At 36.1% G+C, this 72,089-nt stretch overlaps 1 protein-coding gene and 1 pseudogene across 1 annotated transcript; both read left to right on the forward strand.

Annotated features, from left to right (window-relative positions):
* The first annotated feature begins 27,197 nt into the window (after nt 1-27,197).
* On the forward strand, nt 27,198-30,124 carry LOC131618911 (protein NRT1/ PTR FAMILY 2.13-like; annotated as a pseudogene).
* Nucleotides 30,125-31,474: 1,350 nt separating this feature from the next.
* On the forward strand, nt 31,475-40,999 carry LOC131618913 (uncharacterized). Its single transcript, XM_058890065.1, has 5 exons — nt 31,475-31,937; nt 31,995-32,204; nt 39,607-39,966; nt 40,116-40,187; nt 40,407-40,999. The coding sequence occupies exons 1-5, from the start codon at nt 31,475-31,477 to the stop codon at nt 40,997-40,999; spliced, it is 1,698 nt and encodes a 565-aa protein (XP_058746048.1).
* Nucleotides 41,000-72,089: the final 31,090 nt, after the last annotated feature.

Consider the following 72,089-nt stretch of genomic DNA (forward strand, 5'->3'; position numbering starts at 1 on the left):
TTTCTCAAGCAGATTTTTTCTCTCCAACAAAGTGATTCGAGAAACCTTATTCCCCAGCAGGGCTTTTCAAGATCACTATCCCCAGAAGGTGTGATCCTCCACACCAAGGTTTGATCAAATAGTGCATAAGAGGATTACACACCTTTCTCATTCCCATTCAAGGTGCATCAAAATCAGAACTTTCAAATTACCTTTCATCCTCAAGCGGTAGTCAAAGATCCCTCAACAGAGCACCCTGGTCCGTAAGGAAGTTCTCCAACTGAGTATACTCGAACAAGATAGCAAAGATCATCAACGGTCATAATGCCTTCATTTCCAAAATAACAAGCAGGGATTTATTTTCCCAACCAGAAGTTTGATACGCTCTAAACTGCACAAGTCATGTCCATACATCATACATCATATGCATATTCATACATAGCATATAATGTTTCATGACAAACACATACATAACATGCACGGTTCTCATTTAGTTTGAGAATCTCTACATATACATTACATGCATCATGACATTGCATGTCACTAACTTGATTTTTTCAAGTGGACGAATATCCTCAGCAAAGTTATTCTCAATCACATGCAGTGTTCCCCTGGATTCTATTCAGACGAACATTCCTCTCAGATATAATCAAATCAAAGATTCAAACTGAAGGGATCTCTCTTTCCAAATCACCTATCAACTCAAAACAAGCAAAGCAGATACGATCTAATGGTGACTCATTCTGACGCTTCCAGACTATACCACAGTCGAATAAACAATTTCAAATCCTTCAGATCTAAGTCGATACCTTGGACAGTTCCTTAAATGATCTACCTTCAGATCTAAGTCGATACCTTGGACGGTTCCTTAAATGATCTACCTTCAAATATAAGTCGATACCTCAGACGGTTCTTTAAGACGATCAACCTTCAAAGATCTAAGTCGATACCTCAGACGGTTCCTTAAGACGGTCAACCTTCAAAGATCTAAAGCGGATACCTCAGACGGTTCCACAATGATCAACATTCAAAATCTAAAGCGGAAAAACATTGGACAGTTTCGTAACGATCAACCTCCAAGATGTAAAGCGGTAACCTCGGACGGTTCCGTAACGGTCAACGCAGAGGTTTTCAAATCCTTCATCAAGATATAAGTGCAAATTTCAAGTTATGGATGCAAATCCTTCACAAGTCATGTTTCAAATTCCAGCGTCACTTCTTGCGGAGGTAAGTGCAAATTTCAAGGTATCTAAATATTCAATCATCTTCTACCCTCAAATTCCAATCGGTCTCTTCAGGTTAAAGAAGATTGAATAGGGGCAACTGTTATACCCCAAAATTTGCCCGCATCTTTTTCAAGAAGAAGGCAACAGACTTCTGTCTAAAAATTGGGAGTTTCATATAATCTTGGATTTTATTTCATAAATATCCTGATTTTATGAATACTCGGTTTTTAGAATATTTCTTATACGGTATTTTGGTTTGCTGTTGAATTTATTCTTACTCAAACGCCAAGTACTGTTTATCACTTCACACACGCTGTTTATTTGAGATTTATTTGCAGATAAATAGTACTGACGCAATTGGTACCAAAGTAAATTTTTGCAGGCGCAGAGTTCGGGGATTCAGACTGTACTGGTAATAATTAAATTATTATTGGTTTTGTTTCCCACTAATTTTTGTACTATATTATTATTTTCAAAATCTCTTCCTTTATTTTCAAATCTTTTCCTTTCTTTTCAAATCTCTTTCTTTCAAATCAAATCCTAACTTTATTCCATACATCTCTCTTTTCAAACCCTACCATACACTTTCTTTCAAATCCTACTACCACTCAAATTTTCCTTTTTTGTACAGTATCACTTCATTCCCCAACGTCTCTATCCTTCTTTTCACTCTATAAATACCTCTCATTTTTTCCATAAATTCTCACATCAAATTTCAACTCATTTCTCAAACTTCTACCTCATAATTATTTTCTCTTCTTCCCCGGCAAAAATGGCAAAGTGGATGGATACGTTTTTTCTTATGGTCATCACTGTTTTAGTGGTGATCATGTCCTTTTTCTGTCTGCATAGTCCTGAAAAATGCGGACCTGGGTTGCTTACACTCCCGTGCATCTATATGTTGCTATTTATAGCATGGCTTTTTAATCGTCATTTTTAAAGTTTGTCGTATCTTTCGCTTTCAAATAATGTACCGTTCATTATATTTGTCGTACTGTTCATTATATTATGTAATATTTGTACTGTCAGTATTAAATGTCGTACTATCTGTCGTACTGTCGTTTAATTATCAAGATAATATTATGTGTGTTTTCTGCTAGTTAAATATTTATTTTTCTGTGCATTAAATATTTTTCAAGATTATTATCGGTAATTTCGTTCGTGTATGGTATATTTTATTTATTTATTATGTTTTGTGTTTTTCTAACAACTCAGGTAAATAAATTTTTCCCTATTAACACAACAAAAACAAAAAGAAAAAAATTAACTTTAACTATTGAATTTTCACTTTAATTGTTACGTTAATGCCCAGACAGCCAGTTAACAGTCAAACCCGCTGACAGCACGATTCCCCGTGTTTTGTATCACCATCCAAATCAATCTTTTGCATTTAAAAATTCCAAGATTTTTGTTCTAGAAGTCTTCTGAATATCATATGATCAGCAGAGACTCAACACTGCACAAAAATCAGGTACGCTTAACTGTCTCTTACACAAACAGTCCCTAACTAGGGTTTTTGTTTTTTTCTGGAAAACAAGTTTTTTGAGACCTCAAATGGATTTCATGGATCTCCATATGTCTCAAAGTACCCCCAGACAAATTTTCAAACTTCAATTCGCTCAGACGCACAGTCACCAGCTCAAACAGTCAACAGACGACCAGTTTGACCGAAAAATCAACAGACAGTCAAAAATGAAATTTTCTGTCAACATCCATATTTTGTCAAAAGATTCATCATTTAATCAATGGTTTATCATAATTCATCAAGAAAAGATCAGAAACTAACAAAACCCTAAGTTTCAAAATTAGGGTTTTCTCCTAAAAAGTCAACTGAGCTTTGACCGGCCATAACTCTCTCCTCAGTCATTCAAAAAATTCCAACCAAAGCTTGTTTTTAAGGAAATTCAATTATCTTTCAAATGAAATTGATCCCATCTCATTGGATTCACCATTTGAAAAATATGAGTTCAGACATTACAGGTCATTTTCAAAGTCAACAAAAAGTGGTTTTTTGTCAAAGGCCATAACATCAATATAACTTCTTGAAATGCAAAAACGTTTCCAAAGTAGATTGTAGAGGACATCTTGAGGTTTCTAAAAAGTACAAGAACTCCTTCATATGATCAAAATTGAGGGAGATATGCCTTGTTGAAGTTGGCTATTTTTTGGGAAAATGCATGAAACCAACATTGATCAAAAATGTTTTTTTTTCAAAAGAGGCCAAGCATTCATGATCCAAACATGTTTCTAATGATACTAAAGGGCTCCCACGGCCAACTTGAGGCCCATGGCATTTTTATTTCTTTTTTAATTTAATTTTATTCCATTTAAAGTTAAATTAAAAGAGAAATGGTGCAAGATAATGATTCAAGGCTTTTGTCCTTAGCATGAGCCATCAAAATTGATCCAAACTCTGCAGCATAGAAGTACATGGCAGGCCTAGAGCAAGAGGGATGAAGAAAATCAAGCCATGGCCAAGAAATTCAAACTTTTTAATATTAAAAAAACCAAAAGTTCAAAAGCATTCAAAGCTTCTTAGCTTAAGTTTGCAGCACTCTATTGCTTATATATTACTTAGTACACTTCAGTAGGAACACACATACAAAGATCCATCAAGAGAATAACACAAACTCTCTCCCAAATACCAAAATATTCAAAAACAAGTGAATTTTCATTTTCACTCTTGCAGCTATTTACAATCAATTTCAAACATCCCATCATGCTCCTGGGTGATTATTGAGTAAGTAGGTGTCTATATCCATGGACAAAAGACCTTGAATCACTGGCATCATGAACTCCGATCACCTTACATTCTTGAATTTCATATTTTTATTTTCATCATGTTTTAACTTGAACTAACCCCATCATTGTGTTCCTGAGACCTCATAGGACAGGTTTTAACGATCGCATGAAGCTCATAATGACCAAAACGTGATTTGCCATAGTTAAGGCTTTGGATCGGAGAAGCTTCGTTCTCCTATCTACAGGCCATTTCAAGCAAAACCGATACCACCAATGAACTCGCAGCCCCCATTTTAGGTAGTCTGGGTGGTTCTATCTTCTGTTGCTTTCGTTTTGCAGGTTTTTAAAAAACCCTCTCGCCGGAGAAGATGAAGAAACCGCCGCAGGCGGTGGTTTGAAAGTCCCAGGGGAGAGTCAATGCACGCGTGGCGTTCTCCATCTCTCTCATTGGCCATTCAAAGCGTTGGAAGCATGCGTGGCAAAACGACATAACGTGATTGGCTCTGGTTTAAGTTATGGGACCCACATGACTTAAATAAAACAAAAAACAAAAGAAACATGGACTGGAGCTGTACGTGCTTGTTATCCACACCCCCTGGTTTTAGGCCCAAACGCAGAAAACAACTGATTTCAGTTCATTTCTCTGTTTCAATTTAAACCCCCCCTGCATATTTAATTAATAATTTCTATATTTTGCATTTAAATTAAAATCAACCAATCACGAAACACCAAAAATATTTCATTTTTAGTTTTAATATGATAAAATAGTTATTTATTTTTAGACATAAAAATATTAATATTTTATTTTATTTAAGGCTATTTTGCATAATTAATTAATATAGGCTTCTTAATTAATTTTTATTTACTTGTTAGAACACTAATTAATTAGGCTTTAGGTTAAAATCGATTAATTAATTTCTAGACATAATTTTTTGACTTAATTTAATTAGGTTAAATTTTATTTTTTCACCTTATAATTAAGTTTAATTAGGCTTTAACTAGTTTAATCATCAAAAATACAAAAAAAGTTAATTAGGTTAAAATTAATTTAGACTTAGGATCTTTTTATCTTATTTCTCTAAATTTATTTTTCCTTTATCATCCATCTTTCGAACTTCCAATTTCAATTTCAATTTCAATTTACTTGCTTTATTCTCATATCCATAAACAATTGTAATAGTTTAGATTTATTTCTCGCAAAAGGTGATGTAATAATCTTAGCTTAGGATTTTTAAATTTTCGTGCTCCCGAATATTATTGAAATCCCCCCTCCCCGAAGCCATGTAATAGCGTAGATTTACTTTCCGCATTTTACATTCCCGCACTTCAATGTCTGTACATATAAAACTGCGTGTATGTCAAAGATAATAACTGAAGCGTTAGATCACTAATTTCAAAAGACAAAAATATCTGAAAATAAAACACAATCACATTTGCACCTCTTAGGGTAATCCCTCTGTTACTCTTTTCAAAAACAATTCTACTGTTTCAAATACAATTCAAATAATTTCTTTCTGTATCCAGTCAAAGAAAATTTTCTAAAAGAAAATAGGAAAGAACCTTATGAACTTAGGGTAGATCTCCTAATTGCTTGCTCAAAACAAACAAAACAACAAATATTTCACATATCACTGTTTTTCCAAAACAAAACTTTCAAAAAGACAACACTTTGTATATATCCATACAAGGATCATTACGAAGTTAAAAATCTTTTTTTTCAAAACATCTTTCGAAAGATAGAACAATTTGTATACATCCGCACAAGGATCATTACAAAGTTTATTTACAAAGGTATTTAAAACCACATACAAGCATTTCAAAGCAAGACAAATGATTCAAACAAGTGAGCTAAGCAATTAAGAGCCCATGGAAAACCATGGATACAAAGGGGTGCTAATACCTTCCCTTTGTATAACCTACCCCTGAACCCAAAATCTCTTAAAGGTCTTTTCTGTTTCTTTTATAAACCTTTCCTTAATTGGATAAAATAAAAGTCGGTGGCGACTCTCTGATTTTCAAAACTCAAAATAAAAGAAGAGTCAGTTCGTATCCCACGAGAAAAACCGAGGACGACAGAACTGGCGACTCTGCTGGGGATTTCAAAAAAACAAAATGTTTTCAAAAGGGGTAACCTTAGAGTTTAGATCACTTCGTTGTTTTCAATTGCTTCTCTTGTCTGCTTTATTTTTCAAAGGTTTGTTTGGTTATTTACTTGTGTGAAAGATTCTAACCCGAATCTCGAGATACCTTAAATATGTGACAATAGACCAAGTAAACTGTACGGCATGTACCGATACGGTTGATCTGGTAGTCACCGTTAGTGCGACACTTTGGTCTGTACTGATATCCCTTGAAAACGATCAAGGAGTATGTTAGGATTCCAAAATGTTATCAAGCACTAATTTGTGTTAGAACCTTTAGTTGAACTTGACTTGTGGCCTAATAAGTGACTGGCTTTGAAATTGATCGAAGTTAGTTATCCTCGAGGAATATTTTGATCGGTCGTCCGAGTGCCGCATTGAGATGTTGTCTCTAAGGATCATAGAACCCAAATACTATTTTAAGACAGGTTTAAACCAACTCAACTTCAGTGGGGAGGGTATCACCTATGAACCTCATGCAAGCCTTTAAACCTAAGGCTATTGTTTGATTTGTTTGTGTTTTCCACATGTTTGACATCATGACATCATAAGTATCATAAACATATCATTTTCTCACTAATCATTTCAAGGATCGAAGAGTTTACCTTTGTTCTGTTGTTACAGGTAATGGCTACCAGAGATTATATCTGGATCAACATCTCAACAGTACCATCTGAACTTAAGGACTTAATATCAGAATTTCCTAGAAATGCTCAATTCACCGAAAAGCACGGTCACCTACTCCATTTGGTTACCTCAAAATTTGAAGAAGACATGATACGAGTCCTGTTCCAATTCTTTGATCCCGAACATCATTATTTTACATTTCCTGATTACCAGCTAGTACCCACCTTGGAGGAGTTCTCTAAACTAATTGGGTTACCTGTTCGAGATCAATTACCTTTCACTGGTTTAGAAAAGATTCCAAAACCTGAAATCATTGTTGCTGCCTTACATTTACGAAAGTCAGAAATCGAGTCCAATTGGGAAACAAAGAGTGGAGTCAAGGGTTTGCTTTCTAAGTTCTTAATGGGAAAGGCTCGATCACTATTAAAAAATAGAAGTTACCTAGCTTTTGAGGAAGTTGTGGCTCTTTTGATTTATGGGTTGGTTTTATTCCCTAAATCAAAATTAATTTAGACTTAGGATCTTTTTATCTTATTTCTCTAAATTTATTTTTCCTTTATCATCCATCTTTCGAACTTCCAATTTCAATTTCAATTTCAATTGACTTGCTTTATTCTAATATCCATAAACAATTGATATAGTTTAGATTTATTTCTCGCAAAAGGTGATGTAATAATCTTAGCTTAGGATTTTTAAATTTTCGTGCTCCCGAATATTATTGTAATCCCCCTCCCCGAAGCCATGTAATAGCGTAGATTTACTTTCCGCATTTTACATTCCCGCACTTTAATTTCTGTACATATAAAACTGCATGTATGTCAAAGATAATAACTGAAGCGTTAGATCACTAATTTCAAAAGACAAAAATATCTGAAAATAAAACACAATCACACTTGCACCTCTTAGGGTAATCCCTCTGTTACTCTTTTCAAAAACAATTCTACTGTTTCAAATACAATTCAAATAATTTCTTTCTGTATCCAGTCAAATAAAATTTTCTAAAAGAAAATAGGAAAGAACCTTATGAACTTAGGGTAGATCTCCTAATTGCTTGCTCAAATCAAACAAAACAACAAATATTTCACATATCACTGTTTTTCCAAAACAAAACTTTCAAAAAGACAACACTTTGTATATATCCAAACAAGGATCATTACGAAGTTAAAAATCTTTTTTTCAAAACATCTTTCGAAAGATAGAACACTTTGTATACATCCGCACAAGGATCATTACAAAGTTTATTTACAAAGGTATTTAAAACCACATACAAGCATTTCAAAGCAAGACAAATGATTCAAACAAGTGAGCTAAGCAATTAAGAGCCCATGGATAACCATGGATACAAAGGGGTGCTAATACCTTCCCTTTGTATAACCTACCCCCGAACCCAAAATCTCTTAAAGGTCTTTTTCTGTTTCTTTTATAAACCTTTCCTTAATTAGATAAAATAAAAGTCGGTGGCGACTCTCTAATTTTCAAAACTCAAAATAAAAGAAGAGTCAGTTCGTATCCCACGAGAAAAACCGAGGACGACATCGGGAATCTAGATTTTTGCTACGATAACGTCGTAACTATTCCTGCAAATTCCAAATTCATCAAAACAGAATTTATCAAATAATCAAAGCATCCAAATTACTTAATTAAGGTGCTACGAACACGATGGTGGTGTCTATTTGGATCGACATGTCCTGTAGAAGCAAAAACGAAAAGAAACATAATTCATGCCCTAGCAATGGTGTTTATGAAATGATGCGTCCAAAAACATCAACCAACGTGCAAACCTATTCTAAATGATCTCATAAACACATTAGTAACATCATATCATATTGAAATTTGTTCGTATGGGAAATACGAAAATTTGTAATATGAATGAACATGATGATTGTGGTATGCGAAATTTAGGAGTGCTCACGCATGGTAGATAATCACTACTTACTCTTTGATGTCTTAGGAAGGGAATGGAATAACTTATTTGCTTTGAATGAGACTCGGAATTTTGTTTGCTCATGCCCCACTTTATGGAATTTTTTGAGTGAATGGTTAGATTTTTTTAGGCACGGATTTTGCGGTCTCCATGGGGCTGAGTTTGTTGTATTTATATAGAGCATAGAATTAGGGTAAATAACTTAGGAATGAATCAAATATTTGATTAAAAAACATTTGATTTATCCCTTGTACCAAATCTTTCTATTCTTGGATCCATCTCTATTTCATGCATATTTTTCATGTGTTATTGGCCATTGGATTGATTTTGGGCCTCTCATGAGCTTGTAATCACGTGGGAAATCCAAAACCATGGGCCTAATACTCAAAAAATCCAAATCCATCAATTAGGGTTTTATGCTTTTCTTGAATTTTAGTCAACTTCTACCAATCATAACTCTCTCAATTTCTATCATATGGAGATGATCTTGTACTTTTTGGAAATTTCAAGATGCCCTCTACAATCCACTTTGGAACCTTGTTTGCATTTTAAGATTTTATCTTGATGATATTGCTCTTGACAAAAAATGGCTTTTTGTTGACATATTAAAGGACCTGTAATGTTTTAGCCCATATCTTTCAAATGGAGCATTTCTTGAGCTTAGGCCTAACATCAAAGTTGTAGCATTTCTTGAATTTCCTTGAGAATGAGCTTTGATTGGGAAATTTATGATAAAGTATGTGAAAGTTATGCCTGGTCAAAGTTAGGTTGACTTTTCATTCAAAACCCTAATTTAGCAACTATGAGTTTTGTTAATTTATGAGCTTTTATCGATGAATCATGAACAACCCTTGATCAAATGAGGAATACAACCTCAAAATGTTGATGTTGACTAAAAATCAGGAGTTTTGACTGTAAGTTGCCAATAGTTGACTTTTAGGTCAACCTAGTCGACTGTTGATCAAATGAGCAGTTGTCTGGGCAATCCTATGAGTCAAAGCTTGAATCTTGGTATGAGGATACTTTGAATTATAAGAGATACCATGAAGTCCACTTGAGGCCTTAGACGTCCAATTTCTTTTGAGAAACCCAAAACCCTAAGTGGAGTCTTGTTATTTAGGAGAGAGAGTAGACATTCTTGCTTCTTGCACAACTTTGAACAGTCGGAGATCTCAGTGCCTAAGACAATTTGTCTTGAAATATGGAGGGAAAATTTTGGGGTACCACAGCTGCCCCTGTTCAATATTCTTAAACCTGAGGATGCAGATTGGCTTGTTTTCCTATCATAATCTGAAGGTGGAGGAGGATTGAACACTAAAGTACCCAAAAATTTGCCCTTGCTGATGCAAGAACTTATGCCGGAGATGGGCTTAAAGATGCCATCTGAGTGATGATAGAATGTTATCGGTAAGGGCTTAAAGATGCAATCTGGTTTTTGATAATGTGAAAATCAGAATAAGTCGCACGTTAGACTGTATCTGAGGTTGTATCCGAAGAAATGTCATATGGTTTCCAGAAAGAGTCGTACGTAGGCTGTGTCTGAAGAGGTATACTTAGGATGAGTCGTACATTAGACCGGATCCAGTGTATTGATGAGTGTCAGAATACATCTTTGTGTAGATTGTATCGACCTCGTTCTTTGACCTGTGTCCGTACAGTCCGAGGTGGCAAGATTAGATCTGAACATTGACTGCGTCCGCACAGTCCGAGGTGGCAGGATTAGATCTGAAGATTGACCACGTCTGCACCGTCCGAGGTGGCAGGAATAGATATATTGATTAACCGCGTCCGCACTTTCCGAGGAGGCAGGATTAGATCTGAAAGTTGACTGTGTCTGCACCATCCGAGGTGGCAGGATTAGATCTGAAGATTGACCGCGTCCGCACCGTTCGAGGTGGCAGGATTAGATCTGAATATTGACTGCGTCCGCATCGTCCAAGGTGGCAGGATTAGATCTGAAGATTGGCCGCATCCGCACCGTTTGAGGTTGTAGGATTAGATCTGAAAGTTGACCGTGTCCGCACCATCCGAGGTGGCATAATTAGATCTGAATGTTGGAGAATTTATTTAACTACAACTATAACCTGAAAGGGAAAAGTTAGTCTTTATGCGATGTCATGATGTATTATTGTGTAGTGAAGTTCTCAAAATAAATGAGAAACTTGCATGTTATGTATAAGTATGCGATGTATGGGCATATGTATGATATATGATGGATGAACACGACTTATGCAATTAGAGCGCATTAATGACTTTCTTCTTGATCGAGAAAATAAATCTCTATCTACGGCTCGAAGACATTTTGACCATTCTGCCTGATCTTGCTATCTTGTTCGAAGATACACAGCTGAGGATTTCTGATCTTTGCTTGGGGATGAAATGTAACTTGCAAGAGAGTCGATTGCTAGTTGAAGAATATGATCCTTATGTACCCTGATTGGAAATAAAGAGATAGAGAATGCTCGGATGCGCCATCTGACCAAATTTTAGAAAAGTTGGATAATCCTCCGATGCACTATCTGACCAAGTCCAAGAAAAGTCGTGTAATCCTCCGATGCACCATCTGACCGAGTGTAGAGATGGACACCTACTCTTTTGAGGAAGTGTAATTGAATCAATTCTGCTGGAGGACGGGAATCTCGTCGAGAATTTTGCAGAGGAGTGTATCTCCGTTGGGGAAGAATTCACTTAAGATGATTTTCTAATGATCATTCTGTGGGGATATTTTTATGATATTTATTTGGCGAGGACGCCTGGATGACTTGAACATCATCCCGATTGCCTTTCTTGTTTTATACATTTTACAAGAGAAGTTTCTGGTAAACATCAATCATATTTAAAAACATATGTTGCTCGCGATGATCACCTGATGTTTATGCATAAGAACACATGAGAAGTAACACATAGACTTGTATGGATCGGAACACCAAACAGGCATTGGTTTTCCAAGAGAACGTCATTGCATAGATTTGCCCCATCTTATAGGGACTTTGAAGAGATTCGCCTTGCGAGGACCTTCTGGGAGATATGCTATCGTGTGTAACTTGCCCCTAGTATCGTGAACTTAGGAACAATGCCCCCGACTGATCGGGAAGTAGCTTTAATCATGCTTGGGTGAATGCCCTTGATTGCTCGACGGTCCTGAGAGATTCTTCGAATCTCGACTTGATTGCCCCAGATGGGTTGGGCAATAGCATCATGACCCTTGTATACATTGGCTTTTAACCAATTGAGTCAGGTGTAAGGAATATTGCTTCTGAAGTGATCTTGTCCGTCGGGAGGACTCTTAGTCATTAGTCATACCCTTTGCAAATTATTTTTGATGTTAATCATTTGAATGTATGTAGATAAATATGTTTAATAATGAAACTCATACAATGCAATGTGTATGTCTGTCTTGAAGCTTAAAAAAACATTTAAGTAAAACAAGATTTGTAAAAGCGTGATATTAGCTCAGGATTTATGGTAAACCTTAAGGAGTCAGGATACCCTTTGTGCAATAGTATGGTTTCGAACTAAACATGCTTCAATTAGTACTTTTAAGGGTTGTAACGTGGCCTGGTTCACAGTTTAAGAAACAAAGGATAAAGGCTCAAAGTATATTTGTACCCAACCTGATCTCCGTGATGTTCTTCAGTCTTATGCTCAGTTAACTACGCGTTTAAGATCCCAAAATAATTTGGAATTGGAAAAGTGACATTGGTGATGGTTCAAATATTGAAGTTTGTTTGAAAAGGCAGCCATCATTTTTGTTTTTTTTGTAATATTTTTTGTTGAGTATTTGTAGCAACCTCTTTCTTGACTTTGTTATCCCTAACTTTTTCCTGAACTGTTTATTTTGAGATGACCGTCAGCGGGATGTCTCAATTTTTCCTAAGTCTCCTTCATAGGTTTTAACTTAGCGGGCTTTGCTTTTGATAGATATCGACTGCCTGATTTAATGATTACAGGAACTCATCACTAATTTTGTAAAAGGAACACTGGTATAACTGAGTCAACTGAGTAACTACCCTGCCCCAGGTTATGATTAAAGGTTTAATTTTGTACGTGAAGGAAAACTCTTACTTCTCAGGCTTAAAAGGGTTGACCGGGGATTAAAATCCTTATATCTCCACTGTTTAGGAATTGAAACAATGCTTGTACATCGTCAGCATGGTCTGTTCAAAAGCATATTGTATGTGATTGTGATATCATTCTCGTTATCCTCCCTCAAAAGGCATACAACTTAGCAAGAGTTGAATATCACAAAAAGTAAAGACGCAGTTTAAATGAGTGTTAGCGAAAGAATTGATTCAAGACAAACATATGCAATGCATTAATGATTATTATTGAAACAAATATAGTCTGTCATAAGTCAACTGTTTTAACAAACAATATAGAAAATTCAAATGAAGGTAAAACTAATGATCCAAAAGTCATCCTTCTAGATATTAATAAGTCTTGTCATGATTAGGCATGGGAGCGGTGATCACAATAGGAATCTCAGGAGGGCCAAACTCAATTTCCCCAACATCGATCATGTCTTGGATCTTGTTCTTCAGGGTCCAACAATTCATGTCCTGGACAGTTGGAGTGGTATGCACACCTCGCGTTAGGATTATAGAGAGAAGAGGAAGTACTAGGATTCCTAGGAGGGTCTTTCAAAGTAATCAACTCTGCCTTCAACAACCGTTATAGCGCTTGAGCCAGCGACATATTAATCTTTATAAACTGTCTTCGGGGTGCACCCTCCTTAGACTGATTATTTTGTTGTTGTTATTGTTGTGGCGTCGGTGTGGAGATCAGAACTGCCCTAACAGTTTGGTTATGACTATTCCTCTTTTGACCATATACGTCATTGGATTTTGACTTCCCATTGAATGGCTTCTTTGTAGCATCTGAGGATGTAGCCCCTTGAATCTTACCACTTTGAATACCACTTTCAACAAGTTCTCCAGTTAGTATCAAGTCAATGAATCCAGATGAAGAATTTCCAACTAGAAGATTTTTTTTTAGAAGCGCCTTCAGCTCTTCTTGCCCCTTGGACAAGTTCAGTATCATCTCTTGGAGCTGGATGTTCTGAGTCTGAAGATTTTTGACGGCTTGTTCGAGAGTCATTTCTTTCACCTTAATAAACAACGAGAGAGGATGAGAAACCTGTTGTGGAACCCGGTTATGCAATGTTATGATATGATATGCAATGTAATGTTTTCAAGGATCTTTATGAAATTTAGTTTGCGACATTTAGAAAATAAATCGGTCGCAGATTTGTCTGAAGAAATTTCATTTTGGATGTCCTTCTATGAGAATCAGGCTCACCATATCCAGTGTGTCATAGCCTCTAATTAAGGGTACTGTACTTTTGAAATTGGAAGCATTTGGCTAGAGGAAAATAAATCCTCGTTCCCCTTGATAGGTACTGTACTTTTGAACTTGAAGACATATGGCTAGAGGAAAATAAATCCCCTTGCCCCTTGATAGGAATTCTATTCTTGATAGTCCTCCTATAATTGCACCTGAAATTGAGCGCCCTGAATTCCTAAGATCCTTGAAAGGGTTAGTTAATATGCCATGTTATGATGTCATGATGTTATGCAGATGTTATGTATCAAACAAAGCATAAGGTAGTACGGATAAGTAAGTCCTACAAGCGAGACCTACAAGGAAATCAAGCGGTTAAATAACAATCAAGTCACACAAGTGTCCTTAGTTTTAAAGGCTTGCATGAAGTCTGACCAGGTGATTACCCTTCCTCAATAGGTACTTCTAAAGATAAGGATGAAATTAGTAACCAGGTTCTAAAAGATACTCAGAATGGTTAGACCCTCTAAAGGTACCCTCGAACATGATACATTCATACCATGCAATGATAATTTAAGAAAGAACCTATCTGAGTTATAGTATCGGGTCGCGACTATAATTCAACATGCATCAAGAATAGTCCTCACACTACGTTCCTAAAAGCCGAGATGGGTTAAAGGGTAACTAAAGGTCCTTAAGCTCCGACGCACCCAAGGTATATACATAAACCTCTCTCATGCAAGAGAAGTATGCACATAACCTTGGAGGCCTAACTTAAGCGCGAACTCTCATATTGACCAATCCCAAGCATGCACAAAGGAGGTTGCCATGACTATGCCACTTCCTATCTTAAGGTGCACTCAAATCCGGGTATAGGGTTCATCTTCCATTCAATGCCTAAAACAACCCAGAAAAGTAAAGCAATTAAAACAAACAAGCAAATATTAAAGTGATTTAAGATCTAAGGTAACCCCTCTTTTAAAACTCCCCAGCAGAGTCGCCAGTTCTATAATACGGTGGGAGAACTGACTTTTAAAATATGCGGATAGCAAGAGTCGCCATCGACTTTTATTTTATCCAATTAGGAAAGGCTGAAAGGACAGGAAAGACCTTTTTGAAAGAGATTGAGTTCGGGGGGTAGGTTATACAAAGGGAAGGTGTAAGCACCCTTTGTATCCATGGTTATCCATGGGCTCTTAATTTCTTAGCTCATATGTTTGTTTGAAATGTTTGAGAAGTGTCGTGTGTGTTTAGAAAAACAGTTTGTAAAGAGTTTTAACTTTGTAATGATCTTTGTACGAATGTATACAAAGTGAAGTCTTGGATAATTTTTTTTAAAAAGGAGGTGTGAAAAGCATTTTGAATGTTTTGAGTTGAGCAAGCAATCAGGAGTTACATACCCTAAGTTCGTAAGGTCTTTCTTGCTCTTAAATTCTTTCGTTTAAGGGAAAGTGACTATCCACACCATTAGTTAATGGGAATTCCTCTCATTGGATGTATGGGACATTAAAGGGTCGTCGTATGGTCATCGAAGGCAACATGTAAGGAAACCTTAGCATTTGAAGGGACTATCATCATTTTTGTAGGCAACTCGAGGGACAAGATCATTTATTCATAGGCAACTCAAAGGGACTATGATCTTTATATCAGAGGGACTATGATGATTTGAATCGTAGACAACCTTTGCTAAGATATCCTCACGTTCGAGGGACTTGACCATATAATCGAAAGGCAACAAGAGAAGGTTACCCTAAAGGTGAGTGTGTGAACATTATAAAAAGTGTGTTAGATTGAGTTATTTAATCTTGGAGTTAGTGATTTAACGATTGCTTTTATCTCTCCATACAATCCTAAGGCATATATTTAAACAATATATAGCAGTTTATAGGTGCGGAAAAGAAAACCCTACGCTATTACATGGCTTCGGGACGGGGGGTACATAACCAATAATGGGGAATGCGGAAAGTAAAAAGTGTGGAAAGTAAAAACTACACTATTACAAAAAAACTTGCAACCTATACAACGATTTCTAGAATTTTAAAGGTAAAGCATTAAGTAAGCATACATGCGACAATCATAGAGAATTTAGAGAGGGGGAAGAAGTTAGGGTTAAGAATCGAGGAATTGAGCGTTAAAGAAATTGGGGTTAAAGGGTAGAAACCTAACTAATTATTAATTAATCTAAACTTAAAAGTCTAAATTAAATTTAATTAATTAAACCCTAATTCTAAACTAATTAATTAAATATTGGTTAAACTTAATGAAGAGAATTAAAATTGGCTAAAAACCTAATTAATCGAATTAATTATAATTGGTTAAAAAACCTAATTAATTATTTTGAATTAACCTAATTAACCACAATCCTAAATTTGTTTTAGTTTAATTGGTTAGTTTAAAAAACAATGATTAATTTAAAGGAAGTAAAAAAAACAAAGAAAAAGGGAAAATTGAAAACCAAATAAGAAAAAAGAGAAAAAAGGGCGCTAGGATCCTGTGTGGAGGATCTATGATGGAACATGGTGGGCATGCATCCTGATCTCTCTAATTTGTCTTTAGTGGAGATCAAAGCGCTCACAACTGAAAGCGCACCGTGATCATGCGTGGGAGTGCAGCATTGAATCTGTAGTTAAATAAACATGTTAAAAAAGAGGAGAAATTTGGGCCGATAAAAAAGGTTAAATGCAAGATGAAATCAAAAAGTCAGAACGTGGGCCCTTGGTGGTTGACATGCCAATCGCGCGCGGAGAGAGAGAGAAGGGGGACTTTGACCTGCCAATCAAACACACACACGTGCACCAGCCACTGTTCATCTTCTTCATTAACCTGCGTAAAAACGGCTACAAAATAGCTACGCTATTTTCGTAGCTAAAAAACCTGCAAATGTTAAATTCAAGTTATGGCTACGGATTAGCTGCGGGAATCTGGATTTTTGCTACGAACACGGCGGTGGTGACTATTTGGATTGACACGTCATGTAGAAGCAATAATGAAAAGAAACAAAATTCATTCCCTAGCCATGGTGTTTATGAAATGATGCGTCCAAACACATAAACCAACGTCCAAACATGTTCTAAATGATCTCATAAACACATTAGTAACATCATATCATATTGAAATATGTTAGTATGTGAAATATGAAAATTTGTAATATGAATGAACGTGATGATTGTGGTATGCGAAATTTAGGAGTGCTCATGCAATGTAGATAATCACTACTTACTCTTTGATGTCTTAGGAAGCGAATGGAATGGCTTATTTTCTTTGAATGAGGCTCGAAATTTAGTTTGCTCGTGCCCCACTTTATGGAATTTTTTGAGTGAATGTAAGGTTTTTTGAGGCAAGGATTTCGTGGTCTCCATGGGGATGAGTTTGTTGTATTTATATAGTGCATAGAATTAGGGTTAATAACTTATGAAAGAATCTAATATTTGATTAAAAAACATTTGATTTATCCCTTGTACCAAATCTTTCTATTCTTGGATCCAACTATATTTCATGCTTATTTTTCAAGTGTTATTGGCCATTGGATTGACTTTGAGTTGATTGAATAATTGGAGAATTAATAAAATAATGTTTTCCCATTTAATTATAATGTTCTTTGATTTAAGTTGAATATAAATGGATAAATTCATAATTAAAAGAATAAAAATCATAAAATAAAAGGGGATTGACTTATGGGCCTCTCATGAGCTTGTAATGACGTGGGAAATCTAGAACCATGGGCCCAATACTCAACAAATCCAAATCCATCAATTAGGGTTTTATGCTTTTCTTGAATTTTAGCCAACTTCTACCAATCCTAACTCTGTAAATTTTTATCATATGGGGATGATCTTGTATTTTTTGGAAATCCCAAGATGTCCTCTACAACCCACTTTGGAACCTTTTTTGCATTTGAAGATTTTATCTCGATGATATAGCTCTTGACAAAAATTGACTTTTTGTTGACATATAAAAGGACATGTAATGTTTTAGCCCATATATTTCAAATAAAGCATTTCTTGAGCTTGGACCAAACATCAAAGTTGTAGAGAATTTAATTTTCTTGAAAATGAGCTTTGATTGGGAAATTTCTGATAAAGTATGTGAAAGTTATGCCTGGTCAAAGTTGGGTTGACTTTTCATTAAAAACCCTAATTTAGCAACTCTGAGTTTTGTTGATTCGGAGCATTTCTCGATGAATCATGATCAATACTTGATCAAATGAGGAATACAACCTCAAAATGTTGATGTTGACCAAAAATCAGGAGTTTTGACTGTAAGTTGACTTTTAGGTCAACCTAGTCGACTTTTGATCAAATGAGCAGTTGTCTGGGCAATCCTGTGAGTCAAAGCTTGAAACTTGGTATGAGGATACTTTGATTAAAAAGAGATACCATGAAGTCCACTTGAGGCCTTAGATGTCCAATTTCTTTTGAGAAAGCCAAAACCCTATGTGGGGTCTTGTTATTTAGGAGAGAGAGTAGACATGCTTGCTTCTTGCACCACCTTGAACAGTTGGAGATCTCAGTGCCTGAGCCAATTTGTCTTAAAATATGGAGGGAAAAATTTGGAGAATGATAATAATCTGGATTATAAGGGAGAAAATGGTATTCATTTCACGAGCAAGAACTCCGACCATGTCATGGTTACTAGCATCCATTTGTTGTCTAAATGCTGCCTGATTATTAGTTGTTAATGTAGACAACATTTTGTATCGACAAAAAGGTTGTCACGGTCGGTTGTGTGTATGTCGATGTATTATTATGTAATCCTGCCATGAAAGATGTTGGTATCCTGAATTGGGGTTGTTCCCTCCAAGGCCTAAATGTTTTGAATCCTGGTAGCCTAGGGGTTGTGGGTTGTGTTTGGTTCCCTACATATGTTAATACATGCCCAGTCTGTGTATTCATAGGCATTTCTGGTATACTTACGGGGATGGGCATGGTCGTCGAATTACTTATGGGTATGGACCTGGTGGATACAGGTATAGAACTGTTTGTGGCTATAGATCCCGTGGACATTTCCTGTGAACCAGGGATTGTAGTCGATGCATTTGTCAAACTTGTAACCAATGTGTCTGATCCTTGTGGAGCATTTTGTCCTCCTCCATCATTGGTAGTGTCGGGTGTATTAACCATCTTTTTGGTATATTTTCTTTTGGTTGTTATCTTACCACTTTTAAGGTTCATACGATAATGGAGAAGATAAATTCACAACAATAACAACCAATGATCCTAAATTAAAAACAATATACTGAAAAGAAATTGTGTTATGGACACACTTCCACACCGTCCCACCGGGTGTGCCAATTTGTTTACAATGATTTCTGGTAAACAACTGCTAGTCTTCCAAATTCTTAAATGTATTTTTCTAATTTTCAAGACCGACTAGATTGATCCTAGGACATGTGTCTAAGTGTTTCCATTTTAATGACTAAATTCATCTTCTTGATTCTACTCCAAAAGGATACTCGAACTTATGGCTAATGTAAAACAATATAAAATGTAACAACGAAATTTAAAGAAAAACTTAAAAGATTTTGATTGTAAATGTAAAAGACATGACTTGAAAGAAGAGTATTTAAATGACTTGTGTTAAAAAAATGAAGAGCAATATTGAAATAACAATGATGTTACATGTACATTCTAAGCAAAAACTATTTCTCTCACACTTGATAATGAGCAATTTTGAGTGATTTTGTACAAAATGAACACCCCTAATCCTAACACTAAGATCCCTATTTATACTAATTTGACCCTAACGGTCTCCTTCTAACGAAATGCCACGTAGCTTCCACGCGTCCTTTCGACAAAGAGAATTACTTTGAAATTCAAATCTTCCCGCCCAATGCCTTCGAAAACATGATCCACGTGACTTAATTAAAAACATATATATTCTTCGAAATATCCTACGAATACCTTTGATCTCTACTAAAACATTTCGAAGACTCTTTAACAAAAGCTCCAACTCACTATGAAGGAAAAGCCTTTTTATTTGAAGGGACTTGAAGAAACCTCTTTGCCTGATCTTTTTCTTATTTTCTCTTCGAAGCATATAACCTAACAACTTTACTTCTGGTTGTCGAAATCTCCAGCTAACAAAAGGCGAGATTATCTTTTTGACGAAGGAGTCCCAATCTAGTTTCTTTAGACTTGAGACAAAGAAGAGCATTCTCTAGTGTAGGCAAGGATTCTGGTGCAACAGAGATGCTCTGAACGGTTCATAATCATCGGTGAAAGTCATCAAAAATTGAATAAGCCCAATACGAATGTGATGAGTCTCATATGTTTTTAGGTCGGTTGCATCTTTCAGAGAAGGCTCATAAGACGCCAACTGATTCCAAATTAATTCCATTTGTGCTAAAAACTCATAAACAGATTGGCCAGATTGTTGTTTTAAATTACTAAGATCTTTCAACAATTGATATTGATGAGATAAATCATAGATAGTATAACATTGTTTTAAATGATCCCATACCTCTTTGGCATTCTCAAATCTCCTGAAGTATAGATGGATGCTAGGAGTTGAGGTATTGCGAAAACAAATGTGACGATCTGATGGTTCTTGCTATCCCATTCCTCTAATTTATCAGCATAGGCTTCTGCTTCTTCATTAGCACCTATTGTGGAACACTTTTTATCACCCGTCACATATCGCCAGAGTCGCCGACCTTTCAAGAATCCACACACTGCTTCAGCCCATTGATTATAATTAGAACCATTGAGAATAGCGAAGATAGGAACACTAACTTCGGACTTCTCCATTAGATGATAAAATTTCCAACAAAAACAACGCTTAAAGCAGTATCAATAAAAACTGTATATAATTAAAGGAATATCACCTAAATAATATAAGATGCCACCTTAATACTATTTGAGGGAGAGTATTTAATTGATGAACTCAGATGTGGTGAATGGATTTTGGGGGGGAAAGGTGGATCAAGATATGGCTAAAGGATTGATACGGAGGAAAAATACAATCACTGAAAATAAAATATAAGGTGGATGTTGGTGCCTTAAACAAATCAGTGAAACGCCGATGGGTGATTTGAAAGGAAAAAAACAAAAGGGAATAGCTAAAAGAAACCTAAGCTCTAGATACCATGTAGAAAATCACAAAGATATAGAGAACTTTTGTATATTTTATGTGTGTTTATAGTACAAGCAAGGGTGCTCCTATTTATATTATAGGATTGGAGACAAATAAATAAATACATATAAAGGCTAATTAGTCCTAATATAATTACAATATATATTACAATAATGAGAGAATCACAATATATCGTAACAAAGGTGATCCTAATCTTGTGGATATGTTATGCAGATTCTTCCAAACCATGTTTACCATGCTAGTCAAATGACTTTAGTCGATGTGGTTAATACGTATAAGCTTTCAGTTGATACCTTTTGACACTTAAAATCTTTTCAATGTAGGCATTTGACATTCTTTGTTGATTTTTCTCCAGCTAAAATTTCCATGCTAAAACTATATAATGTTATATTTTTATTGTATGTCATAACAATGATTGATGTTAATTTATGTTAGTTTTATGCATATGCGTTATGCTTCTGTTTTTAATTTTTTTTAGCATATATGTAGTGTTTTAGAAATACAATTTTAGTTTTTTTAAGTTTTAGGTGCATCTGAAAATGTATTTCCGTATTTGAGGAGCGTTTTGGGATTTTCACAAACGGTGTTGTGCGGATCACCCATCAAGGTAGGAAAGGTAATCTCCTAACTATTCAAAGTCAATTTTATCAATGCATATCAACTGTATCTATCTTCCTCCTTCAATAAGTTGCATTTTCTTTTGTTCAAATCAATTTTTGCATGGAAAGGGAAAGTCACAAAATTTTAAAGCCTTATAAGTTCTAATATGGTAAAACAAAAACAAAAAAAAAAGTGTTTTACAAAATTTGAAAAGTTGGACCTACCACATTTTATTACAATATGATTTATTAAAATATTAAAATGGACAGGAAACTTTATATGTCATATGGATCAAAATGACTGGTTTTACCTTATTTATTCTCAATTAGTCCCTTGTTTCTAATGATTTTTCCATAAATTGAATTAGGGAGCCATTGACTCTCCCATAACGTGCCCCTCCCAATTTTTGAGTTAATTCATTTATGTCATGGTGCTCCGTATCATCATCACCAAGTCACCATAAACATTTAATGTTAAGAGCATGCAAAACATGGGTTATGAATATGTACATAATGGAAATAATGGATTGCATTAACCTATTGTGAGAAGCCAATATTTACGAGACATAAGTTCTAATGAACTAATGTACTTCATAAGGATTTATGACCACGACATCCAACGACTTACAGTCTATCACAAGCTCTTTCGAAATTGATAGTGACCTCCTATAGTAAAAACCCTAACATTACATAAAAATATTTAAAACCAGACATAACCTCTAACAACGTAAATTCGACTGTGAATTCCAATGGCGCAAAGCCTCACACGGCCTTTAAAGGCGTAAACCTACTGCGGCTACATATGAAGATGATATCGGCCTTCCAACAAGGCTAAAACCAGTGCCTAACGATTAAGATAAGTGGCAAGCATGGTTGTCAAACTCGTGGGTAGACTCGTAAACTCGTACGAGTTTACGAGTCTAGGAAGCGTAAGCGAGTAGACTCGCAAATAGAATCATTTTTTGATAGACTCAAATAGACTCGGGTAGACTCGCATAAACTCGTATAGACTCGCGAGTCTATCACAAGTTTACGAGTCTATAAGTTTTTTTAATTTTGTTTTATTAAACCAATAAAGGTCCAAACTCCCCAAGAGATTTTATTTTTATTTTTAAAAAACCTTTTTTTACAAGAATTAGAATCTCTCTCTCTCTCTCTCTCTCTCTCTCTCCTAATATGAAAAAAATCAATAATTTGGTTTATGCAATATGCAATTTGAAGTAGAAAATAAAAAAGGAAAAGTAAAGAGTGTTGTTCTTTCGTTTTAAGATATTCATTGAGATGATGAATGAATTATTGAAGATCCTGATGAAGATAATGTGCAAACTACAGTTATTGTTGAGCAAAATGATGTTACTCTTAACAATATTGTCTAAGATGATGTTTTTGTTATTAAAGTTATGATGTGGTGGGATGACAATGTTGAGTTAGGTGGAAGTAGAACTTGAAGTAATTCAACAATGATTAATGATGAAGAAGTTGATTCATCTGGGGTAGAGTTTGATGGTGATGATAATTGTGGTGATAATTTCACTGGAATTTTTTATGATTGAAGCCATTAGCATATATGTTTTATGTTTTTTTTGCTTTATGTAGTAGCCAATTAAGAATATATTAGTACTTTAAGTCTTTAACTACATGCTATGCTATTTTATTTGTTTTATTTTCAAGTTTTTTTGATAAGAAGTTTTTAATAGAGTATGAAATTTAAATTTTAATGTTAATTTATGTACTATTATTTATATTTGTGTCATATATGAGGTATTTACAAGTGTAAAAATTTGGGAGTGTGTCATATATGTGTCACTTATAGGTTTTTGAAAGTCATTTTTTATTTTCCATAGACTCGTACGAGTTTGCGAGTCGATTCTGCGAGTCGAGTCTATGGACCCTTTACGAGTCTGAGTAGACTCGCGAGTTTGACAACCTTGGTGGCAAGTACTTTATATTTAAATTTTAGTATATTAATAAACACCATTAATTTTCAATTCTTGCACGACATACGCACATGACTTTTGTTAAATAATACTACCTCCGTTCTTTTATATAAGAGACAATTCACTTTTCTAGATTCATTGAATAATTAATGTATCTAGTCAATATACATACTAGATACATTGATTATTCAATAAACTTTGAAAAGTGAATTCTCTCTTATATAAAGGAACAGAGGTAGTATGTGATAATACAGACGTTTGTATGTTGCATCGTACTAGGATATACGATTTTTTTTAAATATCCACATGCTAATATTGTGTTTGTTGAAAGATCTGCAGGAGCTAAAATGTGAAGAATTTGATGCTACAAAGAACAATATCTACCCGAAAAAAGAATTCAAAAGAAATCAAAGACAACAATTGCAAGAGCATGGACATTCTAAAGAGATAATTGTATCATCATCTCCATAAATAACTTTTCCTATAGGGGAAATGCATTTAATTTATTAGATTTATATTGCTAATTAGTTTATGGTTTATGATTTTTTATGCAAAAAATTCTATGAAATGGTACTTTGAAATATTTCGCAAGAAGATTGAGGACTACAAAATCCCCTCTACCATAAAATCAGTTTTCTCGTTTAGCTCTTATGTTAGTATGATTGAGGAGAAGATAACCTAGAAAACCAATCTCATAATATTTCGATTATTTGGTAACCTTTAATAGAAATATAAATTTTTTACTTTAAAATAAACTTTAAAAAGAAAATATCTATGAATACTTTTTTTCAAATAAAAATCAAATAATAAGATATGTTAAATATACTTTAAAAATCAAATCAATTCAAAAGAGTTGATTTAATTTGATTTTTTCAATATTCTTTACGTATTTTGTTGATTGATTTCTATTTAAATAAATAATCAAGATAGTTAATCTTTTTAATTAAAAATAAATCATAAATCTTTAAACCAAGGTTAAATTTGTTGTATAAACTAGTAGGACACTGGTTTGTTTAGGCATGACCACTTTTAACATATAGAATTGATATTAAATTTTAAATCGAGAAATATTAAATATAATAATATTATTATTTTTAGGGTTGATAGAGTTGTAATAATTAAAGGGTTTATAAAATTTAATAAATTAGACAAATAAATATCCAACATCAGAATTAGTTGAAAATCAATAGAAAAATAATTTTACATTAAAGTCCAAAAAGAAAATCATTTAAAAGAATTTCAAAAAAGTAATGCATTATCCATGCGTTTACACGTTACTGGTATGTTACCCATGTTTTCGTATGAATTTTGGTATGATTTCTCGCTCGTTCACACATTACGGGTGTGTTACCTGTGCGTTCACACGTTATTGGTATGTTACCAGTGCGTTCGCACGGGTACTGGTGAGGACCGTGGAATTGTCACCCGTTTGTTATGAAAATTCAATTAAATTACTGCAAGATAATTGTATAAGTTTTTAAGAATTGTTAAGAAAAACTATTAAACACATATTTTGCAAAAAAAAAAACAATTGTGAAAAAAAAATAGAATTGATAGAGTTGAAATAATAAAAAGATTTATAAAAAAATTAATCAATGACACAAATAAATATTCAAAATTAAAATTAGTTGAAAATTAATAAAAACATAATTTTACATTAAAGTTCGAAAAGAGAGTGATCTAAAAGAATTAAGTTTAATGTTGTATTTATTAAATTTTGAACTATGGTTTAAAATATAAAAAAATAAAAAGTCAGTAGTATAACTAACGGGAGTTTTACTTTTATTTTCTTTAATTGTACAAAAAAAATATAATAACTCGTGCGTTCGTACAATTTTTGTATGATTAAACTCGTGTGTTCACACGATATTGGTGTGTTGCCCATGCGTAGAGGTACAGACGTAACACGCACACTTTAGTTTTCTCCATGTAATAAAATAATAAAAAAATAAAAAAATTTAAATTTGAAAAATATGTGAAAAAAAATTTATGACTAATTATAAAATTCAATAAGGTTGAAGAGTGAAAAAAATATTAAATTTGAAGCAATATGTGATGAAATATGTAATAAAATATTTTTGTAAGACGATTCTAAACAAGATGGACATGCCCGTTTACAATCCCTATTCATACTACACAAATATTTGAAAATAATATTTATTTAAATGATCATCAAAATCCATTTTATATTATATTAAATTATTGAATATTTATAATAAATTTTTTTTAAAAATTACAAAGAAATATTTGTCAAAATTTTCTTAGATATCTAAGAAAAATAAACTTACTTATTTTTATCTTTTCAATTAAAAATAAATCATAAATATTTAAACCAAGGTTAAATTTATTGTAGAAATATATATTTATAAATATATGTCTATTATCACCCATTAGTTTTAAAAGTTATAATCTAAATTAGACTCTCATCTTGATACTACTATAACTTTTAGGATAAAACTTAGGTAATTCTTTAGATGTGGTTCTTACTATTTTTTAATAAAAATATAATAAATATACTTAAATATCATTTAATGAGTATGTAAGAACTACTCCTTCAAAATTGTTCTTAAGATCTGTCCTATGATTAGAAATTACAAATGTGATTTTCAAAAATATTTAGTCAAATGTATATTATATCTAAAATTATTACTTCTTAAACTAATTAAAGAAAATCTTAATTTAAATATTAAGAAAAAATCATAATCTCCTTTTCACTTTTTCTTGTATAGTTATTTTGAAAGAAATTTTCACCAATGCCAAATATTTAAATTTTCCACACAAAAATTCTAAATATATTGGTGAAACATAAACATAGATTAAAAGAATTAAAAAAAAGGGTAAAATCATATTTATTAGGGTTAAATTAACAATCCATATATACCATATAAATGAACAAAATATAATTTGTGGAAATATAATTTGTCATATTTTTATATAATTTTTGGTCTCTATCTTGCCATCACAAATTACAAACCAAGAAGGAAGAAAAAATATTTTTCATTTGTTTATATTGACCTAAGAACCGACATTACTAAGTAATTATAATTAAAATTGTTAAAAATAAAATTATGGTGATCAGATGGTTCGAAAAACTCGTAAATATGAAGCACGGAAAAAGGAAACATATAAGATCGAACACCCACTCATATTAAATATATATTAATTAATTTTTTATATAATCAACTATTTAATAAAATCTTAGTTAAAATTAGTACTTAATTTGATCATTAATGAATTAAAAATCATAATTAGTGAATAATTAATTAAATTAAAATATATGTTAATACATAATCTGTCAAGATATTTCAATAATTTAATTATTACTATTATTTTCTATATAATATTATTACTATTATTGGAAATTTTATATTTAACTTTCTTATTGTGAAAATTTTCTTTTTGACTCAAAGTACTGTACTTTTTGACCCAAGACATGTCTACGTGGGTTGCATTTCAATGAATCTTATGACCAAAATACATTACATTTAAAACCTGTTGACTGTATCTTTTTATATTGAAAATGACTATAAATATATGTTCTGCTTATGTAAGAACCAACATTTTCATACATATCCATACAAATATTTATCCATAAGAGGTTATAAAAACTAGGCAAAACTCATTGAGTCTAAAACACAAGGAAAAAAACAATGGCCAGAGAGTGTTCAGTTCCATCGTTGAAGAAAAAATTGTTAGATGAAGAAAGTCTTGTTGAATCAAAACAAGAGACTCCACAAAGAAAGCCCGGATGGAAAGCCATGCCTTATATTTTAGGTATCTTTCTCAATATCTTATGAGTTTTAGTGAAAATGCACTGAGAGTGTAAATTTTACACTATCGTCTAATAGAAATTGATCACTCAGTCATCCCATGCCATGACTTGAAAATTTCAGTCTAATTCGAGAAAATACACTATATTCATTGGTTATACTGTCAATGCATATTTTTTTTATATCTTATATATTATTTTCTATTATGCTTATAAGAAATGATTGATTAACTAACATTGGGAAAAAAATGTGCAGGAAATGACACTGGTGAGAGGTTGGCAACATTTGGAATGCAAACAAACTTTGTTATCTATTTGATGAAAGTGTATAACATGGATCAAGTTCTTGCTGCAAATATTATGAATACTTGGATAGCTGTCTCTAATATTGTTCCTCTCCTTGGTGCTTTGGTTGCTGATGCATACTTGGGAAAATTTCGTACAATTGCTGTTTCTTCCTTTGCTAGTCTTACGGTATGTTTTCATTAATTAGGTTTTGTGTTGATTGCATTTTGCATCCATGATTTTAGCATTTTTAAATTTAATTTTTACTCAAGGATTTATCATTTTAGAGTTTTTGTTTAATAATGCATGCATGCATGCATGCAATCACCAAGAATATAATCAACTACATGTATAATATCATAATATATTTTGTAAAATAACTCTTAGAATAATTTGCTTATATACCCTCCAGATTTTTGGTTTTTATTAAAAATTTGTTGATATATGTAATTTTATGACAGGTTAATTTTTTTTTTTTAATGCATGATAAACCTTAGAATTATTCGCTTATACATATTATACGAATTTTTTTAGTGATTTGTCGAAAAAACTTTAAGTAAACGTCATTTATACATATAATTTTTTTAATTTCACTTAAAAATTTATGTTGATATATATAAATCTTACCATAAATTAGTATATATTTTAAAATGATTCGTTCTCTTTTATTTTTCATGTATTAAATATGACTCTTAAAAATTTTTGCTTAAATATTTAAAACTGAATGTATGTTTAACAATTTGAATTATCATATTATAGGGATTGATGATACTCATGCTAACAGCATGGATGCCACAACTTCATCCAGCACCATGTTCAATTGAAGAGCAACAACTTGGTGTGTGTAATGGCCACACAAATTTCCAACTATGGACCTTAATAATTGGTCTATTCTGGTTATCAATTGGCACTGGTGGAGTTAGACCTTGCAGCATTCCCTTTGCAATTGACCAATTTGATATGAACACTGTTGAAGGAAGACAAGGAAGTAGCAGTTTCTATAGTCTCTACTACACAACACAAACCATAATCATGTTGATAAACCAAACAGTTGTGGTTTATATAGAGGATTCTGTTAGTTGGACTCTTGGTTATGGAATCTTCACTCTCTTTATGTTACTTTCAATTATAGTTTTCTTTGCTGGTACTAGAGTTTATGCTTATGTTCAACCTGAAGGAAGCATATTATCTAGCATTGCTCAAGTGTTGGTTGCTGCTAGACATAAGAGACACCGTCATCTTCCCGCAATTGAGGACTCACAAGAAGCTTTTTATGATCCTCCATTGTTGAATGATTCAGAAGAAAAATTGCCTCTTACAAAAGAGTTTAGGTAAAGTAATATCTCTTACAATAATGTTCATGAAGTCTCACGACCGTCTTAAATCTTCAGAGACCCTACGTAGATTAGCCACAATCTATCTGTGGCAAAACAAATAGGATCATATTTTTCCACGATTTAACTGTAACTAATATTTTATGAGATTTTTTTACTTATAGTCTATCTATGTGGTAGACTGCCTTGCACGCCCTTAAAAACTGTCTTGCTGATGAAGTGCCCTAATTTCTTGATATTTTTTGTTTGTTTGTTTGTTATAGGTGGTTAAACAAAGCTGCACTTGTGGTTGAGGAGAATGAAATAAGCAATGATGGATCAATCAAAGATCCATGGAAACTTTGCAGCATAAAACAAATTGAAGAACTAAAATGCATGCTCAAAATAATGCCAATATGGGTAACAAGCATCATAATGTTCATTCCAGTAGGGCAACTAACAATATTCTCCATCTCACAAGCATTAAAAATGGACAGAAACATAGAATTCCTCAACTTCGAAATCCACGCAGGCTCAATAAATGTAATTTCACTTGTAGCAATAGGTATATTCCTACCATTGTATGATCAAGTACTTTCACCTATGTTAGCGAAAATCACAAAACAAGAACAAGGACTCACAACCCTCCAAAGAATCGGTCTCGGACATGGTTCGGCAATTCTATCAGTACTAGTGGCAGGGCTGGTTGAGAAAAAGAGAAGAGAATTAGCACTTTCAATGGGAGATCCAGACGGCGTCGCGCCTATGTCGGTAATGTGGCTAGCTCCTCAGTTTTTACTCATAGCAGGTTGTCATATATTTGGAACAGTTGGACACACTGAGTTTTTCAACAAAGAATCACCTGAGAGCATGAGAAGTATAAGCAATTCATTGCTATGTTTGAATCTTTCGGTTGGTAGTAACGTTAGCACATTCATTGTGAACATTGTGCATTCTTATACTGGGAAACAAGGGGAAGCAGATTGGCTTGATAGTGATATTAATAAGGGGAGATTGGAATACTTTTATTTCATCATTGCTGGATTGGTGGTGTTGAATTTCTGCTATTTCATATTCTGTGCTAGAAAATATCGTTACAAGTCTACTTTGTTGAAAGCATGAATGTGGTGAAAAAGAGTACTATAATAGTGTATCAGCATAGCAATTCTAGATTAGATTGCATATATATTTTCCATAAATATTTATTGTAACTGATAGCAGAATTATCAAAAAGAATCCTTTAGGAAGGGAGATTGTATTCCAAAATAATTTTAGTAGTTTTTGTTATTATTATTAATAAAATTACTATTATTATTATTATTATTATTATTATTATTATTATTATTATTATTATAAATAAAATTACTATTATTATTGTATTTTTTTTATTCTTTCAAGTGGACATGGTTTAATCGATGCTAAAGATTCATTAAAGAATGATTTACTATTTAAAATGTATCGTTGCTCACTAATGGGCATGAATAAGAAGTCTCGCAATTTATTTTCTTTTCTAATTTTATTTACTAAATGGTTAACTCTATCTAATTAGTACTAATAGTAGAATTCAATGTTTTAAAATTCAAACTGAAGATTGAATTGGTGAAGCTTCTAGTTTAAGGTTTAATTAGTTTAACTGGTTAAACTTATAATCGAACTGTTTATTAAATAAATTAATAATATAAAACTAATTTTTGATAGATATGTCACACATAATCATAACATCATGCACACCCAGAGAGAGACTGCTTTCTGCTCTCCCTTCTCTCTAAGATTTTCTGTGGCTTTTTAGTTCGTGGTGGCTATGGCGTGGCAGCAAGTTCACAAGAAAAGTTTTAGAAATGTTTCACTTAAATGGGATGCTTTTCATTTTGGGGTGTTGCAGGCGAGCGTCGGCGAGAAAATTTCTTCGTTTTATTTTTCAGAATTTCCAGACAGATGCAGGGCGGTGGATATGTTTAACTTGTTTGGTTGTGTGGGGGAAATTGTGGAGGTGGTGATCCCTCCCAGGCGTAACAAGTTTGGGAAACGCCTTGGCTTTGCAAGATTCAAGGAGGTGAAGGATGAGAGAATGTTGGCTGTGAAGTTGGATAATATTCAAATTGATGGTAGAAAAATTCACGCTAATCAGCCTAGGTTCAATAGGCATGGAGGGAAACAGGAACCAGTTATTTTGCAGAACCGAGATGGAGGTCGGAGGGAAACTGTTCCGGTGAGGATTAATAGGTGGATGGATAGTAACAGATCTTTTGCTGCAATTGTTCAAGGGAAAGAAGAGGAGAATGGTAACCTGAATCATAAGACTATTTTTAGTTATTCTTCTCAGCCAGTTCTGAGGGGTCGTTGGAGAAAGGCGTTTATTGGGGAAGTGATTTTTGCAGGAGATTCGTATAACATTCAAACGCATTTGGAGATAGATGGATTCTTTTCTATCAAAGTTCATCCTCTTGGTGCTAACTTGTGTTTATTAGAGGAAATGGAGGAAGGGATTATTCAAGAACTCATAGATGAAGGAGAGTGGTGGTGGAAATAATGGTTTAAATCGATCAGGCCTTTGAAATCGATGGATGTTGATTCTGAACGGGTGGTTTGGGTGAGAGTTTATGGTGTCCCTTGCCATGTGTGGGGAACTGATTTCTTTGAAACGCTGGCCAATCAACTTGGTTCTTTTATTTGTGTAGATGATAATATTGTGTCTGGTGATAATATGGATATTGCAAGAGTCATGATAAGGGTCGCTTTTAACTTTGTTCTAAATAACTTTATGGAGGTTGCTATCGATGGGGAGGTTTTCAATTTGGTTTTTCGTGAAGACACCTATGGGCTGGTTAGAATAGCGGCGAAGAAGGTTTCTTCTCCGAATCGGTCCTATAATTCTTCTTCAAACTCTGATGTTGTTTCTAAGGCGGAGAACCATGGGAGTGGAGAGGAGGAAGATGATGACTATGTTGACACGAGTTATCCATCGGATAATGAGGTAGAGATCCGAGACAGAAAGAGCGATGGTGTAGGACAAATCTTGCACGGTTCTCCACGTTAAGATGCAGGATGTTATCAGAACAATGATAACCTTTTGGGTGTAGAGTCAAACGGTAGGGAGGCGGGCGCTTCTTTTGATAAAGCCATTCAGAATATCTTTGAGAAGAAAAGGACGGATCTTGACATAGTTTCTCATGTCCCTGAATCATCTTCTGATCGTACCTTTTCAGGGTTACCCGTATCAAAGGATAAAGCTTTTCCTTTTTCTGTTCAAGGTGGGGCCACGTGTTTTGCTCATGGTGGTGTTTCTCTCAGTACTGGTGTAACATCCTTCTAAAAGCCCCGCGGAAAATATAATAATAATCAGAGTAATCATACAAAAAGGATGTTACAATTAATAATATAAAGAAAACCCCAAGTCGTTTGTCATGCTTTATTAGAATTAAACCAAATATCAAACATGTGTCTTGCACAGCGGAAACTCATTTTAACAACGTTAAGAAACATATCCAAACCAATCAACAATACATAATTCATAACCAATAATGGCAACACGTATATCGAGTAACTCTAAGACTATTGACCCCAGTGTTACAAGACCAGAGCATGACCGACACGACTCCACATAACCGGATAAACTCTACGAGTCATCCTCACCGATGGCTTAAACAGCTACTTCAATCTGAAATCATCAAAGTAAGGGTGAGACTACATCATAATTAAATAGCATTATAAATCATCAGATATAGAATTTCATAAGCAATTATCCACCCTACTTAGCATATTCAGATTAATCAATTCATACCAATCACAAGCACAAGTCAATAGTATGCAACAATAACACAACACAATCATAAAACCGGATTTCATCACAACATGTCACAATTTATACAAAGACCATGCAGACTCTTATGCATGTGGTACCATACATGGGATACACCCATCCAACTGATCTTTTTCATCACCAAGATACAGTTCAACCAGCACAAATTCCACACAATGGGAATTATGCCCACCATTTTGATCCACTTTCATCACCGGGATCCATCACCAAAAATGTATGCGAATGAATGCAACATATAACATGCTTACAACATCACCAATCCGATGTATCACATCGTCTCATTATCATCACCAATTCATCACCAATAAGCATGCATTAGTTTTAGCATTCATACAAATATATCACACGCATACATGTAAAACATCACCCAATAAATAATATAAACAGGGTATAAAACTCGGACTTTACATCCATATCACCTATTCATCATATATAATTCACACCACATATAACGTCAAATCACAGTTATATCATTACAACATCACCATATTGTCACATTAACCAAATCATGCACACAATGTACAAAACATGCCATAAACAAAATAAATCAAGATTTTCAAAATAAAACCAAGTTATTGTTGTTTTCTTTACTTTATATCATAGAGTATTTAATTTAAGAAACAACGTCCAAAACGGCGTCTAAAATGGGCTTACGGTTCAAAAATTAGAAGCTTTTAAAGTTAGAATAGTTTTCAAAACGTGCTGCTGGAATTTGTACTGGAACCCGGTTAGTCCCACATGGGAACCGGTTCCTGGACCCAAAAATGCCATTTTTAACGTTTAAAAACACTGGAACCTGGTTCCTCCCACATGGGAACCGGTTCCCACGAACCCAGTAGCTGAAAAACGTGATTTTTAAGACTTTTATGCATCCCAAACACATACCAACTCATACCATTACGAAATTGATCACCACTAACATCAAAATACTCCAAATACATGATTCTAATGCACAAACAACATACCACAACACCATATAACAATACTACATCATCAATTGCAGTCAATTCATCAAATCATACATGTCAGTGTTGGAATTTCACAAAACCTAACATCCCAAATAGAGATTCTAATTCCTTAATTCAATCCTATCATCATCAAAATCATAATACTACATAATTAGAGTAATCACCCCTTACCTTAGCCAAATTCTTGATTGGTCTTCTCCCTCTTTGTTCCTCTTCACGTATCAGCTTCCCAATCTCTCGTCTCTTCTGCTCTGCTTTTCACATTCCTTTTTCCTTACTTCCAATTCCTTATTATTTTATAAAAATAACGTTAAATTAGTAATGGGCTTTACTAACTTAACACCTCCTTCTTACTAATATCACACATGGCCCAATAACTATTTTCCAATATTTCTCAATGTTCTTCATAAAATCAATTATTCCAATTAAATAATTTTCCTACTTAAATTAAATAATTAGAAATAATTTTCGGGGTGTTACAACTCTCCCCCACTAAAAGAGTTTTCGTCCTCGAAAACATACCTCAAGTGAAAAGTTCCGGATAGGAGTCCTTCATCTGACTTTCCAAATCCCAAGCAACATTCCCCCGAGTCGATCCTCAAAATTCATTTGACATAACCAACATAAGGTACATCTCACGCATTCAATCTCAGCTCTTACGTCACATTCGACCACCTCAAAAGGTGTACCACTCGTTATACCTCTAAAAGATTGACAACAATGGAACATGAGGTACAACCCATACAATACGCCCAATAACTGAGTAATATAATTACACAACCATGGTATGACCACACCCGATCAACACTGCAGTAAAGCATTCCATCTACCGAACGTACCAACCTTAGACACACTTTTCCATCTGAGCGATGAAATAACACGTACACTTTTCACCAACTGCTTCCTTCTAGAACTCGATAATAACATTCCTATACCATTGAATTTCAACTATCTGACTCCTCTCAAGTCATACCAGCAATTACCAAACACGTTACATTCCGCTATTTCGGCTCTATTTTGATTACTCATTACAGTCATCATTACTAATTAGATTTCTCAGTTTTATCCAATTCTGACTCTCTTTACTCATTCATTCCGGAATCCTTCTTTATCATACATGGTACTAATTTACCATTTAGCAATACTTACACGCACTCAAAAAAAAAGTCCTGATTTACTTCCTATATTTAAACATTCTAACCATCAGAAAGAGTACACACCAGTAATTATAATCACACTCATCAGCCTTAATATACCATTGCTTACAAAATAGCTCAAACTGAGTCCCGCTCTTCTCTAAGAATTAAATCAACTTCGTCCTTCATAGAGAATAATTCCTCATTATATCTGGAAATCTACAATAACACCTTACAACAGTACAAAATTATTATAGCATCATATAGTATCAACTCATCGCTTTAACTTCGCTGAATACATACTCGTTAACTAAGTACATCCACAATAACACACTCATCATCTCAGCAATTATTTTAAAAGAGTACTAATTCTCCGAAATGACATCCTTTCATCCACTAGATTATAAATCCAACATATAGATCAATACACATCCTCTATGTAGGCTCCTGACATATTAATTCCTCACTGCCCACGGGTAATACTCATAACACTACTCCACATCACACTTTCGTTGCGCGATTTTGATTACCCGTCTTAAGTCACCGTTCAATATATTGCACTCTTTCCTATTCACTTCTTCATAAGTCCATACAGCATGGTGAGTGATTATTCTCACGGTTTAATATTCATCACAACTTAAACCATTAACGTAACAAACAAGCTCATCCCTTATATATGATTCCATCTACTATCAACAAGAGATTAAGGGTGATCAAGTCCTCAATTTGTCAATAGATAGCCGACAACCATATTTAAGCATAAACTGTCATTACTACATAATAGTGTCCTTTCTGAGTTTGCACCCAAACTCATTAACATCGTCATAGTCCAATAGTTCACTCTGAGTCTCTACAACTTGCACACTTCTCTCTCATTGGATCTTGTCAGTGAGATACCAACATCCAAACATTTTACACAATCTACTTCATAGTTACTTATATGCTCGTACATTACTATTTATTCTCGTTCTGAATCAAAATCCTCATCTAGCAAAAGACCGCGATAACATTCCTAACTCGTGGTTTCACTCTAAATCCCATGACATCTTTTGCGTCCAAGTATCATTCCACTCGGAATCTCAACAAAGTCTTCCTCACTCCAATAGGTGTAAGAAATCCTCTACAATTCTTCTCCTATACATGTCGTTGCTTTGGCATCATAAATACGACTTCAACCATACTAAAACTTATTTCACCCTTTCTACTAATTCACTCATCACTAAAATCCATCGGTACTCAAATCATCTTTATTACCGAATATCTCATCAACTTATTCCTCAACAACACATTCTACTCAATTTTGTTTCAAACAATCACGGTAGTAGGCATTCCTATTCAACAAGTTTTGCGCTTCCTTAACTGACTTTAGAATATCTCCTCATAGGATCAAAAGTTATGGGTTTTTAAAGTAAAAATAATTTTCCAAAAACACATAGTAGAACCCGGTTCCTCCCACACAGGAACCGGTTCCTGGCTGCTGCCCATAACTCGTCTTTGATTTTTACTATGGGGAACCGGGTTGTCTCTATCTGGGAACCGGTTCCCAGCAACCCTGAATTCCCACGCCTTTGTTTTTATAATGAGAACACATTTCAAACAAGTTTTAAACATCAAATAACATCATATATCATGGTTATTAAGTCAGCTTCGCAATACCCCAAACGGCCCTTAAATCAGACACTCGGATCTCAAGACATGAATTTTCCAATCGTTGTCCGAATTTGCAACACTGACGCCATGCAGCCACACCTTAAATGATATTTCCAAAACTCCTCAAAAGGTACACTTAATTCCTTAAATTTCTTCTCAACAAACCTTTTAATTATTCCTTCAATCCGTTCAACTCTGACACTGACATCCCGTGTCGTACCAACAAATAAGTCTAGTTCTAAGAGCACGCGTAACCGCAACTTCACCTCTTTCCAACATCATCTTGTCACAACTAAATATTTACAGCTTCTGCAACCATTTTTTTAATAAAGTTCATCTCTTTAGCTTTCCGACGCTTCAAACGGAACTCAAATCGGATGTCCAGAACTCCAGTTATGAATTTTCGAAGTTCTGTAGCTATTCAGCAATTTTCCGGCATTTTGCTTACGCAAATTTCACTCCAAAACTCATTCTCTTCAACTCGATCATATTCCAAACAGCCCCTTATCATATCTCTTCACTTCCAAACATTATTATAACTTGAGCAACACATCCCATTGCCGAAGTGCGATTTCTGAAACATTACGACAACAATCCTCTTTGCAACTTGCAACTGAACCTCTTCCGAAATGCAAGGCTACTCAACTGACAACTATGCAGCCCCTCAGTAGAGCTGATACATTGCAACTTCCTAATTTCCTCTCCTACAAATATTCATCAATTATCTCTAATCATCTTCCTTCAAGACGTTCCAACTTAACTACCAGTCAAGTCCTAATTTCAACTCACCTTCGATTCGGAAAACAACAACTCCAACAACGCTTGCACTGTTGCTAACAACATCCTACTGAATCAATCGTCTTACAACTGAAACATAACCGAGGAGAAAAGCTTCTCCCCCACTTGTTTCAAACCAACTTCCGCAACAAACAACCAGGTACCGAGAATGATCCACTCACATGTCGCATACCAAGGGATAATATGCCGACAGTATTCAACTGTCGTGCAACTCAACTGACTCGACATTTGGCCGGACGGACCGACCTGCTCTGATACCACTATTGTAACACCCTTCTAAAAGCCCCGCGGAAAATATAATAATAATCAGAGTAATCATACAAAAAGGATGTTACAATTAATAATATAAAGAAAACCCCAAGTCGTTTGTCATGCTTTATTAGAATTAAACCAAATATCAAACATGTGTCTTGCACAACGGAAACTCATTTTAACAACGTTAAGAAACATATCCAAACCATTCAACAATGCATAATCCATAACCAATAATGGCAACACGTATATCGAGTAACTCTAAGACTATTGACCCCAGTGTTACAAGAGCAGAGCATGACCGACACGACTCCACATAACCGGATAAACTCTATGAGTCATCCTCACCGATTGCTTAAACCGCTACTTCAATCTGAAATCATCAAAGTAAGGGTGAGACTACATCATAATTAAATAGCATTATAAATCATCAGATATAGAATTTCATAAGCAATTATCCATCCTACTTAGCATATTCAGATTAATCAATTCATACCAATCACAAGCACAAGTCAATAGTATGCAACAATAACACAACACAATCATAACACCGGATTTCATCACGACATGTCACAATTTATACAAAGACCATGCAGACTCTTATGCATGTGGTACCATACATGGGATACACCCATCCAACTGATCTTTTTCATCACCAAGATACAGTTCAACCAGCACAAATTCCACACAATGGGAATTATGCCCACCATTTTGATCCACTTTCATCACCGGGATCCATCACCAAAAATGTATGCGAATGAATGCAGCATATAACATGCTTACAACATCACCAATCCGATGTATCACATCGTCTCATTATCATCACCAATTCATCACCAATAAGCATGCATTAGTTTTAGCATTCATACAAATATATCACACGCATACATGTAAAACATCACCCAATAAATAATATAAACAGGGTATAAAACTCGGACTTTACATCCATATCACCTATTCATCATGTATAATTCATACCACATATAACATCAAATCACAATTATATCATTACAACATCACCACATTGTCACATTAACCAAATCATGCATACAATGTACAAAACATGCCATAAACAAAATAAATCAAGATTTTCAAAATAAAATCAAGTTATTGTTGTTTTCTTTACTTTATATCATAGAGTATTTAATTTAAGAAACAACGTCCAAAATAGCGTCTAAAACGGGCTTACGGTTCAAAAATTAGAAGCTTTTAAAGTTAGAATAGTTTTCAAAACGTGCTGCTGGAATTTGTACTGGAACCCGGTTCGTCCCACATGGGAACCGGTTCCTGGACCCAAAAATGCCATTTTTAACGTTTAAAAACACTGGAACCCGGTTCCTCCCACATGGGAACCGGTTCCCACGAACCCAGTAGCTGAAAAACGTGATTTTTAAGACTTTTATGCATCCCAAACACATACCAACTCATACCATTACGAAATTGATCACCACTAACATCAAAATACTCCAAATACATGATTCTAATGCACAAACAACATACCACAACACCATATAACAATACTACATCATCAATTGCAGTCAATTCATCAAATCATACATGTTAGTGTTGGAATTTCACAAAACCTAACATCCCAAATAGAGATTCTAATTCCTTAATTCAATCCTATCATCATCAAAATCATAATACTACATAATTAGAGTAATCACCCCTTACCTTAGCCAAATTCTTGATTGGTCTTCTCCCTCTTTGTTCCTCTTCACGTATCAGCTTCCCAATCTCTCGTCTCTTCTGCTCTGCTTTTCACGTTCCTTTTTCCTTACTTCCAATTCCTTATCATTTTATAAAAATAACGTTAAATTAGTAATGGGCTTTACTAACTTAACACCTCCTTCTTACTAACATCACACATGGCCCAATAACTATTTTCCAATATTTCTCAATGTTCTTCATAAAATCAATTATTCCAATTAAATAATTTTCCTACTTAAATTAAATAATTAGAAATAATTTTCGGGGTGTTACAACTGGCATAGGGGTTTCGCTCAAAAAAAAGTAGAAAAAAGAAAATAGTATCTATTAAATCCCTTGCTATTATGGGTGGGCCCAGGAGCGGTTTCAATATTAAGCCCACAAGGAAAGTTAACAAAAGGCCCAAACTGTTTGTTCAGGGGCGGTGAAGAGGTTATTGAAGGCCCAACTCAGGTATTCCCTCAAAAGTGTTTTCCTACGTTTTCGCTCCTCTCTTCCAGTAGCAGAGGCAATTCTGGGATTGGATTTATTGATAATATTCCTGGTGATTCGGATATAGTGAGGTGCAATATTAGAACTCTTTCTAATTTTGACAACTCTTGTGATGAAAAATTGAGCGATGCTATTTCTAAGCTTGGTGTGATACCCGGTCAGAAAAAGAAGGAAGTTCATAATTTTTTTCCAGAATCTCATTCTCTGGAGCCTGTATGGATGGAAGGTAAAAAGGTTCATTTGAATTGTTTTAAATGATTATCGGTAGCTTTAATATAAGGGGAGGAGGTAGTTTGATTAAGCGTAAAAGGATTAGGAGATTGATTGGTCTTGGTAGAGCGGGTTTTTTTCTTTGACAAGAAACTAAATTGTTAGAAGTCACTGATGTTATTGCTAGTAGTTTGTGGGGTTTGAATGATGTGGATTTCTCTTATTCTAGTTCGGAAGGTATGGCAGGGGGCCTTCTGTCAATTTGGAATCCTAACGTTGTTTCGGTCTTGACTGGTTTTTGTGGCCCGGGTTTCCTTGGATCGAAAGTTGTTTGGAAGGGATGTGTTTATTATATTGTTAACGTTTATTCTTCTTGCTCCTTTCCGTTAAAACGAAAATTATGGTCTCGTCTTTTGGAATTGAAAAACTCATACTAAGATGGGGAGTGGATTATAGGGGGTGATTTGAATGCGGTGAAGAAGCGGAGTGAGAGAATTGGCCATTCTATTAGAAGTAGCAATGTGGAGTGGAAAGATTTCTCGGACTTCATTGTTGAAAGTGGTTTAGTTGATGTTCCTTGTAAAGGTAAGAAGTTTACTTGGTTTAGTGGGGATGGTAAATTAAAGAGTAGAATTGATAGATTTCTTGTCTCCAATAATATCATTTCGAAGTGGGGTGTGGTTGGTCAATGGATAGGATCGAGGGATGTTTCCGATCATTGTCCGGTTTGGTTGTTGGTTGATAAAGAGGATTGGGGCCCAAAACCGTTCAAAGTCAATAATGAATGGTTTAGTCATAAGTCTTTCTTTTCTTTTGTTGAGGAAGAATGGAAGAGCTTATATGTGCAAGGGAGAGGAGACTTTGTTTTGAAAGAGAAGTTCAGTTTGATCAAAGATAGGTTGAAGTGGTGGGAAAAAAATATCTTTGGGAATATTGATTTGGATGTTGAGGAAGGTGTTAGAGTTTTGAATGATTCGGATGATAGCGAGTATTGGGGGGGAGGAGGCTCACTTAAATATGATCAAAGCCTCAAAGAGTATTTGGTTTAATCTTAAGTTAAAGGAGAACATGCTTATCCAAAAAGCTAGACTAAAATGGCTAAATGATGGGGACTCTAATAGTATATTTTTCCATAGAGTTATGAAAGGGAAGAGGAGGAGAAACCATATTAGCTCTTTAAATTCTAGTGAAGGGGTTGTTAACTCGGTCAAAGAGGTGAAGGAGGTTGTGAGAGCTCACTTTGAAGCTAAATTCAAGGAGGAGCACCTTGTTAGACCTTTATTGGATGGAATTGGTTTTAAATCTTTGAGCGAGGAAGAAAACCTATCTCTTGAGGTGCCTTTTTCGCTTGAGGAAATAAAAGAGGCGGTGCAGAGTTGTGACGGTTCTAAAAGCATGGGTCCGGATGGGATTTCTCTTCTTTTTATTAAGAAGGGTTGGTCTTTTTTAAAAGAAGATGTTCTATCTTGTTTTAATGATTTTTATTCCGGTGCGGTTCTTTCCAAATGTATTACTTCTTCGTTTCTTTCTTTAATCCCGAAGAATGACAATCCGTTAGGTCTTGATGATTATCGTCCCATATGCCTTGTGGGATGCATTTACAAGATGATATCAAAGCTTTTAGCTAGTAGGATCAAAAAAGTGCTTTCGTCGATCATTTCCAATTGCCAAAGCGCTTTCGTCCCGGGGAGACAAATGATTGATGGGGTGCTAATTGCTAATGAGGTGGTGGACTATGCTAGTAAGGAAGGTAAGGAGTGCCTTCTCTTTAAGGTTCATTTTGAAAAAGCTTATGATAAAGTGAGTTGGAACTTCCTTAGGTATATGTTGCGGAGGATGGGATTCGGGAAATTTTGGATGTCTTGGATGGAGGCGGTGATTTTCTCGAGTAAAATGTCGGTTCTTGTTAACAGTAGTCCGACTAAGGAATTATGTCGTCCTCGATTTTTCGTGGGATGCGAACTGACTCTTCTTTTATTTTTTTGAGTTGTGAAAATCAGAGAGTCGCCACCGACTTTTATTTTATCCAATTAAGGAAAGGTTTATAAAAGAAACAGAAAAAGACCTTAAAGAGATTTTGGGTTCGGGGGTAGGTTATACAAAGGGAAGGTGTTAGCACCCCTTTGTATCAATGGTTATCCATGGGCTCTTAATTGCTTAGCTCACTTGTTTGAATCATTTGTCTTGCTTTGAAATGCTTGTATAAGGTTTTAAATACCTTTGTAAAGAATTAACTTTGTAATGATCCTTGTGCGGATGTATACAAAGTGTTTTATCTTTCGAAAGATGTTTTGATGGTTTGAAAAAAAGATTTTTTGAACTTCGTAATGATCCTTGTTTGGATATCTACAAAGTGTTATCTTTTTGAAAGTTCTTGTTTTGGAAAAAACAGTGATATGTGAAACATTTGTTGTTTTGTTTGATTTGAGCAAGCAATTAAGAGATCTACCCTAAGTTCGTAAGGTCCTTTCTTATTTCTTTTAGAAAATTTTCTTTGACTGGATACAGAAAGAAATTATTTGAATCGCCTTTGAAACAGTAGAATTGATTTAGAAAAGAGTAATAGAGGGATTACCCTAAGAGGTGCAAGTGTGATTGTGTTTTATTTTCAGATATTTTTATCTTTGAAATTAATGATCTAGCGCTTCAGTTATTATTCTTGCCATACACGCAATTTTATATGTACAGAATTTAAAGTGTGGGAATGTAAAATGCGGAAAATAAATCTACACTATTACATTGATTGTGCGAGAAATGTAAACTACGCTATATACATGAATTAGACAACCTATACACTTATCTATGAAATTAAATTGCAATAACGTAAAAGGAAATATTTTTGGATTTTTGGGTGGTTGATTTTAATTAAACTTAATGCATAATTAATTTAATTAAAAGGTTAAGAATTAGAAATAAAATTTAAACCTAAAGAATTAAGTCTAAAATATGTACAAGTTGTGTGTCAATTAATTTTAAAATAAAATTATTTTTTTTGGGATTTTTGAAATTTGTTTTGGAGATTATTAAATTAATTAACATATAATTATACAAATAATTATACACATAATTTAAACTTAAAGAGAAAAATATTTTAAATATGTACAAAATTAGTTTATAATATATAAACTTGATTTAATAAAAAGAAAATATTTTTTTCTGATTTTTTGATAGGTTAGAAATAATTAAAAGATAAATATAACAATATTATCTAATTAATTAAACAAAATATTTCAATTATGAAGAAAAATAAAACATTTTTGTCATGGGCGTTGGATTGAGTGACAGATGGATCTAAAGGTGATTGGAGTGAAGGCGCGTGGTAACAATAGAACCTGCAAAGCAAAGAATCAGAAATTTAAAACTGAAACGCGCGCGTTCCTCCAGCCAATGGGAGAGAGCCACGTCTTCATCTTCTTCCTCCCTTCCGTTGCTAAAAGTTCTGCAACTGTAGGTAAATGTTTTACCCACGGTTTTGTCCGTAGCTACAAGACCTGCAAACAATCAAAACTTTACACAAGCAATATAAACTAATTAGGAGACCATGGTTCAACTCAAAATCGTCCCCTGAGTTCAAATATGCCCTTAGTTTCTCCTAATTTTGCCTAAATCGAATAATCCTAAAATGGAGCTCAAGAACCCTAGAATGGAAACTTCGTGTACAAGCATCCAAACTTCAATTAAACTTCCAGAAATGATCAGAACATCAAACTAAACTTAAATATGGGATTACATCTTATTGAATATGCATGTATGATTCTATTTTTATAGGTTTTTGTTTGAACAAACCGTAGGCTATAGTGCTCGATTCAGTGAGTTTCAAAGCTTGAAATTGATTTGGATAGGTTCAGTGATGCTTAAGGATCGTGTTTGAGTGTTTAGTTTGGATTGAAAATAGCTTAAACTCAGAATTCGAAATTTAGCTTTCTTTGAAAATTTCAAGTTCATACAAGAGTGATACAAGCATGTGTTTTTGTTCTGAATTTGTGTCTTCTTTCTTACTGAAGTATTCTAAGCTATTTATGAGCAATAGAAGTGCTGCAATCTTAAGCTAACAATTATTGTTTGCTTTTGAACTTTTGAATTTTTTAATATATAAAGCTTTGAATTCTTTGGCCATGGCTTCATTTTTCTTCACCCTCTTGCTCTAGGCCTGCTGTACAATCTCTATGCTGCAGAAGTTAAGCTATCTTGGTGACTCAAGCTAAGGACAAAAGCTTTGGATAATTGTCTTGAACCATTTCTTTTTTTAATTTAATTTTAAATGTAATAAAATTAAATTAAAAAAAGAAACAAAAATGTCATGGGCCTAATGTTGGTCATGGGAACCCTTTAACATCATTAGAAACATATTTGGATCATGAATGCTTGGCCTCTTTTGGAAAAAAAACCATTTTGATCAATGCTAGTTGTCGCACGCTCGCGAAAAATGAACAGAGTCGCCACCAATATATTTATCCCATAAGGGAAAGGAATATCAGAAAACCTAACAAAGGAAGGAACAGGGTCTTGTGACCAAAGAATCTAGGTACGGGAGTCGGTTACGCAAGGGGAAGGTATTAGCACCCCTCACGCCCATCGTACTCGATGGTATCCACCTATGTTTGTTTCTATCTAAAGGGTGTGTACTACGTCTATGTCTACATGCGAATGAATGCAAAAGAAATACGGGGAAAAGAAGGAATATTTACAAATGTGCTCGTTCAAGCCCCGCGACTTGATGCCCACGTATCCTTTTCAGGAATCAGAGCGTCGTAGTTCGGCTCCATAGTTTTTGTTTGTTTTTGTGTATTTTAGTTGGGCGGCGTTAACGTTCGCGCTCTTGCATAAGGGATCGACCTACGATGCGTATGAGCGGAAATAACGGTGCCCTTAAGAAAGGAGAGATGAGAGAGACTTTGAGTGTTTCGAGGAAATCCCTTAAGCAAGGGAAACTCGAGTTACTCTTTGATTTGTGTTTTTTAGAAGTTGGGAACTTACGCCTGAATGGTACCCTTAAGCAAGGGAGATCCAAGCACTCGAACATTCCCTTAAGCAAGGGATGTTCAAGCTTCCATTCCCTTTTTAAGAATTTTCACTTTGATTATTAATGTTTTAAGTATTTTCTTTGTATTTTTTATGGGGAGTTTATTCAAGTATTTATTAGATGTTTTATGTTGAAAAAGAAAAAGAATGAAAGGAGGGAACTATTCCTAATTTCTAAATCTATGTTATTCTAATTCTAATAGAAAGGAACAAAATCTATTTAAGCATTTCACAATATAAAAAATATTCACAAAAATAAGAGGAACAAAATCTAAACTATTTATGAAAACATTCACAAGCAATTGCATTTTTATTCATGTTAGAAACCACTTTTGAATTAAAGACTAAAACTAATTATTTTTATGGTTCAACAACCAATCCAAAATCAAGGAAAACAACAATTAAAATTTCAAAAGATTCACAAAATTCTAAAAAGTCTAATTGGAGAGAAAACAATTTTTATCAACTTTTATTTAAGAAAAATGAATTAATATTCAAAAGAGTAAAGAGACACTATTTTTATTATTATTTTTTTATTTATTAACAGCAAAGGGGGGTGAATCATCAATTTCAAAATGAATTAAAACTATATCAAGAAGCAAACTGGGCCTGATTAGGGGGGTGCGAAGAGCATGGGCACGTAGAGGCCCAGTTATTGGATGGTGGTGTATTAGTAACAGGGGGTGCGGTCCAGAAACAATCCCAGGCCAGAAAATGCGAGGCCCATCGTTGCATAGTTATTGCATTTTCATTTCTGTGTTTCATTTATTCTCTTTTATTGAAACGTGACATACATGATACACAGACTCTGCATCAATTGGTCACACAACTTTTAAATGAATAAGACAAAATAAACTCGCAAACCAATCACACGCCAACACCTAACCTTCCAATCATTGCAAACGGTAATAATAACAACCAAGAGATAGGAACGAGAACGAATTAGGAATCGCCACGTATGCAAGTGGGAAAAAAGAGAAGAAGATGGACACCGGCACCGGAGATGCACCGGTTGTCTTCTCCGGTTAGTCATACGGTGGCGCGAGCATCAAAACGCCCAGAAATTTGTGAAAAGACCACCGGTCCACTCGGTTTCTCGCACAGATTACAGATCTGGCCTCAGTTTTCCACGATATTCCCTCTAATATGCAAACCGAAATGATTTCTAAAACCCTAACATAATCAAACTCCATGAAAATCAGCACTACTCACACAGATCAATTCCTGTTCCTTCATAGAACTCAAGTAAGCGATTCAAACATTCAGATACTAACAAATTCGAGCAAATCAGAAGCGGCATTCAAGAAATCACAAGCAACGAATGTTCACATAAACTGAACTACTAGATAACAGAGCTTCATCTCATGAATTCACCACATGCATATGCTACTAACACAGGTCACTTCAATGCTACGAAGGGTTTAGAATCTTACCTGAGCACTCCTTGATTCAGTATGGAGAGGAAGCCACACAGATCTGAACCTCCACTGGTAGCAATGAGCACGTACTAACCGGTTCTTCTAACGATCGAGGAGCGAGCTTAATTGGCTGAGGACTCAGTGCTCGTGATGAAAATAACGATCTCGTTCAGCATGGCGTCATGAAGGCAAACGATGAATATGATTGATGTTGAAAAGTCGAATTGAGTGAGTGGTGGCCGGAGGTAGTTACGGAGGTTAGTTAGGGCGGCCGGAGAAAGTAGTTGTGGTGGCAGGTGGTGGTGGGATGAGTGAAAGAAGAGAGAGAACCGAGGGGAGAATGGGAGAGTGAAAAGAGAGGTTTTTGGAGTGAAGAAAAATGTGAGTGTGTGGGTTTTTGAATCGTGAATGGATTTGGAGAGTGAGGGGTGTTTATATAGGGCAAGTGTGAGGAGAATGGGAGGGTTTTTTTGAATGTGGGGCTTTAGTGGATGAGACTTTGGCAGCATAGCTTTTTTGTTTCTTGAATATGGGACTTAGAATGTGTATCTTTCTCTAGCAAACTTAAAGAACAAGCTTTGGCATGTATAGTAAGTCTTTTGATGAGCTTTTCTAAATGCAGCATGTGCATGGCCATACCTGGTAGTGATAATAGCAGCAACGAAATCATGTCCATGCCCTCACTTTGTGTGCTTATATCTCTCTCCATAGGACACCATCCATTTCAAACTCAAGTGCATTATGAAGAGGGCATGTGATTGAAGAGTTTTGATGTTTGAGAGTCATTGAGATGAGGTTTGTAGGTGGAGTGAGGGAGCTTGCAAACATACTAATTCAAAATATATGAATGCCTGGGCGTGTGGCTTGAGCTTGTGCACATACCCTGGCAGAAATGTGATTGAGTGGAGGGGTGACTTTGCAGCCTTGCAACCTGCTCCATGCATGTCCAAGATTAATGATACTGGGCTCAATAGATAGAGGACATGGCAAGGAGTACCTCAATACCGGGCTTGTTCAAAACGAAGGCTTGTGGAGGGAGAAAAGCACATTGAGATTTGGCACACCATGTGTTCGCTGAAATGTATTCGTGTGCCATGGAAATCTGCCTTGGCTGGATGCAAGATCTAGTCAGTGTAGAGGCACAACTTTGAGGGCTTGCATCTCACTCAATACTTGTTCAATTGACCTAATTCTTGTTTCAATTGATAGAGGGGATGGCAAGGAAGAGATGCATGCCAAGTTTGCATTCATGGTGCTCTTGTAGAGCTCTAAAAGTGGCTGGAGATTTGGCATGCCATGTGTTTGTTGAAATGCCAGGTCATGACCTGACTTGGGACCTGGAGTATGACTTGGCTTAAATGAATTTTCAGAAACTTCACACCACTTTAACTCTTCATACAAGCTTCAAATGAAAAAGTGTCCAACTACAAAGTTGTTCTCCTCCATGAGAGGAACAACTTTGATGTTGGAATTTTCTTCAAAAATGCCATTTGCCACGTGTAATCTAGTGCTGAAGTGGACTGCTCAACAAGATTTAAAGCATCAAAATTTTTTCTAAGTGTTTAAAACTTGTCTTTTTGCTATTTTTGGCAACTTTTGTCAAACTCCTGATTTTATCCATTCTTTGACTTTTCTTGACTGATTTTCCACCAAAAGTCAATATTTGAATAATTCTTCTAATTTTGACCCAAAAGTCAACTGTTCTGATTTTTCTGATTATTGATGGAATTCCCGATTAAATCTCTTCCAGTCAAATCCAGTCAAACAAACACATCCATAAAGTCATTATGAGAGCTTCTCATTCATAGAATCCACTCCTGATTACATGTTGACCAGAAAGTCAACTGGTTGACTTTGGTCAAAGAAAAACCCTGATTTAGGGGACCCGATGATTTGCAAGCTTGTACCCTTCAATCAATGCCTTTAATTGAGACTGAGAAAAAAACCTAATCCAGGAGGACTTCAATGAAAACAAAGCCACATAATCACACCTCAGATCCTCACATTTGGTAGGAAATTCCTTGCCATAAGAGCTCCTTCTTGCTAGTCTTTGATTGACCAATGATATGCATGCATGGGTATGGATTATGACCTAAGTGATGTATGTACATGAATGTAAAGCCTAAGCCAGTTAGAAGTAAAGGGGTAGGACAAATTTGGGGTATGACAGCTGCCCCTATTTAATCGTCTTAAACCTGAAGGTGAGATTGGCGTTAGCCTTTCAAACATTCGAGGTAGAAGAAGATTAAATATCAAAACCTGAAATTTGTCCTGAAAGGATGGTGTAGGTGTTATTTTTATTTTTGTTTTGATATCTGCTGGGGAAAGAAAATTTTTGTTTTCTCTGGTGGAAGAATTTATGGTGAGTAATGGATTGAATGGGGATAGCTTGTAACGTAGCCAAGGTGCGAATACAAGGTTCTCAATAGAAATGATTGTTGTATGAAACTATGATTTGAAAGTATGGGTCCGATGGAATGATAGGATCTACTGACTCAGAAATTGAAAGTAAGGGTAAATGACTCGAAACCGGGGTGGGATCAACAGATCCACGACTCAAATCTAGGGCGAGTATAACAGACTCACGACTCAAATTCAGGGTAAGATCAACGGACCTACGACCCTCTTTGAAAAAGATGAGGATAAGGTCAACGGACCTACGATCCACAAGAATTGAAAAAGATAAGGATAAGGTCAACGGACCTACGATCCACAGGAAATGAAAAAGATGAGGATAAGGTCAACAGACCTACGATCTACAAGAAATGAAAAAGATGAGGATAAGGTCAACGGACCTACGATCCACAAGAATGAAAAAGATGAGGATAAGGTCAACGGACCTACGATCCACAGGAATTGGCAAAGATGAGGATAAGGTCAACAGACCTACGATCCACAAGAATAAAAAAGATGAGGATAAGGTCAACGGACCTACGATCCACAAGAATTGGCAAAGATGAGGATAAGGTCAACGGACCTACGATCCACAAGAATTGGCAAAGATGAGGATAAGATCAACGGACCTACGATCCACAGGAAATGAAAAGGATGAGGATAAGGTCAACGGACCTACGATCCACAAGAATGAAAAAGATGAGGATAAGGTCAACGGACCTACGATCCACAAGAATGAAAAAGATGAGGATAAGGTCAACGGACCTACGATCCACAAGAAATGAAAAAGATGAGGATAAGGTCAACGAACCTACGATCCACAAGAATTGGCAAAGATGAGGATAAGGTCAACGGACCTACGATCCACAAGAATGAAAAAGATGAGGATAAGGTCAACGGACCTACGACCCACAAGAATTGGAAAAGATGAGGATAAGATCAACGGACCTACGATCCCCAAGAAATGAAAAAGATGAGGATCAACAACGAGGCTGGAGCAGGAGAAGATTATTAACAACACTGAGGCTAGGGATTGGGAATTTGTTTTGAAATGGTTTGCCAGGACGGGAGGCAAAGGATACACAACATGGGGGTTGGATCTAAAAGTTTTCCCGTACGAGGGGAAGGGACCACGGAGACTAGTGACGACTAGACACGACCCAAAAGAGTAGTACATAATGAAGAATCACGGGATATCGATGCTTGCGAAGCATAAGAACTACATTAATCCCTCAGGCCAAGAGGCGGGGCATAATCCTTCAAGAGTGGAAATCGTTCGAATTGCCACACACCAAGTATGATTATTCAAACGATTGAAAAATGAGATGGGTTGACTGCTCACCCTCATTCGCACTCTAATTTGCACGCAACATACGGGAAATAACCATCACAAGACTAGAGACGACTAGACTCGACAAGAAGGCGATAGTAACCACTGGGGATTACGGGAATATCGATGCTGACGAAGCATAAGAATTACATTAATCCCTCAGGCCAAAAGGCGGGGTGTAACTCTTCAAGAGCGGCAATCGTTCGAATTGCCACACACCAAGTATGGTTATTCAAACGGTTGAAAAATGAGATGGGTTGAATGCCCACCCTCATTCACGCTATAATCTGCACGCAGCACATGGGAAATAACCTCGGAGACAACGATTCTGACGAAGAAAGACATTGCATCCGATCCATATTGGAGAGAGAACATGAGACTTCTTTTGGGGATTAAGGATACCAGGTATCGGCACCGTGGCTTGAGGAGATTTGTGATGTAGTAACAGATATCAATCGGAGTTTGTAAGGATAACATTTTATGTGGGGAAGTATCATCGTCTTGATTGAATGCTGATTTGTATTATCTGGCTTATGCTTTGTATGCATGTTTGAATTTTTCTATGGCGTAATGATCCGCTTTGACGAATATGCTACGCTTTTGAGGATGCAATGAATACTATATGCAGAGTGCCAAATAAAGGCATTGGTGAGGTGGACACCAGGGAGAATCCCCTTGGTGTTAAGGACCATGTGGAGGTGCCAATAGATATTGGACTTTGATTTGTAAGATGCGCCTTCTTTGACTTGAAGAATAATTTCTGACTTCTCACCATGTGCCACTGCTTGGAGGATTTTCAGTTTGAGGAGATTTCCTCGATTCACCATGTTGGGGATGAGGAATCCAGATAAGGAGCCTTGATTAGGGAAGTAGGACAACTCCTAGGAGAAATAAACTCCTATGCTTGAGAAATGGAACAAATTCTCGGGAGAAATAAACTTCGTGCTTGGGGAGAGACCAAGTTTCCAGGAGAAATAAACTCCTATGGTTGGGGAGAGAACAAAATAGCTCAAAAGATTATGCCCCAAGCTTCACGACCCATGAAGGAAATTGCCCCAGTGTATCCTTGGAGAGATTTGTCAAATCTCGACGTGATTGCCCCAGATATGCTGAATTTGAGACAGATTCCTCGACCTGATTGTCCCGGATTGAGCAAAGCTTGAAGAGATTTATCGACACGATTGCCCCAGATTGATGGAATTTGAAGTCAAACAAACATGGAAACAACTTTACCACGCTCAACGGAGTCTTCAAACTCTTCCCCTCAGGGTACTCAAAGAAAGCATCAACTGTTCATGCCAACGGATTTCTTTAGAGAACCTGCCCCTTGATGGTCAACATTTGAAATGATTAGCTTTTACTCCTCGGAGTTCTCAAGTCTCTTGAATGTTGACATGGTCAAGTTACTCACTGATTCTCACCATGGTAATTTCCTTGATGTTAAGCACATATTTTATATGCAAAAGAATGTTAATTCTAAGAATGATAATTCTAATACAAAGTCTATGTTAGTCTTGAAGTTTTAAAACTTTTTTATTGAAATGAGGTTGCGACCTCTTGTGAATGGATCACTAGTTGACACAACCTCGATTTTTGCATATGGAAGATAAAGCAAACATACGATACCAACATGGATATGAGTCTCGCTTCATTGGGAGTCAGTTAAACGCAATCTCTTCGGGGTGCGCTTTCAAGATAAACCCTACTTCAATTAGGACTTTTAAGGGTTGTAATTTGGTCGGGTTTACGGTTTTTAGAAAATAAAGGATTTTTAGGCTCAAAATTATTTGTACCCACCCCCTTCGTGATGTTCTCCAGTCCTATGTTCAATTAACTCGACACGAGTGTTCATCCCTTACAAGGAATTTGAAATGGTTGAGGAATCAATGAGGTTCTTTGGACATGGCGGTCACTCACCTTTTATTCTTCTGATTCATTGTCACACGACTTTGTTCTTGCTTGGCAATTTCATCGTCTTTTTTTTTTATGCTCCTTTTGTCATTTTTCTTTTCATCCTTTTCTTCTTATTATATATTTTTTTCCATTTCTTTTTTGCTATTATTTTTTTTGAACAAGTCGTGTGACCTCGCATTATCTTTGATTCGTTGGAGGTGATTGCGACCGCCTCACTCCTTTGATTTGATGAAGGATTACCATTGTGGCATCGTCATCTCTTGATCTCTTGATGGAATAAGGATAATCATTGCGGTCTTGACATTCCTCAACCTTTTGGAGGATAACCATTGTTGTATCCTTAGATGCATACCCTTTTGGTGAGTTTTGAAAGCTCGATCAAGTTAAATGAACGCTACCCTGCCCCAAGGTTAAAATAAGGGTTTTTGTGATTAGAAAAGAAACTCCTACTTCAAGGCTCAAAGGGGTTGAAGAGGGTCTATCTCCCTTATATCTCCGGTGTTTGGGGATTTGAAATAATGCCTGTACATCCTCAGTAGGGTTTTATTTAAAAGCACACAATCGGAGATTTTGCATTTTATCTTTCATCATTCTCCCTCAGCTTTTTGCCTAAGCAAGCGATTAATAAAGTTGGTATCGTATGCAAGCGAATCATTTTATGAGTGAAAACGAATGGGTTTCTTCAAGACACACATAAACAATGTATTTTATTTTCGTTCAGAAATTAACAAGTTTTTACATGCTAGCAATGCTTAAACAAACAATGAAAAATTACAAATGAGAATGCAGTAAAGAAACTAAATGAATGTCATTGTTGAGGAGACTTGACTCTGTCTGGACTTATTAATCTTGAATACTTTTTGCAGTTCTTTTCAAACACTTCAGATTACTCCAAAAGAGAACCTCAACGAAGTCACCCAAGAGTTGTAAATTTTTGCCTCGCTTTAGGGATTCGAGCAATGCGAGTGATGCAATGCTCAAGATAAGAGTACGTCTTGCTTATCCCTCGTGCGGGAGCCCCAAGCATAGTTGCTAGAATAGTAATCGCCATCATAAATGGGAAGAATCTTGTATGATCATCAACTCAAGAGAGCTACTTGTGGTGAAGAAGACCCAATACTAGAATCTTAACCAATTGTGATTCCGACAAACAAGGAAACGAATGAGCACAAGGCAATAGAATCACATCAATTTGTTTCTCATATTCTTCTTGTCTCTGTTAACTAGTAAGGCCACTGAGAAGGAGATCCTGAGAAAAGGCAACTGATATATGAAGTAGAACCTTGAAAATGAGAAGCATTGTGAAGAACACTCTTGATTACCACACGGAAGAAGATTCTGATGAAGTCGCCCAAGAATTTGTAATGCTTTAGGGATTCGAGCAATGCAAATGATGCAAAGCTCAAGATAAGAATACGTCTTGCTTATCCCTCGATCGGGAGCCCCAAGCAACTTCCACACATGTACAGGAGATGATTACCAATTTAGCTTCAATATCCATCATTAGGAGTGAGAGTGGACGATCCTTGCATTTCTTGATATCAGGCATTAGGCACAAACCAACAACATCTGAATCAGTGGCGTCACGACTTTTTATGGCTTTCAATCTTTTCTCCAAGAGGTGGAACCTTTTGCCAATTTCAATAATTGGAAACTTGCAGACTTCAATGATGTGAATTCTTTTTACCAAGAACAAGAATCTCAACATTATTTCAAACATTCTGATTCATAAGACTTTCTCATAAGTGAGATCTACATTTATATTTGACCTCTGAGGAACTTGTCTCAATTCTTCTTGTCAAAGAGGAAACGCTTGAATAACCTCCATACACTGATTCATTTCAGTCTCCATTTCTGTTCTCATCTCATTTAAAACCCACAGAGTTGTTCGAATATCAGCATTTGAGCACGTAACGGTGAGAAGTCAATTGTGTTGCTTAAGTCAGAATTTGAGTAGAAAGGGCCCCATAAGCTTCTGAGAGAACCCTGAAATGCATGATGGTATGAATGCAATGTGTTCGTTTATGGAGAATCCTAAAGTCTTTTCACACTTTTTCTTTTTCTTTTATTTTCTCTTTTTTTTTTTTTGAATCAAGGTTTGTTTTGTATATAGTATCTTTTCTATTTCCTTTTTCTTTTTCCTTTTTTTTTAGAAATAGACTTTAGGATCTCCCACAAATAAAGTGGATAAAGAAATGATGTTATGCAATGCAAAGGCATGGGATCAAGGTCCATATAATCTGAGTAGCAATCTGTGCAATCTCTGGATAACTTATGTAAAATCTCTGTATAAGTCAAATGTCCCATGATCAAAGGTTCGACGCCTTTTTGGAATACCAGAATATCAAGCACCAGGAGAATAGACCAAATAAAGGTCCGACCTCAAATATGAAGAGCCAAAGGTATGTAGGAGTCAAGGTTTCCTGTCCCACCCCAATCTCACGGGTATGAAGTCTAGACACGGACGGGTGGTCCCTAATGGTCACTAGGGTCTACAGTTCCCACGGGGTACAAAGTGTTTAAGGCAACAAGCGTGCCAGACACAGTGTTCCATGAAAGAACCTCGCCCAGTTGTGGTACCTCATGTCAAGCTCGATCGTAGCAAGAGCCACGGGAGTCGACATGAGCATCCACGCTAATCCTATGTGTCACTAGACATGATATGCAAGCAGAAAATAAGCATGCAAACATATATACCAGATATAAACATAAAAACAAATAAACACCCAATAAAAGAAACAAACAAAGGCTAGGATCGACTTGCTTAGGTATCCCCAGCAGAGTCGCCAGCTGTCGCACGCTCGCGAAAAATGAACAAAGTCGCCACCAATATATTTATCCCATAAGGGAAAGGAATATCAGAAAACCTAACAAAGGAAGGAACAGGGTCTTGCGACCAAAGAATCTAGGTACGGGAGTCGGTTACGCAAGGGGAAGGTATTAGCACCCCTCGCGCCCATCGTACTCGATGGTATCCACCTATGTTTGTTTCTATCTAAAGGGTGTGTACTATGTCTATGTCTACATGCGAATGAATGCAAAAGAAATACGGGGAAAAGAAGGAATATTTACAAATGTGCTCGTTCAAGCCCCGCGACTTGATGCCTACGTATCCTTTTCAGGAATCAGAGCGCCGTAGTTCGGCTCCATAGTTTTTGTTTGTTTTTGTGTTTTTTAGTTGGGCGGCGTTAACGTTCGCGCTCTTGCATAAGGGATCGACCTACGATGCGTATGAGCGGAAATAACGGTGCCCTTAAGAAAGGAGAGATGAGAGAGACTTTGAGTGTTTCGAGGAAATCCCTTAAGCAAGGGAAACTCGAGTTACTCTTTGGTTTGTGTTTTTTAGAAGTTGGGAACTTACGCCTGAATGGTACCCTTAAGCAAGGGAGATCCAAGCACTCGAACATTCCCTTAAGCAAGGGATGTTCAAGCTTCCATTCCCTTTTTAAGAATTTTCACTTTGATTATTAATGTTTTAAGTATTTTCTTTGTATTTTTTATGGGGAGTTTATTCAAGTATTTATTAGATGTTTTATGTTGAAAAAGAAAAAGAATGAAAGGAGGGAACTATTCCTAATTTCTAAATCTATGTTATTCTAATTCTAATAGAAAGGAACAAAATCTATTTAAGCATTTCACAATATAAAAAATATTCACAAAAATAAGAGGAACAAAATCTAAACTATTTATGAAAACATTCACAAGCAATTGCATTTTTATTCATGTTAGAAACCACTTTTGAATTAAAGACTAAAACTAATTATTTTTATGGTTCAACAACCAATCCAAAATCAAGGAAAACAACAATTAAAATTTCAAAAGATTCACAAAATTCTAAAAAGTCTAATTGGAGAGAAAACAATTTTTATCAACTTTTATTTAAGAAAAATGAATTAATATTCAAAAGAGTAAAGAGACACTATTTTTATTATTATTTTTTTATTTATTAACAGCAAAGGGGGGTGAATCATCAATTTCAAAATGAATTAAAACTATATCAAGAAGCAAACTGGGCCTTATTAGGGGGGTGCGAAGAGCATGGGCACGTAGAGGCCCAGTTATTGGATGGTGGTGTATTAGTAACAGGGGGTGCGGTCCAGAAACAATCCCAGGCCAGAAAATGCGAGGCCCATCGTTGCATAGTTATTGCATTTTCATTTCTGTGTTTCATTTATTCTCTTTTATTGAAACGTGACATATATGATACACAGACTCTGCATCAATTGGTCACACAACTTTTAAATGAATAAGACAAAATAAACTCGCAAACCAATCACACGCCAACACCTAACTGTCATACCCCAATTTTTGACCTAAGATACCACCTCATATCATTTGCATATACATCATTTGCATCTCTAACAAATTGCATAGCTTGTGTTTGTTACCTGTGACTCAGCAGGATTTAAACAAGAAATCACTCATCAGTACAAGCAACAATCAATTAGGGTTTTGTCTTCCCTTCATCTCAAAGGAATCATCTTCATCAACAATCAACATTTGGTCCTCAGAGATTCATTTCAACTAGCTCAAAGGCACTGAATCAACCAAATTAGGGTTTTGACTGAAGATAGCATACTCCTGACTTCTGCTCAGGATTTGACCTAACGACTTGGGACATGACCTCAAGACCCCAAGTGCATCATTTTGACCTAATCCATTGGCTCAAGACATCTCCTACACAAGGATTGATCAACAGTGAAATTTCAAATCATCAGATTAGGGTTTTGAACTATCAGGGACCAAAATCAGGGATCACATTTGGGAAACCCTAAAAATCCCCAGGAAGTCAATCAAAGGTTTCAATCATCTTCAAATAATCCCTATGACAATATCTAGTGGAAATTGCATCTCAATTCAAGATCCACAGTCATCAATTTCATCAGGTCGACAATTAGGGTTTTTTGACCTAATTCACTGAATAACTGACTTTTTAATCACGACATGGTGCCACAACTCAAACCATGGCTCAATATCCTCTAATGCTTCAATGTGATCCACTCATACCATTCATTTGGTGAGGATAGCCTGTTTCATTTGAAATCTCCAGAAACGCGATTCGTCAGAAAAAGTCAACTGTACAAGATCACCATTGACTTTTGGGGAATTTTGGTCAACCATGACTTTTGAAGTTTTGAATCATCAATATATGATATATGAAGTCATTTGATCAAGAAAAATCAAGAAAATCAATCAAGAATCAAAAAGTCAAAAGTTTGACTTTCATACTTAGAAAATTTTCTAAGTGTTTTTCAATGGTTTTTTCCAAACTTTGGAAGGGAATTTCTCAAAATTTCACCTACAAACTGAAAAAAACTTCCAACATGAAAGTTGTAGATTTTGATCCAATAAACAACTTTGACACATATAATTTTTTTCCATAAGATCAACCATTTAAGAGATATGGAGCTTCAAAGTTGGCCTCTTTTGAAAATTTCACTTAAAATCTCATTTTTCTCAAAGTTCATGGATCTTTTTCACCTATTTCCTTAAAGGTCTTGAAGAAACTTCCAACTAGGGTTTTTAAGTACATAACATGAGCTTTCCAAAATGTCCAAGAGCATGAAAAAATATGGAGTGTAGCCATGGTTTTGAATTTTGACATTAGTGAACTTTTCACTTGAATTTTCACCATTTTTCACTAAGTTTCAAGACTACATGACCTATAATCCAAGCAATGATGCATAGAAGCAATAATTGAATGATATTTTCTGATTAGAAGATCAGAATGGAAGAGGATAAGAAGCTAAATAAATAACCATGGTTAAGTCACTTTAACCATTTTGCATTAAATGTAAAGATTCCATTTTATCTCCAAATGCCAGATCACCATTCCTTGATCAACTTGCAAAGCTCTGAGTTCAGAATCCTTGGCCTATAAATAGAGGTCCAAACTCCATTCAAAAACACACCAAAACCTCATAAACATAGGTTTTCTCTTTCTTTCTTAGAATGCAAGTTTCATAGTTTTCAAAAGAGGTAAAATTCTCAACCTCTAAACCTTTGAATTTCTAAGCAAAGTGATGCTTCTAACACTTCCCAAATACCATGTGGAAGTTGTTTGAACCTTTGAAACCTTCCAAAAACATCAAAAACTCAGAATCACTCCCTCACTTCCCAAATATGCATAACCTTAGCCTCATCATGCCAAAATCAATTCCAGGCCAATTCTGCTCAAGCTAATCATCCAAACACATTCCATATACCATATGTGAACTATCCAAACACTCACACATGACCTGAAACATCTCCATCATCAAATTCGATTCACTCTTGAAGCTTCTACAGATCGGGTACCATGGCCATGCTCAGATGAATTTTGGAAGTTCCAAGCATCCAGACACCTTCAATAATCATCATTGAAGCTATCCAGATCGATACAAAGCATCTGTAACACCTATATTGAAGAATCAAATCTCCAGTTTTGTCGTTTTTGAGGTAAGAACACTTGAACTTCAAACTCTATGAATCATGCATCATAAATGAAATATTGCTTTGCCATCTTGTTTCTGCACTATCACTGATCATTAGCCCTCAATCAATTTCATAATTCATCAATCATACACGATTTCATGTTCAAATTCAGAATTAGGGTTCTTCAGGTTCATCCCAAAATTGATCACCTTAGAGCAAAAATAAATGAATTGTGAGGGTACCATCATGTTCTTCGTGAAAAACCGAGTGAGATAGACCTATCACTTGATCAAAACAACACAGTTTTAGAGATTTTCAAATTTCAGTTGGGATTGTGTTCTTGGCGCGTTTTTTGGTTCAGAAGTTTCAAATATCAATTTCAAAATATAATTAAATGGAAGCGTATGTATTACAAGCCACAAGCGTGGCTCAGTTGGCAAGTGTTTTGGTTGGTGAGAGAGAGGGCGTGGGTTCAAACCCTGGCAGGACCAAACTATTTTTTTTGACACTATTTTTCTTCATTTTTTTTACAAACTTCACTCAATTATTTAACCAATCAAATTAACTCATTTTTTACACACTTCTTATTTTATATATGTATTTTATGAATACCAAAAAAATCATCAAAATATATTTATTTGATACATTTTTAAATAGGTTTAAAATGACTTGTTTTTAAATATTTTTAAATACTTTAAATATTGTTTTTTCATTTGATTTTTCAAACTTAATCACTTGTAAATATTTTTGTGATCAAACCCTAATCGCTTAGGTCTTAATTAAGCATAAAATTTGTTTTTATATTAATTAAGTTGATTTCTTTCAAATTCAAACCATTTTAAAACAAGCGATCGCGATTCTTTTCAAAAAACGATAAACCATTTCTTTTTTGATTTCAAAGGAAACTTTTGATTAAATCTTTGTAATTGATCAATCGATTTTCAAAGCGATGTGGGGCCTCTCGAATATTAGAGAGTATAAGACCCACTCCTTTTTCTTTTTACACAGTCTTTTTATTCAAAATAAATAAACTTTCTTTCAAAACAAACTTTCAAACAGTTTTTCAAACGACGCGTCTGTAAATAAAACAATCAACCATGTTTTATAAAATAAAACAGGGGCCTCCACATAGGTATAAGTCCCATTCCAGTACATGAAATTAGGTATTTCATTGTACGCCTTTTGTACATATCTCAATCAATTTGTTTTTAACCTTGAATAACTAATCAAAAATGAAGGTTTTTTCTTTAAATCTTCCCAAAAATACCATGGGCCTCCATGTAGGTATAAGTCCAAAGCCCTTTGTAAATACTTGTTTACATAGCTTTTGAATAAACTCAAGTGGGTCTCTCCCCGAGTATAAGTCCCGAGCCCCGTGTATACAAATGGATCATGCTTACAGGTATATTTCCTTCATAAACTCCATTATATACACACACTTTGCCATATATATGTATAACTGTTCATATTTGTTCATGTACTTGTTCATATTTGTTCGTACTTGTTCATATTTGTGATTGTGTTATATATATGCTTGTTCAACTTAGTACAACACTAGGTTCCCCATAGCCTCCTATTGGGCTTCGTGCAAAGAATCTCCCTAGTTTAGGTTAGGACATAGAGTATGGTTTCCCGGTGAAATCGCTCTAAGAGCTCAAACCAACTATATCATGCCTCCCCTTGGGCTTTGTACAAACGACTTGTCCCTCCCATAGCCTCCTCTTGGGCTTACAATGCAAGGACCCTCGATAGTCCCTCCCATAGCCTCCTCTTGGGCTTACAATGCAAGGACCCTCGAATAGCCTCCTCTTGGGCTTCGTACAAGGACCCACGGGCTTCTTATAAGCATCCCCAATATCCAAATCAAATACCCTAGGAGATTAGACATTTATCATCTCTATGATAGGAGTATCTCTTCTATATCATCACAAACAATTAATCAATCAAACTTTTTTGCCACAAGGCTGGCTAATCAATCAAACTTTTTTTGCCACAAGGCTGGCTAATCAATCAAACCGTTTTGCCACCATACTGGCTGATTAATCAAAGTTTTTGTCACAAGGCTGACTTCATTGAAACTTTTGCCACAAGGCTCGCTGATTAATCAAAACTTTTTGTCACAAGGCTGACTTCATTGAAAGTTTATGCCACAAGGCTGGTTAAACAACAAAAACATCTTTATCATTCTAAGCGCCATAAGTGGCATGGCCCAGGGCTTATAATGAAAAGATTTTCAAACAAAATCAAACAGATGTATGTGATGATATAGATTAGATACATCGAACATTTAGATGACATTTGTCTCTTTTCCTTTGCTTCCACTAGCATAAGTGGGAACTACGATTGCTCTGACTTTCTCAACATCCCTTTGAGAATACGTAGGCACAAGGTCGTATCCTTGGCGAGCAAAACTTCTCTCTCAAACAATTCAAACCTTAGCACCCGTAGACCCCGAGCTACAGATGCTCTGATTCCCTCTAAGGGATATGTATGCAGAGGATCGCGATGATCTTTGCGAGCATAATCAAACAAACACCTTAGGTCCCACCTATTTCACAAGAACCTCCACCATAACAAAGGATGAAATAAACAAAACAAAGAAACCTATAGAGTACTATAGATACGTTGGGTGCTAATACCTTCCCTTTGTATAACGAACCCTCTTACCTGGAATCTCTCCCCCACTTATGCATTGCTTTTAGTTTTGGGCTTTGCATCTGTTTTTAGGTTATTGCAACTTTTTTCCTTTTCCTACTTTGGAAACAATAAAAAGTTTGGTCGGAACATAAGAAAAATCATTTTTTGAGCACTCGAGCCCAAAGAAGGCATCAGGTGTCTCATCCTGAAAAAAGATAACGAGTTTTCCCCGCGACAGAAAAATGGCGACTTCACTGGGGACAAAACTTTTTATTGTTTCCAAAGAAAGGGTTATTTCTATTTGTTTTGTTTTATTCTTGTTACATGTGTGGTTCTTTGGTTCTGTTACTTGTGTGGTTCTGTTACAAGTGATACATTATGGACAAATCCTAACCCGGATTAAGTACACATAAGAATTAGGTGGAGGGTATAGTCATGTATGGCATACAAGGAGTTCAATCCTTAAAAAGTCAGCATGAGAATCCTTCCGCTCAGTGGAGGTTCCTTGTTGGTAGTATATGTTTAGCAAGTTCAGTTGCGAAGACATTATTGCTTTCATTGAGCTGTAGAAGCTGAGTTGGCTGTAGAACCCATAACCCATCCTGGCCTTATTAGGTTGTGGTGCAGAAACTATTCAGGTGTAGACTTGGATTAGTTGTCATGCGGAGAACCACACTCAGACGAGTTTTTCTTGAGAATATTGCTGGCTCACAAGTTCAGTTGTGCAAGCCGGTAATATCCGAAAGAAAAATGTGGACTCTGACGTATCAGTAGAACATGTTTTGCAGGTGATAAACCCTAGTACTATCCCATGTTTGGTTCTCTAACCTCATGCTCGTGACGTTGGACCGTTGAACTTGTGTGTACCGTGTTTGTGTTACCATGTTTGTAGAGTTATGTTTGAATTACCATGTTTGCGCCACCATGTTTGTCGCACCATGTTTGCTTTACCATGTTTGAATATGTGGCATTCATGCATCCATGCATTCATACATTCATTAAAAACCCATCTTTTTCCATAAAAACATGATTTTTCAAAAAGTTTTAGAGAATTTTCTTTGCAAACATTATAGGATTAAGTTATGGAAGGGGTAAAAGGCATACCAAAAAGTACGATTTCAAAATGCCTAATGTGGAAAGACTGAAAGAGTTAGCATCTTCTGTACAAGATCCTTCTGATTTTAGGAAAAGCCATGGAAAGCTTTTGCCTATCTTGAACACTCATGTTGATGAAGGACTTCTCAAAACTCTGGTTCAGTTCTATGATCCCGTCTACCGGTGTTTCACCTTTCCAGACTATCAGTTGGTACCAACCTTGGAAGAATATGCCAATCTTTTGGGTATTCCTGTGTCTGACAAAATACCTTTCAATGGTTTGGAAGCCATTCCTAAGTCACCAGCCATTGCAGCAGGTATCCACTTGAAGAAATCTGAAGTAGAAAGTAATTGGACTACCAAAGGAAACCTTCCGGGCTTGACTTCGCAGTTTCTAATAAAGAAAGCCTTTGATTTCATTAAAATTGGTAGCATGATAGCTTTTGAAGCTGTACTAGCCTTGCTCATCTATGGGTTGGTTCTGTTTCCCAACGTCAACGACTTTGTTGATATCAACGCCATAAAGATCTTTCTGATTGGAAATCCTGTTCCGACTTTGCTTGGTGACACGTATTTCTCTATCCATCATAGGAATCGCCAAGGTGGTGGAATCATTATATGTTGTGCACCTCTTTTGTACAAATGGATTGTTTCACACTTACCTAAGTCTCCTATTTTCACGGAAAACCGAGAAGGTTTGCATTGGCCTCGAAGACTTATGTCCCTTACTAATAATGATATTCATTGGTATACCTTGGCTCGCTGCGGTACAGAAACCATTGATAGTTGTGGAGAGTTCGCCAACGTACCCCTCATTGGTACACAAGGAGGAATTAACTACAATCCGGTCCTAGCCCGACGACAACTTGGACATGCAAATTCAGTTAAACCAATTAGTCTCGCAGTGGAAAGCTACTTCTACCTAGAAGGAAAGGATCCTCAAGGGTTGAAAACAAGAATGGTAAGAGCCTGGTATGACGTCCGAAGAAAAGGAAAAGGTGAGATAAGGAACTGCATTGCTACGAACGCCTACACCTGCTGGGTGAAGAAAAGAGCAAGGGAATTTCAAATGCCTTATGATTATGAAAAACCCATGTTCCCTGCAGTGTCTCAACTACCCAACATTCCCATTGACACTACGGAAGAATACCAAGAGATTTTAGCCAAGATGAGGTTAGAAAAGGACTCTTGGGAAGAAAAGTTTCGTAAAACTGATGAGGAAAATAGAAAGTTGAAGAAAAGGGTGAAAGATCACGAAGAAACTCTTTATTATCAAGATGGTTGGCTCATGAGTAAAGATGAGAAGATCCGTCAGAAAGATGCTGCAATCAAGAGGTACATCAAAGAAAGCAAGAGAAATCTTGAAGGTTCAACAAGCAACGCTCCGATGCCTGATGACTGGAAGAATGTTGTTGACAAGCTGAGGACCGAAAAGGCCGAATTGAAAGCTCACTATGGGAAAGAAATCCTGAGGCTCAAGCTGCACAACGCATTTGGTTCTTTGTCTGATGAGGATGCTTAGGATTGTTTAGCTTTTTATTTATCATTTGCTTCTGTAAGGAGCTACGCTCCAATGTTGTAACATTTCCCATTATTTCAATAAAAGAATAATTTGTGTTCAAATGTTTGCAAGAAAATAATCTTTAAAATAATTGGAAAAATCATAAACTTCTTTTTGCATACATCATTCTGCATATCGAGTCTGTTGTCTAGAGTCTTATCTTTTGGATCTTTCTCCAATAGATCGTCAAGTTGTCGCGTCTCAAAGTTTCTCGACCGCGTTCGCAATCAGATCATAGATACAATACTCGTTCAAGCAGAAGAAGAGTGATGGAACACTCTGAACAAGAGAATATTGAGCTCCGTGGTACAGTGACCACCCTTCAAGAAAAGTTGGAAAGTCTCACTACTCTGGTTGACTCTTTAATGGCCGCACAGAATCAGCCGCCGCCACCCAACAGTCATGCAACGGTAACATCTGAAGTCACTACTCCAGTTTCTACAGTTGCATTTAGCATTCCATCTTTCTCTATGCCAGAAGGTTGGGGCACGCCTTTCAGCTTTGGTGCAGGTTTCCGCCATAATTTCTCTGGGGTTCAAACAACCACAACTGAAGCGCCTGCTGCTCAAAGTTCAGTGTTCACTCCAAATCAGGGGGTAACTTTTTCCCAAATCACTATGGCACTCTCTCAACCCACTATGACAGTTCCGAACCCTACGGTTCACACTGTTCCTTATGGTGGGAATGAGATTTATCATGATCAAGATGATAGCACAAATCAGCGTAACCTTGTGGAAGATCTCCAAGAACAATTCAACAAGATTCAACTGGAAGTCAAGGCTATTCGTGGGAAAGATTTGTTTGGAAAGAATGCCCAAGAGCTATGTTTGGTTCCCAGTGTACAAATACCAGCTAAATTCAAGGTCCCTGACTTTGAAAAGTACAAAGGTAGTTCTTGTCCACAAAGTCATCTTGTGATGTATGCCAGAAAGATGTCTACTTATGCAGATAATCATCAGTTGCTCATCCATTACTTTCAAGACAGTTTGACTGGTGCCGCACTGAAGTGGTACACAGGATTGGATAGCACCAACATTCGAACTTTCAACGACCTAGGTGAGGCCTTTGTCCGACAATACAAATACAACTCGGATATGGCTCCAGACAGAGATCAGCTTCGATCCATGGCTCAGAAAGATCATGAAGCTTTCAAAGAATATGCCCAACGATGGAGAGAAACTGCTGCTCAGATTAATCCACCGTTAAAAGAGAAAGAGATGACAAAGATCTTCTTGAATACTCTTGGCCCGTTTTATTATGAACGCATGATTGCTAGTGCTCCAAGTGATTTCACCGAAATGGTAAACATGGGGATGCGTCTAGAAGAAGGAGTCCGAACCGGACGTCTAACTAAAGAAGGTGGATCTTCAAGCGGAACCAAAAAGTTCGGAGGTGGTTTCCAAAAGAAGAAAGAACAAAGTGTTGACATGGTATCCCAAGGGAGGCCAAGAGGAAACATCAATCGTCAACAACAGGTTGCTGCCATTGCGCCAGTCGGTAATACAGCACCAAATCCGGGATTTACCCCGCAGTTTCAACAACAACAGCCTCGACAACAGGCTCAGCAGTTCAACAATAATCAGAATCGTGTGCAAAGAGCTCCACAGTTCGATCCGATTCCAATGACCTACACAGAATTGTACCCTGCGTTGGTTGAAAAAGGTCTCGTTCAAACTAGAGCACCACCACCAGTACCTGAGAAACTCCCATGGTGGTACAAAGCAGAGGTCTCATGCCCTTATCATCAAGGAGCACCTGGCCATGATCTTGAGCATTGCATAGCTTTGAAATATGAAGTTCAGAGGTTGGTTAGATCTAATCTCCTCTCATTCAGAAATTTGAATCCAAATGTGCAAGCAAATCCGCTGCCCAATCATGGAGGGCATGTTGTAAACATGGTGTATGGATGTCCTGGTCCATATCGAGTCTATAATATCAATTTCTCAAGAGCAGATTTGGTACAAATGCACGCCACTCTCTGTTGAGGGCAAAATTTTCGCCAGTATCACTATGGTTCCTGTAGCATATGTTGTGTAGATCCTCACGGATGGTCGATTGTGAGAAGAGATCTCCAAATTCTGTTGGATAATGGTACTATTCAGATCTACAGAAATAGGAATGAAGATGAAGTTAACATGATAGGATGTTATCCGCATGAGCTTTTAGTCTCAGATATCAACTCGGAAATGCCTAAAGTTAACGTCATCGTTCCTCATTTCAACATGCCTGAGCGCATAGAAGTTACCTATAACAAGCCAAGGGTTCCTATTGCTCCTTTGATCATTTGTTTACCTGGACCTGTTCCCTATGACTCTGACAAGGCAGTTCCATACAACTACAATGCAACAATGATAAAGGATGGACAAGAAGTTCCTTTACCTACTCTTTCATCTGTCGTAAACATCGCTGATGTAAGTCGAGTAACAAGAAGTGGACGTGTGTATACTCCACTACCTTCAAAGCAGCCTGTTGCTCCTGTAACCGGGCAAAATCCTGTCAATACACCAGTGGGGAATCCTGAGGAAACTCCTGCCAGTAATACAAACACTGATGTTGGCCAATCCAGTGGAACCAATGTCAATCCTGACTTTGATGAAATTTTGAAGCTTATCAAAAGAAGTGAATACAAGATTGTGGATCAGCTTATGCAGACTCCTTCAAAGATCTCAATACTTTCATTGCTTTTGAACTCAGAAGCCCACAGGGAAGCCCTGATGAGAGTATTAGATCAAGCTTTTGTGGATCATGATGTGACTGTTGATCACTTTGATGGGATAATAGCTAACATAACAGCTTGCAACATTTCAAGCTTCTGTGATGAAGAACTCCCCGAGTAGGGCTGAAATCACAATCTCGCTTTGCACATTTCTATGAACTGTCAGTCAGACTCTTTGTCTAATGTGTTGGTAGACACCGGATCTTCCTTGAATGTTATGCCAAAGACGACTCTTGCTCGCTTGTCTTACCAAGGAATGCCTATGAAGTTCAGTGGTGTAGTTGTCAAAGCATTTGATGGATCGCGAAAATCTGTTATTGGCGAAGTCAACCTTCCCATGACAATTGGTCCACATACATTTCAAATCACCTTCAAGGTCATGACATTCAAGCTGCTTATAGCTGTCTGTTAGGACGACCATGGATCCATGAAGCAGGGGCAGTAACTTCTACGCTCCATCAAAAGTTAAAGTTTGTAACAAATGGAAAATTGGTAACAATAAGTGGGGAACAAGCCTTGATGGTGAGTCATTTATCCAATTTCTCTTTCATAAGTGCCGATAATAAGGAAGGAACGCAGTTCCAAGGTCTCTCTTTAGAAGATGAATCTTCCAAAAAGAAAGCATCAATCTCTTCTTACAAAGAGGCAGTAAAAGTAGTGAAAGATGGAACTACCACTGGCTGGGGGCAAGTTGTGATCCCTACCAAGAATGAAACCAGGGAAGGTCTCGGACGTTCACCAACATTCTCAAACTGCACCAAGAAGGATGAAACCCTTCGTCCGATCAAAGAAACATTCATTAGTGGAGGATTCCTTAACCCAATTCCTCAAGAGGTTAATGTCCTTATTGAAGAATGCATTGAAGAAGGTCTCTCCGATACTGAAGAAGAATGGAAATGTTATCTTAATGACTCGGGATACATATCTCAGGAAGAACCATATCCTCCTTCAGAGAAAACAAGTGCTAAAGAAATTCCGCCTATTCCTGCAGAGGTTTGGGACACCTTGGGACAACCAAGTGGAAAATTTGATTATATGGTGAAATATACTGCACCTGAAAGTTCAAAGATTGCGATTGAAGACATCCAACCAACTGGATGGGGAGATCCCTTTGGATATAACAGTCAACCAGAAGAGGCTTATCAACCCTGTCAATTTTCTCAGCTGTCATACCCCAAAATTTGCCCTTCATGTTCCATTCACAATGATTCAAGGTTCAAGAATCAATGCCAAAGCTTTGCTCAAACAATCCCCAAGATCCACAGTCAACTGATTCAAACCTGAAGGTCAACTGCAATCAAAGCATGAAGCCTCCCAATTTTGGTCAACATCAAGTATGTGAAGTATAACCATTATTTGATCAAGGATTGATCATGATTCCATTAATAGAAACTCAGAGATGAACAAATACAAAAAGGTTCAAATTAGGGTTTCTTAGGAGAAAGTCAACCCAACTTTGACTGGGCATAACTTTCACATGGAACATCAAAAATCCCCCTCTTCCAAACTCTAATCATGTTCATATAATTAGCCTTTCAACTCTATTAACTGTCTGTCATCTTTCTTTATCTTTTGCCATAAACCTTTATCTTTAAGATGTTAGCCTTTAGGAAAGGGTTGAGGGTGCCTAACACCTTCCCTCGACCTGAATATAGTATCTTACCCTGATCTCCCAACTACGTAAGGTTTCCTATTCGCCTTAGTAGAATAGGTGGCGACTCTAAACCTTCAATTTTAGGGCAGGTTGCTACAGCTGGCGACTCTGCTGGGGATAACTTAAATGGTGAATACTATGCTCCTATAGGTTTTAGGTTTTGGCAGGGTTTAGGTTTGACAACTTTTTAGGGTTTGGCTAATTCGCCTTTTTTAGGGTTTGTAATTATTTTATTTTATTTTTTTTTAAAAAAATTTTTTATTTGTTTTTTTATCTAAAAATATTTAATTATTTATAATATGTTTATATTTAATTGTTTATGTTAATATATTTATATTTAATTGCCTAATTGTCATATTTTTATATGCACTGCTGACATATTATGTAATGTTAAAACCCTAAGTGTGGGAGTTAACTTTGAGATCAATAGGGGAGCATGAATCGCCTACGAGTCTCATTGATAACTCCACTCGGAGTGGGTTGAGTATTCGGAAATGTCCAAAACGAGGCTTGACTTTGTTGAGGGCAGGACTGGATATTTGGCTGATCTCTCCGGGAACCTACCCCAAAAATTCGAACCTCATGGATAAAATGAGTTGTTCTAAAACCCAAAGAGACAAAAAGTCTCGGAGGCTACGAACGACCCCATGAGACCTTCTAGAACCCCCTATAAAAAGGTTGGCTCCCAAGAGCCGCTACGTCGAACCTATGAACTTATGTGATTATGTGATATATGTATATATATGTGTTGATCATTATTTTATTATTATTTCTTTTTCTATTCATCATACATCAGGGGCATTCTTGCATCATACTTTATTCAAAAAAAGAAGGAAAAAGGATATCATGCATATCATGCATGGCATACACATCATTTTCATGGCATTAAGAGAAGATTTCTCTTCTATCTCCAGAGCAAGGAACCATTGGGAAGGATAACCTAATATCCCGGCCACATTATCCAACAAGATTTCAGCAGAAGAGATCAATGGATCAGCAAAAGCAACAGGGTGGCCAACGCACCTGGAGGTCCAAGCCAAAACGATCATTCAGCCCATTGCACATGCCGCTGTCTCAAGCTCTGCAACATCTGCTCAGTCAGAACTTGATAACTCTGCTGCCTCCATACTCAGCTCCGGCTAACCCCGCTCCCGGGTACAAGCATCATGCTAGGTGCGCTTATCATTCAGATAGTCCTGGCCATGATATAGAGGATTGTGGGCCATTGAAGCACAAGATACAAGATTTAATTGAAGAAGGGCTCGTTGAGTTCGAAGATCCTAGCAAGTCTAAAGCCATAAGTGGCTAGAAGGAGGATTTCTTAGATCATTAGTTTTGTTTTCATTCGCAATTTCTTTCCGTTTGTTTAAACATTAGTCTTATGACATATGCTATGTACTTTACAACAATCATTAATGCATTGCTTACGTTTGTCTTGATTCATTTCTAGTGTTCTCACTATATTTAAAACTGTGTTTTTACTTGGTTTTATTTCTTTGTGATATTCAACTCTCGTTAAAGTCGTACACCTTTTGAGGGAGAATGACGAAAACGATACCACAATTTCATACATTATGCTTTCGAACAGACCGTGTTGACGATGTACAGGCATTGTTTCAATTCCTAAATAACGGAGATATAAGGATGTTAATCCCTCGTCAACCCCGTTGAGCCTAAAGAAGTAGGAGTTTTCCTTCGTATAAAATAAAACCCTTGATACATAACCTGGGGTAGGGTAGATGCTCAGTTAACTTAATTATTCCAAACTGTTCCTTTGAACATAACCACCGATGGTTCTCCGTCATGATTAAGCCTGGCAGTCAATATCCGCAAAGAAAAAAAGAAAGCAATGCAAAAGCCTGCTAAGTCAAAACCTATTAAGGAGACTTAGGCAAAATTGGGGCATCCCGCTGACTGTAGTTTTAAAGCGAACAGTTCATGCAAAAGTTAGGGATAACAAAGTCGAAAAGAGGTCACTATGTACCTTCAACAAAAGAAAATATTACAAGAAAGGAGGATGACTGCCTTTGCAGATAAACCTTTGGTTTTTGAACCATCATAAATGTCAATGTCACAATTCCCAAATTCTTTTGGAGACTAAATGCATAGCTAACTGAGCATAGGACTGGAGAACATCACGAAGATTGGGATGGGTACAAATAAACTTTGAGCCTCTATCTTTTGTTTCTTAAAACCGTGAACCAGGCCACGTTACAACCCTTAAAAGTCCTAACTGAAACATGGTTAGTTCGAAAGCGTGCTATTACCAAAGGTATCCCGACTCCTTAAGGTTCACTATAACTCTTGAGTTGATATCACTTTCTTACAAAAAAAAACTTCGTTTTATTCAAAAAAATGTTTTTAAACTTTCAAGACAAACATATGCATTCGCATCTTATGAATTTCATTACAAAGTACACTTGTCTATGTAGTTTCAGATGTTTAAACATCAGGGAGAAGTTGCATGGGGCATGGCTAATGGCTAAAAATCCTACTGACTGACAAAGTAGCTTTAAAAACTCGTCAAAAGAAGAGACATCCCTTACTCATGACTGGGATGGCTAATATGTACACATGGCATAACTCGTCATTATCCCATTTACATGGGGCAATCTAATCAAGATCCATAGAATCTCTCAAGGACGCTGAATAGCCCATGGGGCAAGTCCATCACCTGGGGGCATATTGCAAAGGTCACTCAGTATCAGATGGTGTCAATGCCAGTCTCACATCCTTTCTAGGAACCTTTATAGGATACTTTTTCAATCTGTCCATATAGTCTTCTTTAAGACATGTTCAAACATTCCTTACCCTTTCTAGGAACCTTTTTCAGACAGTCTTTTAAAGACCCATCTTCTTATCCTTTCTATTTTCAAACCCTTTCGGACAGTCTTCTCTAAGACATATTCCTTTCCAAGAACCTTTTCTAGGTAGTCTTCTGTAAGACATCTCTTAACTTTTTCAGTTAGTCTTTTTTTAGACATCTTCAAACTTCTCTTATGCTTCCAAGAACCTTTTTTTAAAGTACAGAGTCTTTTCTAAGACAGTTCATCATCCTTTCTAGGGCAATCTTCTTCAGGATGTTTTTCCTAAGTTTTATTTAAAGCCCCACAAACAGTCTTTATCCTCTATAGGAATATTTTTGACCCTCTGCACAAACATATCCCTTCGAGCGTTGTTTAAAGCACAGTCTTGTTTAAGACAATTTCCCATTCTTTCCAAGGACCTCTTCATGTAATCTTATAAAAGACATCATCTCATTCTGAGTACTCAGCGAATCATTGTCCGTCGGACGCGACCGAAACGCATGACTCATTCTGAAGAGCATCTGCTTCGCATACAAATCAACACTTAGCATCAAGGAGACCTCAAAAGTGGACTAATCAAAGACGATCATTCCTGATAGAGACCCTTGAATGGGGAAACCACGTTCAGAGGGTTTTCCTAAAACAGGGGCATATCTTTCAAGAATTCAAACACTGGGGCAATGCATATCAGGCAAGACATGGTGAGATTCGAGTTCTCTCTAAAGGTCCTTCCTTCAGGATAAAGGGCGCGTCTCCAAATTTCTGATATTCGGGAAGTCACACTAGGAGCATTGTTGCATAATTAATCTTCCCACACCGGTACTATTTATATCCCGCAGTGTGGGATAGGCATACATGCATAATCCTCATTTATTTTGAGAGTCTCATTACATGACACATGCATCATGACATTGCATAAAGCTAACGCTGCCTTTTCAGGTCACTTCATAATCAAAAGGATGTTATCATCCAATTACAGTGCAAATACGATCGTATCAACGATTCAATCTTAACACGCACAGATACAATTCCAATACCTCATTCCAAGTCTTTCTTCAAAGACAATCCAGAAGCAATCAAAGAATTTCTTACCTCTCTAGGTAGTCTTGTCCAAGACAATCATCCTAACCTTTCCAAGCAGTCTTGTGTAAGACGTATCCTGACCTTTTCTAGGTAG

The sequence above is a fragment of the Vicia villosa genome, linkage group LG7, assembly GCF_029867415.1.
Source record: "Vicia villosa cultivar HV-30 ecotype Madison, WI linkage group LG7, Vvil1.0, whole genome shotgun sequence".
NCBI lineage: Eukaryota > Viridiplantae > Streptophyta > Magnoliopsida > Fabales > Fabaceae > Vicia > Vicia villosa.

Excerpts from the sequence above, each read along its gene's own strand:
- LOC131618913 (XM_058890065.1), top strand. The coding sequence starts at position 31,475 with ATGGATGTTGATTCTGAACGGGTGGTTTGGGTGAGAGTTTATGGTGTC. Across the intron at positions 31,938-31,994 it reads TGTAGGACAAATCTTGCACG|AGTCAAACGGTAGGGAGGCG; the intron begins GTTCTCCACGTT and ends TTTTGGGTGTAG. Across the intron at positions 32,205-39,606 it reads TCATGGTGGTGTTTCTCTCA|GAGCGGTTTCAATATTAAGC; the intron begins GTACTGGTGTAA and ends GGGTGGGCCCAG.